Source organism: Electrophorus electricus, chromosome 15, assembly GCF_013358815.1.
Source record: "Electrophorus electricus isolate fEleEle1 chromosome 15, fEleEle1.pri, whole genome shotgun sequence".
Lineage (NCBI taxonomy): Eukaryota > Metazoa > Chordata > Actinopteri > Gymnotiformes > Gymnotidae > Electrophorus > Electrophorus electricus.
Genome location: NC_049549.1, coordinates 3,239,980 through 3,301,716, shown reverse-complemented (window position 1 = coordinate 3,301,716; position 61,737 = coordinate 3,239,980). Strand labels below are relative to the sequence as shown.

The 61,737-nt window shown below is 42.7% G+C and overlaps 1 protein-coding gene across 1 annotated transcript; it reads left to right on the top strand.

The window, feature by feature from the left end:
- The first annotated feature begins 1,229 nt into the window (after window positions 1–1,229).
- cog6 (component of oligomeric golgi complex 6) lies at window positions 1,230–22,991 on the top strand. The gene is made up of 19 exons (XM_027012016.2): window positions 1,230–1,419; window positions 1,853–1,996; window positions 2,215–2,286; window positions 2,609–2,667; window positions 8,409–8,520; window positions 9,535–9,617; window positions 9,799–9,869; window positions 10,033–10,126; window positions 10,920–11,048; window positions 12,044–12,135; window positions 12,725–12,789; window positions 13,089–13,180; window positions 14,423–14,540; window positions 15,593–15,724; window positions 18,952–19,119; window positions 19,463–19,570; window positions 21,006–21,059; window positions 21,526–21,605; window positions 22,550–22,991. Exons 1-19 carry the CDS (start codon window positions 1,282–1,284, stop codon window positions 22,695–22,697), a joined length of 1,959 nt encoding a protein of 652 aa, XP_026867817.2. The 5' UTR covers window positions 1,230–1,281; the 3' UTR covers window positions 22,698–22,991.
- Window positions 22,992–61,737: the final 38,746 nt, after the last annotated feature.

Sequence of the window (61,737 nt, the reverse complement as noted above, 5' to 3'; positions counted from 1 at the left end):
ACAGTTTTTGTGGGCCATCTGGTATGTTGCAATGACCACTGGTCATCTAAAAATGCACCAGCATATGGCATGGACTACGAATTTCTGACCTGAGATCAGCACTGTGCTCCTCCTCCAGTGGTCATGGGATGCCTCTCCGGATTAGACCATGGCACCAGGTCAGCTCAAAATTCTAATAATATCGAGTAAGAAATAACAGACGTACATCAAGCAGCGAGGTGAAGAGCTGACAGGGAGTTGGTCCAGCGTAAGATGTATGGGAGAGCACAGCGTGGCGTTGGAGTGTACAGAACAACGGCAGTGCCAGGGGCCATAACCTTGTGTTTACACTCCACTCTCCTGCAGCTCACCCGGTAGAGCAGGTAGCAAAAGGTGGCAGCGAAACTGAGATCATGGGTTCTGTTGCCAGGGTGCGCTTGTGAGGGTGTGCTGGCTTAGAGTGTCTGACTAATGAACCGCGCAGTCTCAGTGCTGTTGCAATCCTGTGGTCTTTTATTTGAATGTAAAGCACTGAACTAGTAGGAGTACCAAAGGTAACTTTTAATTAACTGTTTATGTCTACTGAATGTGCAGAGATGAGTTTAAGTTGATTACATCTGAGGTATAACATGACCATCGTCTTATTTTATGTATATAGGGTTTGATACATAAGGGCAATTTACAGCGGTGCTTTTAATTTTTTTTTATTTTACGAAGAATGTCTTCCAGAATGCCCAAGAACAAATTCACTAAGAGATGTTTTAATGACCCAGAGTCTGGGGAAAGTGCATATGCCCTGTGATTTACATCTAGAACTCCCACTGCAGTGGTTTGCATAATTCCAGAAATTCTTAATTTATTTTGTAAGATTTGGAAAAGCGCAGGCTGCTGGAGCACTAAGTGCATCGCTATGGTAGAGGGTGACTAATGCTCTTTATTCTGTAACATGAATGACACCTTGTCCTTTGCTTTGAGTTTTTCGATAACGGCTAGATTACTCGCTCAACGCCCTGTCGGCCGCTGGGTTTTCTTGTATTGAATGATTGTATTATTTAAATATTTCAAAGTATTTTAAGTATTTCGAATCAAAATGTTGTATAAGAATATTCTAAAAAAATATTTGTTTATTTATTTAACTATTGAAGGTAAATTATTTTATTTCGTTGTTATCGCTTGTTGTTTTTATTTTAAACGATTGCTTCTGGACCGGAACACTTTTTGAGGAGGAATGCGTATTAGACGGACACTTTAGAGTGATACGCAAAGCAGCAGCTTCCTACTGGTTGACGTGGTTTGTTTATAATGGCAGATGTCAAAGTGGACATTTCGTCTGACAGTTCAAGTCTTATCCCCAGTAGTGGCAATGTCTCCTCGCAACCTAATAATCCTCTGTCCAGAAAGCTTCATAAGATTTTGGAAACCAGACTGGATAATGACAAGGTGAGAGATAGTCTGATTTATAACTGGCTCCTAAGAGAATTGATAGCTTGGAAGCTAACTTAGCTAACGTTACACTAGCTAACCTAGCTAACCGAAAACCTAAAACTAATCATTATGTACAGCTAGCAGTATTGTAGCTAGCTAGTACCGCGCTGTTATTGATGCAGCAGTCTAATACAGAATTAGGGTCCTGCTAATGTAGCTAGCCATGTAGCTAATGGCCAATCTAACTGAGGTTAGTTAGTTAGGTATGAAGATTTGTGTACAGCATGACCCGCTTAGTGGAGATGTTGGTAGGCCAAGCTCATCCTTCGTGTTCATCCTTCGTGTTCATCCTTCGTGTTCATCCTTCGTGTTCATCCTTCGTGTTCATCCTTCGTGTTCATCCTTCGTGTTCATCCTTCGTGTTCATCCTTCGTGTTCATCCTGTCAGGAGATGCTGGAGGCGCTGAAGTCCCTCTCGGGTTTCTTCACCGAGAACAGCCTGCGCACACGGCGAAACCTGCGCGGCGACATCGAGAAAAGAAGTTTAGCCATAAATGAAGAATTCGTGCGGATATTTAAAGATGTGAAGGAGGTACGCTGCTGTCAAGTTTATCCACTGTGTCGCTGTTGAGAACATACATGTAGAAGCACTCTTGATATCTACCGTGTACATGTAGAGAACATACATTTGAAGCACACTGATATCTACCGTGTACATGAATAGAACATACATGCAGAAGAACTCTGCTAGCATTTGTGTAGCAGTTCAGAGAAGGTCTGTCCTTGTATAACTTTACTCAATTTTTTCAGGACCTTGAGAGTATTCATGGAGATGTTCAAGCCATGAGCTCATGTTGTGGAGAAATGACCAACAGGCTAAAGGTAGGGTGCTGTTTTAACGTGATACAACCTTCAGCAGGCTGTGATGGGTAAAGTCAGAACTAAGCCAACTGACCTGAGTGGTCTGCTGCTATGGCGTTGTGTTGATTGTGTTACTCTGCATTGTGTTGATTGTGTTACTCTGCGTTGTGTTGATTGTGGTACTCTGCGTTGTGTTGATTGTGGTACTCTGCGTTGTGTTGATTGTGGTACTCTGCGTTGTTACGTTTGATTGTGTTGTGTCGATTTGTGTTGCATTATGTTGTGTTGTGTTGACTGTGTTATGTTGTCTGCTGTATTAACTGGCTTCTGTTTCTTTTGATAGGCAGCCAAAGAACAAACCCAGGACCTGATTTTGAAAACCAACAAACTTCAAGGAGAAAAGTGAGTATAATTCTAATGAAATGTTGTGTTGGGTGTGATCTGTGAGTGATAAACAGATTGACCTTAAGGGTTTTTCGTCATGATGTTTTAAAAGGTTTTGAAGGCTTTCTCCAACTAGTTGACATTGTAATTCTTTAAATTAGCTGTACAGAAAAAAAAACTTTTTATAATACTATTTTTCTTGAGTCCGATGCAATGTTTTCTACTTGTTTCCTGACACCTTTGACATATAACATCCTGACTTCTAAAGGGTTAATATCCTACATTTTTCATTTCTTTTGTATTCTTCCTTGATGTCCAATTACACTGTTTTTTGTGGCTTTATGTTCCAAAAATCAGTCATAATTAATTTTTACACCACCACTTACCAACCTTGCTTTATCTCTTAGAATTAAACAGGCTCATGTATTATTTATATATATTAGATAAATAAATTTGTTCTGATTGGCTGCCCTTTATTGCGGCTCATTCAAAATGCACTCAGAGTTGAAACAACCTGAGAATTGCCTGAGTGTAAGTGGGCGGGGCTAAACTGGTGTGGGCAGAGATATGAAAATTAGTTGTTCACATCACATCATCTTGGAGTGTTTTTCCGAACCCAGGCCCACTTGTTTCGAAAGTTCGTAACGTTTGGTCAAGTGTGAAAGCTGTTTTGGAGTCCAGGGGTGGTCCACAGCACCGATCTCTGGTCCGTTTGAAATCAGAGGTCTGGGGTTCCGTTGCGTGTGAGGAAGCCGTCTGCTCCCAGGGCCGCGTGCGGGGCTGCGTGGTTGGTTCTGGTTTTGTAACGTCGCTGCCTCGTCTTATTGCGTTAGCGTTACTTCCATTTTCAAGCTTTGTGTGCTTTACGAGTAAATAAATGCTCAGGTACCTAAAATTTTAACTGTATTTTACAGGAAATAAGCAATCTATAGACGCACAGTGCAACAAAACTCTTTTCTTACGAGCATCTTGTTCGCCAGTGCTCCTGCATGGTGAAATTACATGTATCCCAAAAGCGCTGCTACTCGCCGCCTGAGTGTATCCAAGTAAAATAATGAAAAGCAGCAAACCTTTTTGCGCACCAATATGCAGAAAAGTGATGTATGGAATCGCGTAGATCACATAGTTTTGCTTGAGAGCAAAACGCCGATCACAGACGTCTCCCTGAAACAAACCCAGACTCAGTCCTGGGACAAGAGTTAAAACACCCTTAGATTTCATATATAGATCGTATGGACTGGAGGAGTTAGGGTTATTTTAACATAATTTACATATTCAACATTCTTAATTTGAATAAAGAGAGGAGATTCAGGTCTCTGTGGTAGGGGCCCTTTAAGGTTCTGATGAAGGTTTTAATTTGGTTTGACTTTGTCCACATTGCTGTGTTCCCTTGTCTAATGTTTATGCCTGAGGAATGTGAATCAGCATCCACAGATTTGTAGATAGTAGCAAATTCACCTCCTAATGAGCTCTAGTGAATGATTAATAAGCCAACAGGAAATTGTGTCTTACTTCAGTGCGGCATGTGTAATTAATTCTCTCATATCTTGTGTTCGCTCCTCGTTTTGAATTCAGAGACGATGGTGTTCAGCAGATAACCAGCACAATGCGGTGGGGGGGCTGCGTGCAGGCCTCAGTGCTGTGGTCCTGCACGCATGCTTGAAGTGCCGGGGGTCTCGCAATCAGCGGGTGATGCACCGATGCCCTCAGATGAACTCCATCACTGCATCAATTCTCCACCCGTGTGGAGCTTTTACGGTGCTTGGTGGACCCACTCTTGTTTATAACCATTAAGAGGCCACCAATAAAACTCATCTGTGCAGAATTCATTGAAGATGGAGAAAGAGATAGAGAGAATAAGAAAGAGAGTGAAAGAGACAAAATGAGAAAGCACCTTGAACTGAGTTGAGACAGAGTGAGTGATTCATGCAGAGAGTGCGTGACTGAAAGAGAATTTGAATGAGTGATTGGACCAGGTCTGAACAGAGCAGATCTGCCTTGTCTCTGATTGGCTGGCTCTTTGGCTTCTCTGTGCGGGTCAGAGAGGCGACCGCAGTGATTGACAGCTGGGGACTCCTCTGTCCAGCAGGTGGGCTTAAATTCACACAGATCTGCTACAGACAGAAACATTTTGAGAGGGTGCTGTCAAACGATAGTGGTAGAACCTCTTCCCACTAGGAAGAAAACCTAAGCAGATCTGTGTGAATTTATGCTAACTGTCTCCTCTCTGACCCGCACAGAGAAGCCAAAGAGCCAGCCAATCAGAGACAAGGCAGATCTGCTCCAGTTTAGTCCCAGATTAAGGGTCTTGGTTAGGGGCTCAACAGTGGCAACTTGGCAGTGGTGGGGCTTGAACTGGCAACCTTCTGATTACTAGTCAAATACCTTAACCACTAAGCTACCACTGCCTTAACCAGGCCTAACACAAGACAAATACACAAAGATCGAAGATAGAATCTCAACTATTAACACTCGGTTTTTCCCGTTAGAAATATCTCTTTAGGGTCACTGTGGGGTCTCTCTTATTTTGTCCTTTGCCAGTTCATGGGCCTTTTTATTTATTTATTTATTTATTTTTAAATTTTATTATTTTTTTACAGAGCATGACATGAAGGTAAAAACTTAAGATAAATAGTAGTAATGTTAGAAGTACTGTGGTACTGAGGGCCCACTGACGCAGAACTGATGGCCTGCCATCTCTGGCTTTCACGTGACCTTTCACATGACCTTTGTTTTGTTGTTGTGACTGTGGGAGTTGTGTAGCTTGGTTTGTGTTGGGGGTGATGAGTGTATGAACCCCACCCACGTACTGGCCCACACTCATTTAGACTGGTTATGTAGATCTTGGGGTGTGTGTTGCCGTGTTTCTATTTTAATCAAGACTGGCCTTGACAGCTGTACGTGTTAAAAGTAACCAGCTGAACTGTCTGAGGTGAGAATCCTCAGACTGGGTCTTAAATAGATGAATCATGTCAGTTCTGTTTGTGTAGGTCACTCCCATCTGTACATAAAAGTCTGATGTTTGGCCTTCCGTATGCAAGATAGCAGAGAAAACACACTGCAATTATCTCATTCTTCTAATTGGACACACACACACACACACACACACACACACACACACACACACACACACACACACACACACACACATTGAGGATGTTTATCGCTTAGATTCTACTCTTTGTGTTTACATCAGGCTCAGTTCGCCGTGTGTGATAATACCCACAGTTGATTGAGAGAATCAAATGTACAACATTTTAACAAGAGTGACTTAATATTCATGACTTAGTATTTATGACTTTGCCATGAAAGATTTATATTACAATAATTTACCTTTTTCTCCCTCTGTGTAGTAAGGAAGTGCAAACATTCAAAACCCCTGTAAGAGTGCAGATGGTTACCTTATTATAAATATGTAAATTATTACAGTATACATTATTATAAATATGCACTATTGTTGTTTTTAGCAACTCAAGCACATACAACTCCACTAACTACACCATCTACTCCACTAACTACACCATCTGCTCCACTAACTACACCATCTACACCACTAGCTACACCATCTACTCTGTCTGCTCCACTATCTACACCATCTGCTCCACTAACTACACCATCTACACCATCTACTATGTCTGCTCCACTATCTACACCATCTCCTCCACTAACTACACCATCTCCTCCACTGACTGCACCATTTACTCTGTCTGCTCCACTAAATACACCATCTACTCTATCTCCTCCACCTGACACTGAAGACCAGACAGGCTGAGGTGTGCAGGGATAACCCAGGTCATCACACCTCTCCCTGGATGTCCTTGACCTTGTCCAGGGAGGGAGAGTTTTTGCTCAGTCATGTCCTTACATTGAGCTTGACATCATTGCATAACTTTACTGTCCAATTTCTGTTGCGTATTCTAAGGACTGCCTTGCCCAAGGTTTTCCAATTTCCTGCACAACTCCGAGAATGCCCTGTGTGTGTCCCAGCCTTGAGAAGGGAATCATTTACTCCTCTTCACACAGGAAACAAAGGCTGATTCTGGCCAGTGCTCTCAGGACTGAGCGCAGCCCCTGAAACCGAGGAAGCTCGTGATGTTGTGGCTTGTCATATGGAGAGTCGTTACGATACCTGAACATGAGGACTAGGAGGAGCTGGACAGAGACACCAGAGCTCCGCCTGTGGCATGCGGAGCCTTGCTGGCTAACGGCCTTGGGAACATGAACTTGATTTCCATGAGTTTTGCTATTGTACCAAAAAACCAAAAAAAGTTAACAGCCCTTATGGTGAAGGAGGTATTATCAGGATCTGAGCGTTGGTCGTGTCTCTGAGCTCGCGCCAGAGCCTCTCCACCTCGTCTTTGTGCTGTCAGTGTCTGAAGGTCTGATGTATGTGGAGACTGAGATGTAGACTGTGGAAACCGTGCTGTTAGTAATCTGCTATGGTTGTTTGAGGAGGATAAGGGCTGCTGTAGTGTGATGACCTGCAGAGTTGAGGCTCCACCTGCTGGGTGTGAGTGGGACTCTGAAACAGCTGGAACTAAAACACGAGGTGGGGGGTTGGCACGGTCAGATCTCCTCATCTAATACAGCCTTCTACAACCCTTCCTCTGAAGATCCCAAAGCTAGGTGTACTGTTTTAAACTCCAGCAGGGTGGGATGAGCAGTTGACCACATGGCTGGAGCGTGTGAGTACAGGCAGGGCCACAGAGACGAGGGCTCTGCCCCTAGCTTGAGCACGTCCCCTCTCTGAAAACCCACCACCACCGTCGCTCTCTCATGGTGATAGGTGGTCCTACCCTGAAGCCTCTAGCTCTGGGGCTGTCTCCTGGACGCTGTCTCCGGGACGCAGCGGATATCTTGCAGAGATTTGAAATGAAATATGGAAATTTGTCATTTCTTTGTTGTTGTTTTTCTTCTTCTTTGTTTGAAGATCATCGCTGCCATCTAGTGTTGTGTCTGTGTACATTTTTAAGATAACAGACCTGTTAACAGCTAACAAAAATTGTGCCTCTCCAGGGAAATCAGGTTTTTTCTTTGTTTAATCCTGTTATTCACTGTAATCAGTTTAATTACTGTGCTCTCACTCTGCCAGGTCATGTTCAGTGCCTGGGGTTAGTGGGCAGGAGGAGGTGAGGGGGTATTAGGAGTGAACACTGCCAGGTTATGTTCAGTGCGTGGGGTTAGTGGGCAGGAGGAGGAGGTGAGGGGGTGTTAGGAGTGGACACTGCCAGGTTATGTTCAGTGCGTGGGGTTAGTGGGCAGGAGGAGGTGAGGGGGTGTTAGGAGTGGACACTGCCAGGTTATGTTCAGTGCGTGGGGTTAGTGGGCAGGAGGAGGTGAGGGGGTATTAGGAGTGGACACTGTTAGGGCAGTGGAGGGGTATAAGAAGGGGAGTTGATGCATTAAAGGTAACTTATCTTAAAAGTCAGAGCCTGTGACACACTCCCTCTCTCTCTCTCTCTCTCCCTCTCTCTCTTTCTCTCTTTCTCCCTCTCTCTCTCTCTCTCTCTCTCTCTCTTTCTCTCTTTCTCCCTCTCTCTCTCTCTCTCTCTCTCTCTCTCTCTCTCTCTCTCTCTCTCTCTTTCTCTCTTTCTCCCTCTCTCTCTCTCTTTCTCTCTTTCTCCCTCTCTCTCTCTCTCTCTCCCTCTCTCTCTTTCTCTCTTTCTCCCTCTCTCTCTCTCTCTTTCTCTCTTTCTCCCTCTCTCTCTCTCTCTCTCTCTCTCTCTCTCATTCTCATTTCCCCCCCCCCCACCCTTTAGTCATCGTCTGGAGGTTCGGACACAGGTTGCCCAGGCCTTTCTCTCTAAGTTCCAGCTGTCCAGTGAGGAACTGTCCATCCTACGTTGTTCTCGGGATGGTCCCATCAATGAGGTAACCTCACACAGTCTCCGCACACACTGACATAACCTCAAACAGTCCTCTCTCATACCACCTCCTTCTGTCTTTGCACACAACCTTTAACCCGCAGTAGAACAGCAGTCAGCTTTTGTCTGCAGACTTTTGTGTTTTCAGTGAGCACAGGATAGTTCATAGTTTCATCCTGCCTCTTCTTAGGATGGTTTTACACTAGAGCTTTTTCCGGATCCAGGAGCGCTTGCTCAACGAGTTCAGTACATTTGGTTGTGTGAAAACTCAAATCCAGGAGCAGTACAGAGATCCGATCTCGGTGGTTTGGAGTTGCCTTGAGCAAATTGCTGCGCTGCACTGTGAACTTGGATGCTTTCCATGTGGGGCTGCATGGTTGGTTCATTTTCTAATGTGATTCTTCACTTCACTTGTCAAGTGTTGTGATGGCAGGGAAACGCTGGCAATGTGCTTGATGTAGGCCAGTGCGTGTCCAATAAAGCCCCACTATAATAAGACTGGAGAGGTGTGCTGTAGTACACTCACCTGTTTGGAGAGAGTGCTGGCACTAACCCTACACGCTTAAACTCTGTCATATGAGGATGAGGCCACCCAAACAGTGCTGTTCTTCTCCAACTGAGAGCTTTTAAGAACATTAATGATGGTGGATAATAGTTTACAAACCGGTCCCTAGAAACGTGATGTATAGAATTGAACGCTGGGTTGAGATGGAATTTTTCTGGTGAGATCAAATCAGTGATAATGAACCCCTCCCTGAAAAGAGCCCCAGACCAGCCCTGGGTCCAGGCTCACGTATTCAGGACAGGTGCAAAACAAATCGCCCTTATGTGTTTTGTAAAGCCTCTCTTAGGTCCAGCATACATGTTGAGTTTCCTCATCACAAATTTCAAAATTGTCTAGGAAGACATGAGTGGTCAGTGGAAACCAAATGTAGTGCAGCGTTGTTAAATAACGATGTCAGTAGGTGGCAGGAAGTGAGCGAATGGTTCACTTTTGACCTCTGTTCCTGTTGACCTGAAGGATTTCTTTAAAGCCTTGAATCGGGTGAAGAACATTCATGAAGATGTGAAGGTCCTGCTGAGAACTAATCAACAAACCGCAGGGTGAGTGTGTGTGTGTGTGTGTGTGTTGTGAGGTTAGGGCAGAGGTTCCTCTGACGTGTGTGTGTGTGCGTGTGTGTGTGTGTGTGTGTGTGGTAGACGTTCATCTGACATGTACAGTCTGTGGGTGTGTGTGTGTGTCTGTGCATGTGTGTCATGTATGATCTCCTGTGTTTTACCTAAGACTGGAGATCATGGAGCAAATGGCTGTGTTACAGGAGGCGTCATATGAGCAGCTGTACCGCTGGGCACAGAGTGAGTCTCTCTCACTCTCTCTCTCACACACACAAAATATAAATAAAACACTAAATATGTTTGTCAAACTAGCCCAGTTTTTAGGAAGACTGTTTGTGTCCTTCATGTTTCTCTCTCTCTCTCTCTCTCTCTCTCTCTCTCTCTCTCTCTATGTCTTTGATAGATGAGTGTCGGGGTTTGACGCAGGAGACTTGTGATGTTCCCCCAGTGTTGAGTCATGCTATGGAGGCTCTGCAAGACCGGCCTGTTCTTTATAAGTGAGCACGCACACACACACACACACACACACACACACACACACACACACATACATACATACACACAGAGACAGCCCCCATCTCTCTACAAACACTTCATCCCACTGCTTCTCCAGTGCAAAACCACACGCTGACCTTAGTGAAATGAGCCTGTAATTCCTCATATTCGCCACATGGTGTCACCACATGGAGTCATCCTACCTGCAGCTTTACAGTTCACACCACAGACACGCAGCTTTGTAAGTTGTAAAAGGATGTCATGCACAAATATGTTTGTTATCTATCTTGTCTTTCCCTGCCCTGTTTCTTAGCATTGCACTTCTGCTCCCTGCCTGCAGGAGGGGCTGAAGCAGAGTGAAGGAGAGAGCAGCCCCTCTGCCTGTGGTCACTGCAGTAGTGTTTAATCTACTCCACCTACTTCCCAGTTCACAGATCCAAATGGGGCCGAGTGTGTGTGTGTAGGTGTGTGTGTAGGTGTGTGTGTAGGTGTGTGTGTAGGTGTGTGTGTAGGTGTGTGTGTAGGTGTGTGTGTAGGTGTGTGTGTGTGTGTGTGTGTGTGGGTGTCTGTGCGTGCCTATGTAGGTGGGTGGGTGTCTGTCTGTCTGTGTGTGTGGGTGGCTGTCTGTGTGTGTGGGTGTCTGTGTGGATGTGTGTGAGGTGACTGCCAACCTTAAGGATTTTTCTCTCACTACTTTTGGAAGTCATGGCTAAGTTCTCTACATTCTCATTAGTGTTTGTCCCTCTCTCTCTCTCTTTCTCTCTCTCTCTCTCCCTCCCTCTCTGTGATTGGCAGATACACGTTGGATGAGTTTGGCACAGCGAGGCGGAGTGCGGTCGTGCGAGGTTTCATCGACGCGCTGACCCGAGGGGGTCCCGGAGGCACCCCCAGACCTATCGAGATGCATTCACACGACCCGCTGAGGTAAGGCACTCCACGTGCACACCCGCGCTATGGGCGCTACACGTGCGCACATCTGAACGTGCACACACACACACACACACACACACACACACACTATGGCCGCTACACGTGCACGCCCGCGTTATGGCCGCTACACGTGCACGCCCGCATTATCTCCTTCCCTTCGCTCTCACCAGACTTCTGAAAAGCACATTGAACAAACCAGCGGATGGCTCTTTATATCTAAATATAAGGCTGTTGTTTCCAGCTAATTGGGGGTCATTCTGAGAGCCAAGCCATCGTTTAGCGCTAAAAGCTGATCCATATTGCATTACATCACGCACACAGCTCTCAGCACTCAGCACTGGAACGGTTTCTCTATTCTTTTAGGTGAGCTTTTGCCCTCTGCTCTTTCCTGTGTGGCACTGCCGTGTCTGCAAATCCAAATCCAATTCTGGCTTATAAACCCATTATAAACACCCTGATCCACATTCGGAGAGTCCTCACACTCCCTTCAGGGAATCGGTGTGTCGGGGGTTCAGAGGGGGGTCGGCTGCTGTGATGTATGGATTTCTGGACAGTAGTTGCTGTTCTAACATCTTCCCCTAACACCAGTCTCTGGAAATGTGCAGAGAGAACATTGGGTTTTCTGCCTAACGCCCATGAGAGGAGAGCAGCTGTTCTCAGAACTGCAGGACTTCTAACCTCTCTGCCACACTGTTACAGAATATAACACTAATGTAATCATAAGCCAGAGGGACTGTGTGCGTGCGTGCCTGTGTGTGTGTGCTTGCGTGTGTGACTGTTAGTGGTTCTGCTATGTAATGAGACTGTGCAAGTCAAGACATGTCAGTTTTAACTGTGTGTGTGTGTGTGTGTGTGTGTGTGTGTGTGTGTGTGTGTGTGTGTGTGTGTGTGTGTGTGTGTGTGTGTGTGTGTGTGTGTGTGTGTGTGTAATTGGAATAATTATAACCTGCTGGTCTAACCTTACACACACTTCCCTGCATCATTCTCAGGTATGTGGGTGACATGCTGGCATGGTTACACCAAGCTACCGCTTCAGAGAAGGAGCATCTGGAAGCACTCCTCAAACAGGTGACAATGCCAGGTACAGCTCCTACACCCACCCTGCTCCACCCATCTCATCCACCCACCCATCTCCACCTGCTCATCATGAAGCACTTTGCTTGCTGAGATGATGAAGGACCTCTGTCTGAAACGTCCTGTTTCCTGTAGTGGCGTACTATAAACTGTAGACTGTAAAATGTAAAGTGTTTTCAATAAATACAATGTGCAAGTTCAAACAAATAAGTCAAAGTAAATAAACCACGGTGAAGGATTGGAGGGTAATTGTACTGATTGATACTTTTGATTTAGTCACTGTTGAATTATTCAACCATCCTGACTGGTTAGTCCCAGCAACACTGTTGTATACATCCTTGAACACGATGGCAGTGAGATCTTTAGAAATAAGTGATTGGAAAGATCAGGAAACACACGCTTATAAACCCTCAAACATTTATGCACTCAGCACACCAGAAAGTCTGGAGTTGTGTGTGTGTGTGTGTGTGTGTGTGTGTGTGTGTGTGTGTGTGTGTGTGTGTGTGTGTGTGTGTGTGTGTGTGTGTGTGTGTGTGTGTGTGTGTGTGTGTGTGTGTGTGTGTGTGTGTGTGTGTGTGTGTGTGTTTTGACTGTAGGCGTGGAGAACTGCCTGCAGGACGTCGTTGGCCACATAACAGAAGGTGTGTGCAGACCACTAAAGGTGAGAGGATCTTTAATGAAACACCTTCACACTGTCACTGATCTCTGATCAGCCTTTAGTGCACTGACTGAGTTAATCCTGAAAAACCTTCATCTTCCCCACTCTCATTAGACCACATTATGTATTAGTGTTTGTTTTATGGATAATGTACTAGTGTTTGTATTTTGGATCATGTTGTAGTGTTTATGGATTATGGATTGTGTATTAGTGTTTGTATTATAGATTATACTGGAGGGTCTCTTATTAGAACCTGTGTGACGTCGCCTACCTGTGTGACATCGTGTGCCTGTGTTGCTCAGGTGCGTATCGAGCAGGTGATCATTGCAGAGCCAGGTGCTGTGCTGCTCTACAAAATCTCCAACCTGCTCAAGTTCTACCACCACACCATCAGGTACCGCTGGCCTGCTCGCTGTTGGGAACGCTAGCGTGCACCTTGCTGTGCTAATATATGCCTTCCTCAGCTAACACACACTGCTAATCTAATATATGCCTTGCTAAGCAAGTTTCGACTTGCTAAGATAATGTGTGCCTTACAACAACAACAACAACAACAACAACAGCAGCAATAATAATAATAATAGTCGTTTTATATATATAGCACTTTTTTTAAAACAAGGTTTGCAAACTGCTTTTACAGAGTATAAATAAAATGAAATGAAGATATTAAAATAAATAAATGAAAGATATTAAAATAAAAATATAAACTATAAAGTAAAGTTTATTAAGGTAAAATAAGATCAAATATAAAATATAGCAATGAAAGTAAAATGCAGAGCTCGCAGGTCAGTTAAAGTTCATCGGAGTAGATGTTCTTAAGCACTAGTGCGAAGTTCACTTATAAATTTGTTTGTTTCTGTCGTGTCGTGTTTGCCCCCCGTGTTTGCCCTGTTGCTGGATCTGTCCACGACCCTGTTCCATCTTCCCCTTTCCCCTTACTCACAGGTAACAGTGAGTAAGACATAAAAACATCCTGAGTTTCTTTAACTACTAGACTAGCAGTGCCGGTGGATTAACGGTGGATTAGATGGCTGGTTTCCCCCGAGTGGGGGAAGAGTTCATTATGTGTAGTTTCTTCACTTTGGTTGTCATTCATTTTTCTATGTATTCATCCCTCATTTTTGGTCATCATCTTTAGGGTTTAAAATTAAAATGTAAAATCTCAAGTTACTATATTTTTTAAGTGGTTTCATATGCAATACAATGCAAAATAAATTCCCACACTCATCTTATTTCTCCTGTTAGCGATGTCTATACGCTCAGTAGCTCTGTGGCCAGTAGACAGAGACATCCTCAGTAGTAAGAACAGTTGGTGGGGAGACGCTGAGATTAGCATGTTCCTGCTGGCAGATCTGAGCTCTTCAGGAACATGGTGTCAGCATGGCATGTCTTAAGACACTCGATTCTGAAAGACTGGACTCATTTGAGTGTCTTAACATTCTCGGTCTCGACACCTGTTTGTTTAGTATATCGTGGAGGGTAATTGGGACTTCTGTTGGGACTTGGCACACACTTAAACTAATGTTCATTTTGCTAAGATGACCTGCATCTTGCTGAATGTGTTGTGCTAAGCTAACAAGTGCTTGGCTAAGCTCACGTGCACACACTCTGTGTCTCTTCGCTGTGTCTGTCTCAGCGGCATCACTGGCACCAGCGCTGCAGCTCTGTTGATGACGATGGAGGAGGCTCACGTCCTCAGCAAGAAAACATTCTTCAACAGTCTCAGTCTCCATGCCACGCGCCTCATGGACAAGGTCAGGGGACTCTGCACCACTGTGCTTCAGCTGTCTGGATCCTGGTTCTCTTTACCCATAATTCACTCTAAAGGGTTGGTACACAAATGTGATTGGTGGCACCTTAGTTTACCAAATAGCATTTCAAACACTCTCGTTTTCCATCTGAGTGTACAGAAAGTTGTAATAATAATATGACCAATATAACTAATATTACAAGAAAGAATCGTCTCAGGTGGAGACGATTTCCAATTAAACATTTCTTCATCTTGAGTGCAAGTTACATTTCATGCCTGTGTTGGTGTTAAAGAGTTAAACAGGTGTGTTTGTGTTTTTCGTATACTACCTGGCCGCATACTACCTGGCCGCATACTACCCGGCCGTATGATACCTGGTCTTTTCTAGCCCCAGATAAGCCTTTAGAATTCAGAATCAGGTCGTTATAGAGCCGCATAACCCCTTTTGTGTCTTTCCTTTCTGTTATTGTGAAACCCTTGAGGTGAACAAACTCTTAAGGGCTTGTACTATGTAGACAGCAGGACCGCACGCCAGCGTTTAACAAGCCACACAACGGCAGCGCCTCTTAAATCACCACCAAAATATCCTCGAACACGGCTGCGCTTCCTCGGAAGCTTGCAGCATCGACGGGCGCATCGATCGGAACAAGACGGCCTCGCTCCGTGCTCGGCAGAGAGAATTATCGCCTTAGCAGCGCGCTAATTGAATCAGCTCGGTCTTGGGGAGGTTGGGCATGAGTGGCTGTCTCTGAGCTTGGAGCGCTGACCAGGGCTAACGAGCTGTATTAGAGGCCGCAGAGAGAGCCAGTGTGGAGGGCGTGAGGCAGCGTGGGGTGTTTATTAGTGAGCAGGGGCTGGAGTCACTCACGCTGACACGCTCTGGACCAGAATCGAGCAGGTGAGGAGGGAATCGCTGAGAAATTCTCCGAGTGATCGTCACTGGGCTGTAGTGTGGAAGCTCTCGGGGGGGCTAATGAGGCTCCTCTGGGCAAGAAACAAGAAGGAAAGAAAAGAAACCTATTTTTTCCCTCACACCCCCCTCTCCTCCTCCCCCAGGTGGAACTGCCCCCTCCTGACCTGGGTCCCACGACCTCGCTCTCCCAGACCCTCGCTCTCCTCAGGGAGGTGCTTGCCTCCCACGACTCCTCTGTGCTCCCACTGGATGCTCGCCAGGCTGACTTTGCTCAGGTAAAGTACACCACACATACTACAGTACACATACTACACCACACATACTACACCACACATACTACACCACACATACCACAGTACACATACATACCACAGTACACATACATACTATACCACACATACTACACCATACATACTACAGTACACATACTACACCATACATACTACAGTACACATACCACAGTACACATACTACACCACACATACTACACCACACATACTACACCACACATACTACACCACACATACCACAGTACACATACATACTACACCACACATACTATACCACACATACTACACCACACATACTACACCATACATACCACAGTACACATACATACTATACCACACATACTACACCACATACTACACCATACATACCACACCACACATACCACACCACACATACCACAGTACACATACTACACCACACATACTACACCACACATACTACACCACACATACCACACCACACATACCACACCACACCACACATACTACACCACACATACTACACCACACATACCACAGTACACATACATACCACAGTACACATACATACTATACCACACATACTACACCATACATACTACAGTACACATACCACAGTACACATACTACACCACACATACTACACCATACATACTACAGTACACATACTACACCACACATACTACACCACACATACTACACCACACATACTACACCATACATACCACAGTACACATACATACTACACCACACATACTACACCACACATACCACACCACACATACTACACCACACATACTACACCACACATACCACAGTACACATACATACCACAGTACACATACATACTATACCACACATACTACACCATACATACTACAGTACACATACCACAGTACACATACTACACCACACATACTACACCATACATACTACAGTACACATACTACACCACACATACTACACCACACATACTACACCACACATACTACACCATACATACCACAGTACACATACATACTACACCATACATACTACACCATACATACTATACCACACATACTACACCACACATACTACACCATACATACCACAGTACACATACATACTATACCACACATACTACACCACATACTACACCATACATACCACACCACACATACCACAGTACACATACTACACCACACATACTACACCACACATACCACAGTACACATACTACACCACACATACTACACCACACATACTACACCATACATACCACAGTACACATACATACTATACCACACATACTACACCATACATACTACAGTACACATACCACAGTACACATACTACACCAAACATACTACACCACACATACTACACCATACATACCACAGTACACATACATACTATACCACACATACTACACCACACATACTACACCATACATACCACAGTACACATACATACTATACCACACATACTACACCACATACCACACCACACATACCACACCACACATACCACAGTACACATACTACACCACACATACCACACCACACATACCACAGTACACATACCACACCACACATACCACACCACACCACACATACTACACCACACATACTACACCATACATACCACAGTACACATACATACCACAGTACACATACATACTATACCACACATACTACACCATACATACTACAGTACACATACCACAGTAAACATACTACACCACACATACTACACCATACATACCACAGTACACATACATACTATACCACACATACTACACCACATACTACACCACACATACTACAGTGCACGTACTGCAGTATACATACTACAGTACGCATACTACACCACGCATACTACACCACACTTACTACAGTATGCATACTAAAGCACACTATATACATATAAAGTACACTATGTGTCATATATGCTATAGTACATACAATGTATACTAGGGCACATACTAAACCATATACTAATGCACAAAAAGCAGATTAAAACATTTATTAGTGTTTACTAATGTGCTAAATCGTGTGCAAAAGTGTGTATTAAAGCGTGTGCTAAAGCACATATAAAATGCTTTTTGGTCCACAAACTATCCAGCACACGACACTCTCCAAATCCACACTTTACCATCATAAAAAAGAACCTTTTGTCTGAGAGAGGTCTCCTAAGGACAGGAGCTACCTGTGACCATTCCTCAAATCCCCACCAGGGCTTAGATTACTGAGATTGTGTACTGTTTACCCAAGAGGTCCACAACAGAATCACCAAACCCACTTCAGAAGACATCAGCTTCTCATAATCTCCCCATCCTCAGTCTCTCCAACAAATGGCCCGATTGCGACAAGCTAAAAGGTGCCCAGAGCCAGAAGAGATGATTGTGCACACAATACAATGGAAAGGTTAAAGTGTGGGCAGTGGAAGAAAATAACAGCCAATCAGAGAGCTGCCTGCTCATCCATGAGAGCTAGTGAGGTGTTTGTGATGGTGAGGTGTTTGTGATGGTGAGGTGTTTGTGATGATGATGAAGATGATGAAATGTTTATGATGATGATGGTGAGGTGTTGATGATGGTGAAGTATTTATAAAGTTGAGAGGTGTTTATGATGATAGAGTTTGATGATGAGGTGGTGTCGGTGGTGAGGTGTTGATGATGGTGAAGTATTCATAAAGTTGAGAGGTGTTTATGATGATAGAGTTTGATGATGAGGTGGTGTTGGTGGTGAGGTGTTGATGATGGTGAGGTGTTGATGATGGTGAAGTATTTATAAAGTTGAGAGGTGTTTATGATGATAGAGTTTGATGATGAGGTGGTGTTGGTGGTGAGGTGTTTATGATGGCTTAGGTCTGCCCTGCAGCCTCCTTGACTGGGCTTGCTCACCTTTACTGATAATAACTCTATATATGGGTGATGGTTTAAGTGCCTAAAACTATCCTGCCTGCCTAATTATCAGCAGTCCCAAGCTAAGATGCTGCGTTCCGCATAGACACTGGCGAGGAAGTGAAGGGTGGACCGAAGACAAGTGCTGGGGAAGTTTAGCCTGGCCATGCCAGAAACCTTAACAAACCCAAAGTGTTATTCTAACCCACTGTTTATGCAGACCTACTGACCTCATATGTCACTTCCTCCACGTTCCTGCTCTTGGGGCACAGGACGACGCTGCGCTCGCAGAGTTTTGTTCTGTTTGTCTGATGTATCAGTAGCATAGAGTTGCTTCTCTGTGCAGGTGCTGTCATGTGTCCTGGACCCACTGCTGCAGATCTGCACGGTGTCCGCCAGTAACCTGGGCACTGCAGACATGGCCACCTATATGGTGAACTCTCTCTACATGATGAAGACCACACTGGCCTTGTTCGAGTTCACTGACAAACGTCTAGAGATGCTGGAGTTCCAGGTATGGTGTGTCAGACCTGGAATTTGAGAAGTTCAGATATGTCTCAAACATGTTCAGAGGAGCAGCTTAAAAAAACTCAGAATCACAGCCTGTCAGTTATGTAAACTTTTCTCGTGACATGTTTGCAGGTTCAGGCTGCTGTTCAGTGTAATGCCTGTTTTTCTAATAAAAGACTACATGTATGTTTAAGGGCATGTATGTGTACACGTATGTTTAAGGGCATGTATGTGTACACGTATGTTTAAGGGCATGTATGTGTACACGTATGTTTAAGGGCATGTATGTGTACACGTATGTTTCAGGGCATGTGTTTATCTTTGTCGTCTGTTGCGATGTGTGTTAGATTGAGGCCCACTTGGACACGCTGATCAACGAACAGGCGTCTTACGTACTGACTCGAGCAGGACTCGGATACATCTACAGCTGTGTGCAGCAGCACAGCACCGAGCAGGTGGGTACACCTCCCCCACTCATCCCCCAACACCTATTCCATTTGCTGGGTTGAACTCTATGATAATATGCATAACTTTTGAGTGTGTGTGTAAATCTGTGTTGGGGGTGGGGGTGTTTGGGGTTTGTGTTTCTTGTACAGGGTGTTCTATGCACTGGCCACGCCTCTCAGCCAATCACGGCTCACTGAACTTCTTTTCTGCTTTTCCTTGTCCGTTTTCTCCTTTTACAGGAATAGTCTCTTTTGTTTACATAGCCTCGCTTTAGACCGTTACCATGGTTATTCCATGGTAAAGCTCTCATTAATAGACGTGTGTGTGTGTGTGTGTGTGTGTGTGTGTGTGTGTGTGTGTCTTTTCTCTTAAGTTTTTTAGACACCAGGAAATGACCATGAGATTGTTAAAGGTTATTACCCATTTATCATATGTCTGATTTCATACAGTTACATTTCCTCTCTTCCCAGGACGTTGTTCTCTGTCTTTTTTTAGCACAGTGCAGGTAGACATCCTTATTGTAATGTTGGCCTGCCCATCTCTGTGACTATTTTGTAAATTCTCTATTTTACTATGATGTTTTGTTTATCACACACTGGGCCATCTGGATTTGGGAATGTTTAGGGTCGTGGTCAGTAACCTGTTACATGTTGACTCTTAAAGGTGCTTTTGATTCTCCTGTTATGTCTGCATCCATATGAGTGGAGCAGAGGTGCCCAGAAAGGAAAAGGTGAGACAAATATAGAGAAAGTCAAATAGGAAGAGAGTCGGGGAGAGGCAGAGCGAGGGAGAGGCAGAGCGAGGGAGAGGCAGAGCGAGGGAGAGGCAGAGCGTGTCCTTAGTGGCTCTGCAGGTCTGCGTGCGCCCCAGGAGAGAAGACTGCATGGTGACTGTCTCCAGACACCTGCTGACTGCATGTGCAGCTCAGCATGCCGGCGTCTCCGGCGTCTCCGGCGTCTACCGAAGCGCTCCACGTTAATGACAGGCTCTGCCTGCGCTCCACTACAACGGCTTCTCGTGCTCCTGACAGGGAAAGGCTGTTTTCCTGGGGCTTGTGTGTGTGTGTGAGGTCCGTGGTGTTGTTGTTTAGTGCTCTCATCTCTTTGATTCCATATTCAGCTTCTGTATTCTCCATCTTCTTTCTCCTGCCATTTCAAAACTTGCTTCCTTTCTTTGATCGATTGATTGAGTCTAGAATCACACAATCTCACACACTAAAAATGCACTCGGCGTTTATTCCTGAACATGTAGCTGAATCAGACAAAGCTCGACAAACTAACAGTGGAACGCATGGACTCTCGTACAGATAAATGACCTTTCCTGTCTGTGGTTCCTTAGAGGTGACGTTATTCTGTATCTCCCACTTTTAGCTTTGGTTTTTATGTGTGTGAGAAAATTGTCTAAAGAAGTGTGTGTCACAGTGTCTCTCTCTCTCTCTCTCAGGGTCCTCTGTCCAACTTCCCCAGTATGGACCCGTCATCTCTAAAAGCAGCTATGGTGGGCATCCCTGGGGACTGTATGCACGTGCAGTCCTCGTACACACATGTGTACACACATACACACACATACACACACATACACACACACACACACACACACTGCATGGGTACTGCGCACACGCTCTTGCTCACACATACCCACGCACAACACATGCACTGCACAGGTACTGCATGTATCCTGTACATGCATACACACACACACACACTACATGGGTACTGCACACACACTCATGCTCACACGCGCACACACACACACACACACACACACACACACACACACACACACACACACACTGCATGGTTACTGCACACATGCTCGTGCTCACACACACACACACACAAACACACACACACTGCACAGGTCCTGCATATACACTGTGTACAGTGTTTGTTTGTTTGTTTGTATTTCTCCACCTTCTTTTTGCTGTCGTGTCCTCTCCTCTGTAACTCTGTTCTGTGTGCAGGTCCAGTTTGATGGTTACTTGGCCTCTCCTGATAGCTTCATCATGACGCAGCTGAACTTCCTGCTCAGTGCAGCCATCAGGTGAGCGTCTAGCCTCCCACCTCCCCGCACGCTTCTTTAAGACTTCCTCTGTCCGAGCGTCTGCTTCGTGGGCCTGGCACTGATGTGTTTGGAGACTTTTTCGCCTGCTTGCTGCAGGAGGAGGCTTTTAGCATGAGAGTGGCGTTAGCTGTTTCAGAGAGAAGCACAGTGCGACGCACCTCTCTGACTCAGTGTTACTGGGAAATATGGCATACTGGAGGAGCACTCAGTGTCTGCCAGGTTAATGTTCTCTATTAATGGAGATGGACAGACTCGCAGACGGGCCGACCGCAGCTAATTACCTCTCGCTCCGTTTCTCTCTCTCTCGTTTATGTGGTCTCCAAGCACTCGCAGACTCCACAGCTTTCCCGCCTACACACAGCCACTACACGTGACTCCACGCTGTAGGGCTTTCAGACCTAACCCCTGCATGCACGCGCCAGCGATTTAAACTCCACCTTGGGCTTTGAAATTAAGTATTTACAGAGGCAAATTTTGTTTTGTGCGTTTAGTTTCTGCGTTTAAATTCCCCATGCTGTCCTCTCCGGAGACTTTAAGGGCTGTAGATGGCACTGTTAGCCCCTTCATAGAGATTCCATTTGGTACAATTGATGCCTTTTCAGATCGCACACATCACAACAGTATCTTTAGGGTTTTGACTGATGATAGCATTTCAACATCCATTTGGGGAAAGGAGTTTGCATATTATACAGTTAATATTATTATTGTTTTATGTTGTTGATGTTGTTGTTTTACGTTGTTGTTGTTGTTTGTTGTTTTACTTGCTCCGTCTGGAGTATTTGTTTGCTGAACGTTGCTCAGTGTTTCTCTAAGAGCTTGAAATCTGCATTGGTTATGACTTTAATTTTAACACCACAATAAAACTGTGGAACAGACACAGATTATACAGATTAGAACTGACGGGGTTTCTGTCTCTTTCACAGAGAGCAGATCTTCAGGCAGTCCACCGAGCTGGTGTGTCGTGCGTATGGAGAAGTGTACAGGGCTGTAACTGACGCCACCAACGGCTACCAACAGCCTGAGACTGTGTTACATCGATCCCCTCAGCAGGTCCAAAGCCTGCTGTCCTGAGTCTGTAGTGCACACACACAGACACATTCCCAGCTGTGACATCCAACGACTCGGGTAATGAACACTGGCTGGACCGCAGCACTCCACAACTGGACTGTATGTATGTGTGTGCACGTGTGTGTGTGCATATGTGCGTGTGCATGCGTTTGTGTGGGGTATGTGTGTGTGTGTGTGGGGGGTGTGTGTGTGTGTGTGTGCGTGTGCGTGGGGGGGGGTGTATCCTTCTCTTCTGCTCCCACACTGTTGTGGAGAAAAGACTGTTTGAGGAACAACAGCTCGCACTCTGGAAAAAAACAAAACATATTTTTCCTCTCCACATGAGCAGAGATTCCCACTGGCAGAGAGAACAAACCACACACCTTTTAGCACCACACACACACACACACACACACACACACACACACACACACGCACCCACATACATACACACACATAGATACACGCATATGTATGCACAAGTGCACACACACACCCACATGCATATACACACGTATACACAGATACATTCTGCGTATATATGCATGTTTGTGCCATTTATGCTGTATTAAACAGCCAAATGGAGGATCCCCCCCACACACACACACACCCCTGCAGAGCCCTATCTAACTCAGCTCCAGACTATAATCTCAAATGATTCTGCCATTCTTAGTGTTAAGTCTTATTTTAAAACCATATTAAAGTTCCCATTAATGTGTGTACTGGTGTCTTCTGTATTTTTCTTTTGTTGGATGTGACTACCCAAACCGAGCACTGGCCAATGGCAATCTTGCTTTCTCACCTATATTTAACAGAACTCTGAAAAGCAGTACAATGGAGAAACTGCTAAATTTCTCTCACACTAATGATAGAAGCTTCTGTGGGGGTTTTTTTAGTCCTTGCTTGCTTTTTTGTTTTAACGGAAGAATACCGAGTGCTGAACGTCACAGCAACCTCGGGCTGCAAGACGACAGGGTCTGAGTCTGCATGAGCGCGTGACCCCTGAGTGTTGGGTGCCATCACGGAGGGTCACATGGCACGGGAACAGGACTCTCCCACAAGGCCTGTAGCTGAGGGCATTTGACAAGCCTCGCAGCCCAGCAAAAGTCCAGCAAAGATGGAGTGTGACCTCATTGCTCAAAGTGGCGTTCCTTCAGAATATGGCTCATGGATTCTATTTTAAAGTGAAGTCGTGCAAGTCCAAGTGAACACACAAACAGAGAGAGAGAGGGAGAGAGGGAGAGAGAGGGAAGGAGGGGAGAATGGGAGAGGGATGGAGAGAGAGAGAGAGAGAGAGAGAGATTCAAAATTATACACGATTTTGGACAGAGGCCCTTTATCAGCTGTGCTATCAAAGTTCTTCTGAATTAGTAGTAGGAGGAGCCAGTTTATATATGAAAAAGTAGATGTTTAAATCAGAACATTCATTCCATGTAGTTCTAAAGGTCCAAGAGTATAGATCAGTTCTTTTTTTCTTTGAGTTTCCTAATTTCATTGCTGCCATAGCAACAACTAAGATATGTCATTAGTAAATGCAGTGTCCGTTAGTATTAAAATGTCTCACCACTGGAAACGACAAATCCTTGTTTTTCCATGTTCGGTAAAGTTATGGCTCCCGATCCCAATATCTTACAGATGATTCTGTAAAGTGCAGCAGCTGAAACTGAAGTGCTGAACCTGGAGGGCAGTGACATCATATTAATGAGACTGTGTCATTATAACAGTGATTTTTTTTAAAAACATCAGTATTACACATTTAGGCCAAGGTATGTTTATTTGTATAGCGCTTTCATATACAGACGCAGCTCAACATGCTTTACATAGACTTAAAAAATGTAAATAATAAAGATCATTACATCCTGAGTTCTGTCACTCAAGATTTTGCAAAAATAAGAAAAAAATATGTTGAGGGATTTTTTTCCCCCTCTAATATTGTTTACAAACAGTTATCATTTCCTCTAAGACATGAGACTTATCTCTGTATCTGCAGAGCTGCCAGTGATGTTGAAGAGGACTCCTTCTCTCATGTAGCTTTGTACACTTACAGTTAATGCAGTGATCAGTCCTCACTGTGATTGGTGCAGTAATTGGTGTCTGTGCCTGGACCAGAAGCAAAGTCCCCTTAAAGCAGACGCTGTTACACACAACTATGACTAAGTGTTTTTATCAATGGTATGAAAAGGTCATCGTGTTATTTCTGAATGTATACATGAGCTTTCCAACAGCCAGTTAACTCCAAAGATGCTTCAGTGCTGAACTTGCCTGTAGCTCACACCATCCACTTCCACTCAGCAACTTTCTTTCTAATGTCCTGTCTGTGATGTTCTGTGTTCCTGCCATGATGCTGCATTTTCCTTCTAAATCTAACGTTCCTTCAGTTGGTCTGTCCATGTAGCTCAAAGGGGGCTTATTCCAAGTCTTCCAAGCTAATTGTAGCCTGGTCCTCCACCTTCCGAGCGGCTGTTTGCTGTGAGCAAGGACAGAGGTTGCTGTGCTGTGTGTAACATTAGCTTAAGGGAACTTCGTTTTGGCCGGTGTGCAGAGGTGGACACACCAGGCCTTCAGCACGTGGCCCAGGCCATGCTAGCTGCCATGCAGCAGGTGGTCAGGAACATCAGCAGGTACATAAGGGACCATTAGGGTCACCACTTACACAAACACAGCCAACCATCCCTTCATTCAGTTCTCCACCCTGCTGCTCTTAGCTAACTAGTGCGGAAACGCTTCATGTTCACCCTTTGACCTACTAAGCGAGAAGCAGCAGGTTCTGCTGGTGTGTGCAGTTTCCTGTGCTACGCTGAAGGTTGGCATATGGGTCAGGGAAAACACTCTTCACTGAGAGGAATAGACAACAAATATCCAGGCAGTGCAAAGATCCTCATTACGTGGTATCACTATGGTTACTGTAACGCTAATCGCTTAAAGGAATGGTTCACCAGTTTGTAAAACTTCGCTGATGCAATCCTAGTCCAAGTGTCAAAAATCAATCGACCTTCCAGTCAGTGGTGAGGTACAGAACGTTGGCTGACTGGACAGGAAGTGGCAGTTGAACTGGGGATGGGGGAACCCTACCCCGTGCTGCACCGTTTAAAGATGCGTCCTATTACTGAGTTAAAACGCTGGCCTGCTCCTCTGTTGACATTTCCCTCTCACACTCCGTCCAGCACAGTGACGTCTTCACAGTGCATGACTTGGTGCTAACGCGTGCTCTTAGCTTGGCGATATCAGTGTGAAGCAGAGGGATGTTCCTCTGTGAGTTCACGATTTCTCTGCACTCTCTGGCATCTCTGGAGCTCGTTCTTTCCAGGAATGTACAACCACAGCCAAATCCTTCATGCCCATTGTGTGGTTAATCTTGGCACGCTCAATCTCTGGATTTAACCCTATCAGAATAAAAGCAGTTGATATGAAATCCTCACATTCCAGTCATGACATGCCTCAGTTAATGGAGACGTTCTGAACCTCATTCAAAAAAACCATGTTTTGCGTTTAGGACTAGAGGTCTTGTAAAGCACAGTGTGATAAACAGGTTTGTATGTCAGTGTTACTTCCATTGCTAATATTACTAGTATTAAGGTCATAATAAAATCCATGCAAGAGGATGGAACTGCAAAGAGCAGAAATGCAAACCATACACTTTATAAGCCAAGATGATATTAAATTACGACATGAAAGCAAGAATTCTGAAAGTAAACTTAGTGTGGAGTTTATTTTCGTTTGACTACGTTACTGCTGTAGTTTTAAACACACAACAGTCAGACATCTAACAGAAAGGATCAGTTCTTCAGTGCAGGCATGAAAGGACTGGGTGAAGCAGAACTCCCCCTTCTTCATTAGTTGGAGAGCACTGGAATACTGGCCGGAATACTGGCTGGAATACTGGCTGGAATACTGGCTGGGAGGTAGAGACTGAGGTGGGGGAAGAAAATGATCTAATGTGATGCAAAACGGAGGGACGTTGTGTCCTCGTGCTGGGGACTGAATGAGGCATGGCTGCTGTCAACCCCGCGCATTTGATTATTCATTGGTGCATCAGAGTCGTGCAGGATTCTACAGAGCAGTGACACTATTTCCACAGAAACTGAGCTTTTTTAACGTTTACGTCTGTAATGCCTTTGGCATGTCTAACACCACATCAGAAATGTAGCATTAAAGTGTTCTTCCGTCTTCGGGATGCTGAATAAACAGACTACGCACTTTTCGTAAACCGCACACTAAATGAATGAGCATGCATGTTTGCTTTTGTAGGTAGAGTAATCAGGTGTGCCGTGACACGTGCATTATTCGGATGAACACACGTCTGTTTCACGTCTGATGCTCATCGTGTGTCATTTTACACATTTAATGAGCTCAGACCCCGGAGCCGAGAAAACATATACTCAGAAAAGCAGTAAGAAAGTGCTGAAGGGGGACAGAGCTATGCGTGAACACTTTATGATGGGGTGTCAGAAACTTAACTCCAGCTCATCTAGTACCAAAGACAGTCCTCCTAAAAGCTGTGAACATCGGTGTATAAGTAACAGGGTCAGGTGACACTGGGCTGGGATGCACACCAGTGTTTTGCAATGACTGACTTTTATATGATACCATTACAGAAAAGATCTCTGTAAAATGTTTGGTGAAGTTTGGTGAAGTTCTACTATGAAACTCAATGCAGAAAAGGGCAATCATGAAAACATCATTTAAGTCGAACTTGTTTCTTCCAGTGCAAAGCCCAGTGTTCGTGGTGTGAGATTTCAAACATGTAGAATCCTTCATCAGTGCAAATATCTTAAGCAACAGTTTTATTAATGTCAGTGCGAGTTTGCTGGACTTTTCAAATGTCCAGATATGACCGTGTGCTTTGACCAAAGGACTAAACAGTTTAAACGTACCAAAGACAGGGATGTGTTTGGTACTGTGGTGACCACTGGGATCCAATCAGGACCGGTACAATATATGCCCTACATCCCATTCTCAGTCTTTATTCGTTTTTTTTTTCCAGGTCAGTGGAATTCCAGTATCTTCCAGTGAAATGTTAAGATCAATACAGTATAATGAGATTAACAACAAAAACAATAACAGTTACTACTGCCAATAACCGCAACAGAAGAACAGACTGAAACTGATCTGCGTCGTGTGCTGCCAGTAAGAGCCGCAACACAAGCTGGAGAAAGTAGCACTGTGTCTCCCCCCATAGCCCAGGACACGGAGCACTGCCCCTGCGATCTGCCCCTACGATCTGCCCCTACGATCTGCCCCTGCGATCTGCTTCTAAAAGCCCCTCGCATTGTCCCAGAATTCTCATCCAGTGTTGCGTGTGTCGGCGGTGTGTTGCGCAAGCCCGATTCCTCGCGAGCCCGAGTAATGTGTTTGCTTTGCTAATGTGAACACTTTGTCCAGATTCCTGGAACACTGTGGGTTGCATAAACCATGGCGATGCGCAGCCTTTGCACCTCTGCACTGCGTTTTGGTCTCATTGTTTTCTCTCTGCGCTGTTGTTGTTGATGTGCCCATCGTGGCTGATGCTGCTGTTGCGATGTGTGTTTGTTAATATTCAATATTCTCTAATCTCCACGCAAGCGCTTTGCAGCGTCTGTTCACACCTCGTGCTCCGCGGTCTGACACGCGGCTGGCTGGGTGCACGCACCGTTCATTCATGAGTTCAGGTCTGGCTGCACTAGCCACATTCTGGCTGACAGACCTTTGTGTTCACATGCCACTAACAGTACTGGCTCACACCCCCACCAGTTATCTAGTCACTAATGTCCCAGTGTGAATGGGGGTAAGGTCAAAGCGGCTCATTCAAAAAACATTGCTGTCATGTTTTAAAGATAATTTGATATGTTCAAATTTCATTGTCATCTGACTCAGGATAATAATGTTCTTTTTGAGTAATGAAATATTTCTGAAATATGGTGGCGAGAAATAGCTCTAGACAGTGGCATAAACGAATAAAAAAACCAAATAAAATTTGATAAAATTACAGCCATTCTTACACTCACTGCCAAGGAGCCTTTCACTGATATTATTAAAGCCACACCACTGAAATCAACATAGCGAAGTCAACATGGAGTGGTTACTGAAGACATTAAAATGGAAGACATTAAAATGTGTTTCCAGCAGGGCGCTGTGCTTTTGACTTCAGTGTTAATATGTAAATCTGCAGGCTGGTATTTTACCAAGCTGTCAGTCACAGGACTATAGACTGCACTGGAGTGTTTGTAAATGCTATGGCCTTATTACACCGATAAGACTAGTCTGCTAATCCCAGTCCAGTACTGTTCTCCCAGCAACTGTGCGTGGCTGTGTCTCCTGTCACTCAGGAGTCCTGTAAGCACTTTTCTGGTGAAGGTCAGTGAACGCACCCAGCAGAGACGTATGCATGTGCTGATGCGTCGGGTTGGTCTGGCTGGTGGAGACGTTATGCTACTCTCCACACCACCACACACGGAGCGTCGGAGAGAACATGGAGACTCTAATGCCTCTAAGATGAGCATATCAACACACTACTGCCGTCTGAATTTAAATGTTTAACAATGTACAGACAACTTTAGCACAAATTTAAAACAGGGGCTTGGTGTTAATTACAAAAATGAAAAAGGTTTTTAGAAATAATATATCTAAATGTATTTATTTTGCCTTTGGAGCAAGCTCCAGGTTTACCCGACAACAGTACAGTAAAGGGCTCAATAATTAGGCGAATTAGTCACAGGCTGAACCCACGCAGGGCATTCGGGCACTGCACTGGTGCTGAGACTCCATGCTGGAGCGGAGACTCGTGCTTCAGTGCACAACAGGCTTACACTCTGCACGTGCAGTGTAATGGATCACTGGACAGGACACTGTGTGGTGATTAGACACTGTGCAGTGGTGATGTAGCCAGTTTGACCGTAGCTTTTGTGCACCATGTACCACTGAGAATGTTTACACTTGAACACAAAAATATTACAGAAATAGACTTGGTTATACAGTGCATGTGTTGAAGATGCAACTGTTTTACAATGGTGAATAGTGCATCATTTATATCACACTGTCACCTTCCTTTAACCTCTGTGTTGAACACAGTACGGCAGGGTCATTGTTCTGTGGCATCTCAGAGGAACAGAATTTACTCCGACACTTTGAGCAGACTAATGAGTCTGTTACACCAAAAAAACCCTTTGATGCATTGTCTGAGAACAATGATATAAACTTTCCCTGATAGGCTTATTTGTTAATTATTCAATTATTATTTGTTAATTATCCAGTCAGTCTTTGCCCTAATTAAATATATTTTAATCTAGCAAATGTGCTACTGGTAAGAGGATGTTGGATGTGGAGCTGATGGGCGTTCGGAGAGGCCTCTGAGAGGGAGGCAATCACCCTGGTTACTTAGTAACCCACGGCAACAGTTATTGCTCACCTCTCCCCCAGTACCCTCTCACCCCAAGGCCCATGTGAAGAAAGACTGCTCCCAGCTCCCCTCTCAAACACACACACACACACACACACACACACACACACACACACACACACACACACACACACACACACAGAATGTGGAATACACCAGCAAGCAATAAGAAGGACCACACTCAAAGCAAGATCACCCAGTTTGGGCATAGAGTGCTAAAACAGAAATGTTTATTTATTTGTTTGTTTTGACATTTTGAGGAATGTTTGTGTGGACTGAAGGGGGCTGATGAGGCTGTTTTTAGTTTATCAGACGTGACCAGTTTTATTAGAAATATATGTTGTAGTGATACATAGTCTGGAAGCCATTAATGCAAAATACTACTACTACTACTACTACTACTAATAATAATAATAAATGTTAATATTTTATAGACTTTTCATAATTTTTAATAATTTATGTAGTGCCTTTCTCATATCCAAGAATATTTTGGATGCAAAAAGAATAAAACCTAAGAAACTGCACCTACACTGCACCTACACACTCCAAGCAAACTACACTGATACACCCCAAACAAATGACACCTACACACCTACACAAATTGACCAAACAGACTCTGTCTGCAGACTTCCAACAAACCATGTCTGTACCCTCCACTTACAGTACAAGTTCACTGTCCGCTTTGTTTAATCCATCGTGAGATATTCTCAGGTGAGTTGAAGGAAACACGATGTCTAGGAAACTACAGTTTAGCTTCTGTTAGCCAACCTGTTTAACCAAATTAAACTGTGCAGTTTTTATTTGATTTCTTTAGACACCTAACACCTCTACATGAGACACTCACTATTTATAAGGGTAGTGCACAGCTGAAATTGAAGTTTTTATAAATTTTATCTAAACACATCGCAGAAACTGTCTTGCCCAGATGTCCTCACTACTGTAAGGCTGTACTTGCTGCTGTGTGGACAGCCTTGTCTGATTGGAGCGATGTCACCCACCCTGATATAACCGTGCCAGCAACACATCTCAGGCTCCCTTCAAAGCTCCTGTCTTTAGCAACTCTCTCTGCTGCAAGTGGCTCCTTGGAAAATTCTCAACCTCCCCCGCCGTGGTTATGTCATTTCTGTTCAGTCCAACTCTGTTGCTCTATTTTAGTGTCAGTTTAAGGGCCTCATATTTGAAAGGTTTAAAGTCTGGTCATCGGTTTGGTGATCAGAGTAACTGAGTCCCAATACTGCAAACTGTTTTTGCTTTTTATTGTGGTTTTTTTTGTTGTTGTTGTTGTTTTTTGCATTCCAAGAAAGCAAAAACTGAATGAAAGGGCACGGGGACTTCAGCCTGGAGAAGGGGGACAGAGGGGATGTTTTAGCTCGCCTCTGTTATCTCTCTCCTTCTGTCTCTCTAACCAGTGTAACACATCCCTCCACAATGAGGCTGGTGTTTATAGAGGAGGTAACCAGTGTAACACTTCCCCCACAATGAGGCTGGTGTTTATAGAGGAGGTAACCAGTGTAACACTTCCCCCACAATGAGGCTGGTGTTTATAGAGGAGGTAGCCAGTGTAACACTTCCCCCACAATGAGGCTGGTGTTTATAGAGGAGGTAACCAGTGTAACACTTCCCCCACAATGAGGCTGGTGTTTATAGAGGAGGTAGCCAGTGTAACACTTCCCTCCACAATGAGGCTGGTGTTTATAGAGGAGGTAACCAGTGTAACACTTCCCCCACAATGAGGCTGGTGTTTATAGAGGAGGTAACCAGTGTAACACTTCCCCCACAATGAGGCTGGTGTTTATAGAGGAGGTAACCAGTGTAACACTTCCCCCACAATGAGGCTGGTGTTTATAGAGGAGGTAGCCAGTGTAACACTTCCCTCCACAATGAGGCTGGTGTTTATAGAGGAGGTAACCAGTGTAACACTTCCCCCACAATGAGGCTGGTGTTTATAGAGGAGGTAGCCAGTGTAACACTTCCCCCACAATGAGGCTGGTGTTTATAGAGGAGGTAGCCAGTGTAACACTTCCCCCACAATGAGGCTGGTGTTTATAGAGGAGGTAACCAGTGTAACACTTCCCCCACAATGAGGCTGGTGTTTATAGAGGAGGTAGCCAGTGTAACACTTCCCTCCACAATGAGGCTGGTGTTTATAGAGGAGGTAACCAGTGTAACACTTCCCCCACAATGAGGCTGGTGTTTATAGAGGAGGTAACCAGTGTAACACTTCTCCCACAATGAGGCTGGTGTTTATAGAGGAGGTAACCAGTGTAACACTTCCCCCACAATGAGGCTGGTGTTTATAGAGGAGGTAACCAGTGTAACACTTCCCTCCACATTGATGGATTACACAAGGTACTTATGTAACCAGACAGTGAAATGTTATAGATTTGTTTCAGAGAATTTAAATACAGAAAGACTTTCCCCTGTAGTCCATGAGCTCTGGTGAAAATGAAAGGGGTTGTGAGATTTTTGTTACTCTCATCTACATTTACATTTACATTTACATTTAGGGCATTTATCAGACGCTCTTATCCAGAATGACTTACAAAAGTGCTTTGTCATTTCCTCATAGAACACATCCTAGTACAGTACAGTAGGTTAGAGTCCAATATACCAATGAATTAGAATACTGTAGAATACAGGGATCACTGCTGATGACTAGAAGTGCAAAATACATATAAGCTCTATAACAGACAACACTCAGTGCAGTAAACAATAAGTACTAGAGTTAGTCAACATAGGAGCAGTCAACATCAGTGTAATAAACAATACCCTACAATAAGTATTAGAGTATTAGTTGGTCAGCATAAGAGCAGGGTCAGTGGTCATTTAAATAATTCACAAATTTGACTTACTTGGTCTTAAGACCAAGTAAGAGTTGAATCAAATCCCTGGTAAAGATCAGGGTATTCAAATTTATTATATTTAACAAAAATAAATTTGAGTTAGTGGGTCAAGTTTCTGGTAACTTTTTTTCCTGGAAATTTCTTCAGAGTGAAAGTGAGGGTCAGGCAGACTGACATGTGCCAGTGTCATGGAGGGACACCCAGAACTGCTCCTTATTGTTAACTGAAAGCAAGGGCCCAGTGGTGGTTGTCGGTTCAAGTCCCACCACTGCCAGGTTGCCACTGTTGGGTCCCTATTAGTTGCTTTGGATAAAAGTGTCAGGTAAAGTGACACATAATCCTGTTTTCTCCCATCTCTGACTGAACCATACTGATGCCGTCACACTGTGTGAAGAGTCTGTACTGTAAATGCAATTGGCAGAAGTGTTTAATCCCACAGGCTTTGAACGAATAATGCTCCCTACAAAACTGTTCAACTCTCTGTTATAGGAGAAGCTTTGTTACACAACAGACTGTTGAATATTAGAACTCAGAGACTCATTTGCTGAGATTCATACTGTAAACTACTGATCTAATACAGTGTACAAGCTTTGACTGGTGCTGAACCTTGTCCTATGAAACCACTGTTCTGTTGAACTATCATCAGATTGAAGTCAGTATTCATCCTAGAACACCATGCTGTGGTCAGTCATGAAGCAGCGTGTGTGGAGAAATATCACCTCTCTTCGGATGGCCAGCTCTGCTCATCTTTTGCTCATTTTGTGCTCATTTTGTGCTCGGACAGCCACGAGCCACTAATCGAATAGCTGTAGCTGAGTCACATATGGGACAACATTAAGATCCAAGTCCTGACTCACCAGATGAATCAGACCACCTGTCGTGCGCTGAAGTCGTAGAGGCAGCTGTCCTAGTGCCGAGGTTGGTCTACTCTACAACTCCATCATGGGCTTTGCTGCTTGTACTTTTCATCTCATAACATGCAAGATATTTGAGTCGGTTTGTGTTTCATTATTTAAGTGTCGGCCACTTAAAAACAAGTTCAAAAATAAACCCATGATCTGCAGCGAGTGTGTGGAATAACAAAGACTTCAGTGGCTCACATTGTTTAAGCTGGGTCTGACTCTTAAAGGCACTTCCTGGCATTGAGGCCTGTTGTTGACGCTAACGTGCTTTTGTAAATGACCTGTACAAGGAAACAAGCACTACTGAGTTGTCTGACGTTAACGAGCAGAGATGATCATAGGAAATCAGCTCACTCTAGTGTGTGAAAAAAGGACCTGATGAAAGTAGTAAACAGGCCTTTCCCTTTTGCATTAATGAGTCATTCATAACGTGTCTCAGACCTTTGGACTGTGATACAGCAGATGGCAGAGTCCTGGATCTCCTCCACAGTCTTGCTGCTTTCCATAGAGTACTCAGTCCACTCACGCTGAATCCACAGGTGTCATTATATTGGGGAGGAGGTGGTGTCCCTCCTCCAAAAATTCCTACTCACACTACTCATATAATGTGTTAGGTTTGGTGGTGTGAGTGATGTCCCTTCACACTACTCATATAATGAGTTAGGGTGGGTGGTGTGAGTGATGTCCCCTCACACTACTCATATAATGTGTTAGGGTGGGTGGTGTGAGCAGTGACTCATGATATATTTGTTCACAATTTCAGTGTATTTTTGGATTTTGCTCATATTCAGTTCTGGGTTATTAAAGGGACAGTTCGGCACAATTACTAATAATAATTTTAAAAAGACCTCATGCAAACTGGCTGGCAGTCATATTCACTCCTGAGCACTTTAGCACATGGTGGAGCTTGGATTCAGTTCAAGCCATAAGGTTAATCTTGCAGTCCATATTTTGCTGTTTTGGTGTTTTAATCCAGATTGCCATAGCACTGCAATGTGTCTGGGCAGTCACAAGGTGTGAGACATTTAATCTGACATAGTCCCAGTCATAAACTGCAGCGCGTGGAATGTGAGATATACAGCGTTTAAGTGATAGACATGAAGGTACAATTAACATCATTAATATCAGTCAAAGAGGTCAATGGAGAAGGTACTTAGCTAGTTGTTATAGAAACCGCTGAGCTGATAGTTAGCCAGTTATATGAGTCATCCAATTAGACTTCTGAGATCTCAGCTGCTGCAGTGATATGTGAGGATATTTAGGGCTGCTTTCATAATCACCGTCACAACTCCACCATGCCTCTGAGAAGTGCAGAACCTGGCTGGACCAAATCCAGCTCTCTGTCTTTTTCCTGGACAGTATCATTCAGTCTCAGAGTATGAAGGAATTAAACCAAACTGAGGTCACAGTTCTGCTTCTCTGTTTTTTCTGCACTTTTCCCCATGTGCTCTGTTCAACAGCTTTCTGCGGTGTTGAAGGTGAAGGTTAGGGCATAGGGTGTGGATTAGAATTAAATGTGGTTTTGGGTGTAATTAGGGTCAGGGTGGAATGGGTAATCTTGTTTCTTTGATAATACTTTGTGATATTTATTTGATACACTTTCTGTGTTACATTTACAATGTTTTATTAAAAAAAAACATGATTACCTGTAACTGTAGTAGTCTCATGAAGGTCTGAAAACCTGGTGGTGAGCCTGGGATGGCATTGCTGTAGGTATACTCATTAACAAGCCCCGGAGAGCCCGGTGTGTTTACAGGATCATGGCGCTAATATCTGCCTTTGTTGTCTCACTGGAGTTCTTTTCAGAAACATTTGATAATTTATGATTTAGCCAATCTCATCTGATCTCTCCATTAAATCAAGAAAAAAGCAAAGAGAAGAATCCCAGGCCTCAAAGGTGTTATGTCATTGTGTGAGTCATCTACCTGTTTTACCAACCTGAACACAGATCCAACTGTAGCCACAAACACATCGCTCTGTCTGGATCCCAACTGAAACACTGACTCCTGTTCAGACTTGTTGTGGGGCAGAGCCAGTCTGCCTTCCCACGGCACCAGTCGGGCCTGTTTTAATGGCGCCTCAATCGAGGTAGCAGGGAAATCTGGTACCTCACACGGCTCTACTAGTGTATGGTGTGGTTCATGGAAAACGTGTGGTTATTAGCTGAATTACGCATAAAAGCAGTTGGTTCCCAAGTTATGGTGCAGTTCCAGTAGGTGTTTGACAATAGTATCTAACAGTTCCTGTAGGTGTTTGACAGTAGTATTTAAAAGGTCTTGTAGGTGATTGACTGTAGTATCTAACAGTTCCTGTAGTATCTAACAGTTCCTAACTATAATCGCATGGTTTTGTCTTCAGCGCAGACTAAAATGACCTGTTTGCTATATCCTGGGACAGTAGTCCAGCTAGTTGCTAACTTTAGACTAGATGACTAGATTTGTTGAATTAGAGGTGTTACAAGTGTTACAAATGAACAGGTAGCGTGGTCACTGTAAGTATATTTTTCGTAATGACCCTATTACTGTGTTTTCACTAACTCACCAGGCTATAATTTACTGAAATGATGTATTCATCCTTATTAAAATGTAGTCCACTGTGCAGCTCTGATTCTCTGCACACTACAAATGTTCTTCCCTATGTTGCTTGTAGGGACTCCTGACTGTCAAACTATTTCTGGTCATTCTATCAGTATTTAAATGTGGGTCATGGAATAATTACCCAAAAATCTTCCCCTCATTAATGTCTTCTACATCTATTTTCATTTTTGAAATTTAATTTGATTAAAAACATAATGCAGACCAACAAAAAAAAAAGAATGCGTTTTGGATATAAACGTGAATATATATATATATATTCTCTGGAAACTCTGTGTGCTTTACTACAGTGTTGAATATCTCTACATTTCTTAGTACAGTACACTGCACATACTCATCTGGAATCATCTTTAGATTCACAAACACACACACACACACACACACACACACACACACACACACACACACACACACATATATATATATATATATCTGTCCATAAATAGCATGCTATAATGTCACATCCTTCCCCGAGTGTTGCATAACCTTGAATAAAACCAGACACATGTGAAACTGAATTTAGAAGCCTGTGCTGTTAATGTCTGTTACTTGCGGCTCTGTCTAAACACTTGTATTCCGATATTAAACTGCATATTAAAAGGGAATCTTTGTTTTTTTTTTTCTAAATTTGGCTTTGGCTGGTAGACGTTCAGCCCTAGACAAGGTCCACCTTCACCATTCTCATACTGGGTCAAGATCTCCATAGCTCAGGAGTTCTGCACTCTGGGGACCTGAGGGATCTGTCCACAGCTGACAGGTTGAGTTAAGAGTAAAGGGCTCTGGAGCCAAAGGCAGAGGGGGAACTAAACCTCCACACTTGATTCTTCTCACATTCTGTGCTCTGAGCAACTCAGGTGGCCTTACTAACAGTATATATAAATATATTATGTGTATGTGTGTGTGTGTGTGTGTGTGTGTGTGTGTGTGTGTGTGTGTGTGTGTGTGTGTGTGTGTGTGTGTGTGTGTGTGTGTGTTCCTGCTTGGCGGGCTGGTCAGTATGTGGGCAGCAGGTTGCCTGGCAGGTGTGATGTCACTCATCTTGGTGCTCATGTAGGAAGCGCAAGTGAACATGTGCAGAGTGAGACAGGGGGCCAGCAGCCACTCAACAATTAGACATACAAGTCTTCGATAATCCTCCCAGGAACAGAGTCATTAGCCAGACTGAACACTCCTCCTCTCTCCCTTTCTCCTGGTCTCTCTCTCCCACTCTCTGTTTTTGCCTTCACACTCAGTCTGTCTTTCTGGTACTCTTTTAACACGCACATCAAATTAGGCTACCACACTATTTAGAGTTTCTTTTGGGGTGTCTTTGAGAGAGTGAGAACAGAGACAGACAGACACACTGAAAGAGTGATTGAAAAGGAGAGAGTCATAGTGTGTGATTATGTTTAGTTTACATAAGGGGAAACACAATCTGTCTCCCGTGGTCCACACCACATCCACAGAGCTATGCTAAGATCTTGTCATTTCTGGTCATGGAAATTGGTGTCATTCTTTCCTAATGTGATCATTGCCCATAAAGAAAAAAAAAACAAAAAACGTGTACGCTCACATCCTCAGACTACAGCTATGACTGAGTAAATGCTGAAGTCTACCAGGTCTCACCCTCAGGTCTCACCCCCGGGTCTCACTCCAGGGTCTCACTCCCAGGTCTCACTCTCTGGTCTCACTCCCTGGTCTCACTCCCAGGTCTCACTCCCAGGTGTGATGTGAGCAAATGATTTGAGCAACTATCATTTCTTACTAGCACAACACCAGTTTTGGAGCTTGTTAACATACAAATACAGTCACTAAATGTGTGTTTAGTGAGATGTCATATACGTTGTTTTCTATAAATGTTCTGAAAATAATAATCATAACCTATATAAGCATTAAAGCCCATCTGTTAAAGATTCAGTCTATTGGTAATTAACCACCTTCTCTTGATTCTTTATAGTCTACTACTAATGCTCTAGTAGTGATGTAATAATATTCGTGCTATATTATTTATATTCTAGTATGACTGGCAGTGTTGACTTAACGTGCTTTGCTTGTCACAGTATCCTTGTTGTTTTATTAGGAATTCTATAGCAACCAAAAGCCTACAAAAAATTATTGTGTTCATTAACCTGTGAAAAGTACACATTAGTGTGTGTATTGGTGTGTGTTTCCATCCTCCAATCTGTCCTGTTGGTGTGTTACTGTCCTCTGGTCTGTCCTGTTGGAGTGTGTTTCCGTCCTCCGGTCTGTCACGTTGGTGTGTGTTTGCGTCCTCTGGTCTGTCCTGTTGGTGTGTGACTGTCCTCTGGTCTGTCCTGTTGGTGTGTGTTTCCGTCCTCCGGTCTGTCCTGTTGGTGTGTGTTTGCGTCCTCATCTGTTCTCTCTCTGCGTGCTGTTCCCTGTTTGGCAGGCCTCCCTCTGAGATCTCCCTGGTTTGCTAATTAAGACAGTAGGTCTTTCCCTCTGCTCTCTTCCCCTGGTGTGGACTGATTGGAGAGATCTCACCATGGAAACTCTGGAGCACCCAGAGACTGGCACGCAACTGCACACAAGGCCGTCCAGTGGAGCATGAGCAAGCAGTTTTCAAGCAGTGTATTACTGACTGGTATTAACTGGTCAAATTAGCTGCCATTATCATTAAACAAGTCAAATATGATATACAATTTTATTGCGTTTATATTACAGAAAACTACAATAATCCAGGTAGTCTAGTTTTTAATTTCTTCACTTACATGTTTCCAGTGTAGTTGCTGTATATACTTAAATAGTCCATGTGTAATGTGGATGAAGTAGATTAACATTTTAATGCCCTCAGAATACTGGAGTTAGTCTTGAGAATACTGGAGTTAGTATTCAGAATACTGGAGTTAGTGTTGAGAATAATAGAGCTAGTATTCAGAATACTGGAGTTAGCATTGAGAATACTGGAGTTAGTCATGAGAATACTGGTGTTAGTGTTGAGAATACTGGTGTTAGTGTTGAGAATACTGGAGCTAATCTTGAGAATATTGGAGTTAGTATTCAGAACACTGGCATTAAGGTTGAGAATACTGGAGCAAGTGTTGAGAATACTGCAGTTAATATTCAGAACACTGGCGTTAGTGTTGAAAATACTGGAGCTAGTCTTGAGAATACTGCAGTTAGTATTCAGAACACTGATGTTAGTGTTGAGAATACTGGAGCTAGTGGTGAGAATATTGGAGATAGTGCTGAGAATACTGGAGCTTGAGTTGAGAATATTGGAGTTAGTGTTGAGAATACTGGATCTAATGTTGAAAATACTGAAGTCAGTGGTGAGAATACTGGTATTAGTGTTGAGAATACTTGAGCTAGTAGTGAGAAAACTGGAGTCAGTATTCAGAACACTGGCATTAGAGTTGAGAATACTGGAGCTAGTGTTCAGAATACTGGAGTTAGTGTTGAGAATACTGGAGCTTGAGTTGAGAATACTGGCATTAGTAATCAGAATACTGGAGTTGTTGAGAATACTGGAGCTAGTTTTGAGAATACTGGAGTTAGTATTCAGAATAGTGGTGTTAGTGTTGAGAATACTGGAGCTAGTATTCAGAATACTGGAGCTAGTATTCATAATACCGGAGTTAGTGTTGAGAATACTGGAGCTAGTATTCATAATACCGGAGTTAGTGTTGAGAATACTGGAGCTAGTTCTGAGAATACTGTAGTTAGTTTTCAGCACACTGACTTTAGTGTTGAGAATACTGGAGCTAGTGTTGAGAATACTAGAGTTAGTGTTTAGAATACTGGAGTTAGATGTTAGTGTTGAGATGTTAGTGTCTGTGCTCAGAGCCGAGTTCTGCTTTCTCTGCAGCCAGACACAGTGCTTCTGATGTACAGAAATCACTATAGCAATATGACTGTATTTCCAACCACCGTCTGAGCCAATGCTCACTCTACTCACAGCAGAGAGAAGCCTTTATACCACTCCTGAATGCTTTAATATGCTTTAGCTTAACGTGAAAATTCAATTTGTGACATTTAATATAAAGACACTTCCTTCGCTACCTTTCCGCACACTTGTTATGGAACAGATCAACTAAAAAAAGCCAACAAATTCTGTAAGGCCACAAAACATGATTAATTGTCTTGGTTGTTTTGAAATCATTTCCTTTCTCCACTGTTTTGCTCTCTTTCCTTGCACGCCACCTAAATCAACTTCCCTTTCTTATCCTGGCACAATAAAGACACAGCTGGGTGGTTGCCGACTGCTGTGGGCTTGAAGTTCAGAAATTCACCCTAGTGTGATGCATGCAAACCATTAACCCACAACATAAACGTAAATACAGATGTCATAAGGGAGAATCGGTTGGCAATTGGGTTACATGTAGACACTGGATGCTCTTGTCAGGTCAACACCTTCATCCCTCCTCCCCCAAACTCTGCCAAACTCCCCCTCTGTGTGCTGTCTTGGTCATTCTGGGTCTCATCCACTGCTGTCCTGATCTGGGTTTACTCAGCAGTGGTACAAACCGCACATGACAGGGCATTACAGTGTCTCCTGGCTTCAGGCCTTTGCCTGATGAAATCCAGTCAGCTCCTCCTCCTGACCCTGTTTATTCACAGGGCTTACACTCACAGACACAGTCACAGTTACAGTTACAGACACAGACAATAACAGTCACAGTCAGTCACAGACATAGTCACAGGCTCAGACACAGTCACAGACAAGGTTGCAGGTACAGACATAGACAGAGATACAGTCACAGTTACAGACACAGACACAGACACAGTCACAGTCACAGACACAGATACAGACACAGACACAGACACAGAGAGTCTCACAATGAAATATGTCCACATTAAAATATTCCAGCAATATGTGTTGGACTTTGAAACATTCATAAGCTCTTCAGTAAATTTTGAACAAATCCACTTGCTGGGTCATACAGTTAGATGAGGTTGATAAAACGTAAATAGTGAGTCTCATTTACAACATAAGACTGTATATGAAAGATAATATAATACCAGACATTTTCCCAGATAATACATATGAACTGACTGCTCTTTCTACACCGTAGAATGACTAGATGAAAACGATGATCTTGTTTCATACAGGCTATTCAGACTGAATATTCCTCAGGATTCAGCGTTTTATAGATGGGGAGCATACGACTGACCCTAAGATACTTTCTAAGGCAAACCTCACACTGATGTCTCAAACCCCAAACTGCATTTCTCTTCCGCACCTAAAACTGCTGAAGTGGCCGTTTCCCTGCAGGACTGACCTGAGTCCAGCCTAGCATGTTCCTCAGACTAAACTCACATGCGCACACACACACACACACACACACACACACACACACACACACACACACACACACACACACACACACACACTCTCTCTCTCTCTCTGTTTCTTTCTCTCTCTCATTCTCATTTTATATTGTTTTGTATTTGTATTTCTTTAATCAAAACTACAATATTTTTCTAATGTTTCTCACCTGAGTAAAATATTCTGCTCCAGTTACTGTTCACTTAAAAAAAGAACAATGGATTTCCTCAGTAAATCTCCTCCACTGGCCAGCCACGCGGCACATCAGAGAAGATCAAAGACTATAGATTATAATATTCACATTCATCTTGTTAGTATACCGTTGAATAACACATTGCCCCCACATTAGTCCTTAAGAGAGGATCAGACGTATCTGTTAAAGGATGTACAGGCAGGACATATAAGGTTACCTACAGGCCAAAGTGGACATGATGACTTTTAGGCTCACATAGAGCCTGCTGTACTTAAAAACATGTTTGCATCTTGACACCTAAACTTAAAAACATGTTTAGATCTTGACAGATCCTGACAGGAAAGAGTAGAGTGCCTGGTAAAAGTTTCCTCCTTTACTCCGCAACAAATAAAACTGTTATCCAGGCAGTGAGAGAGTCTTTACTGTTATCACACATCCAGAGTGCACACTCCTAGTGAATAGAATGGACTGAATCAGGGCAGTATGGCTGAGGAAGGAAGCACACACACACATATTTACATACACACACACACACACACACACACACTGTTGTTTGGCAGTGCTGTGAGGTGTTGTTCTCGATCCTTTCCCACCCACGTGGCATGCTGGAGTTTGTGGTGGGGGTCAGGTAACCGCCATGTGATCCTCATTAATATAAAACCAACACCAGCCGGCAGACGCCGAGAGGGAACAGCATCTAATATGCTCATTAATATCTGCATGTCTTCTTACGGGATCTGTGAACACCCCGTGCACTCAGTGACTTTGATAGTGATTCATTATGTGTGTGTGTGTGTGTGTAAAGTTGGCAAATGCCCTTATTGGAGATTTGATTTGGCGTTTGTGTGGGCTGGTTTGATACGTTTTTCAGTCTCAGTGATTTTCTGCAGTCCTGCTCCTCACTTGCGTTGGTTTATTTTGTTTATTCTGCCCCCACATGGGCCATGCAAAGTGAAGTCATTCAGCTCTCAGCGGTGAGCGCTGGACAGTCCAGAACCTGAAGGACCCCTAAGGGGCTGTTCCATCGCACTACCAGATAACCTGTCATTGGGGCATCACTGTCGCTAAGATGAGTAGGCCCAAAACACAGACAGAAAAAGAACACCACAGGGGCTGTACCAGTTAAAATGGTGTATAAAACAGTTGATAAAAACAATTAATTGAGACTGAAATACTAGACAGACATACCTGTGCACCACCTAGACTGACTACAGGAAAACCTGTGATTAAACATCCCACACATGGATCCTGGAATGCGTGAGGCTGTATAACATCTATAAAACTCTAACAGCCTTCATCAAAAACTCAGCTGGGCTGTGGAAGATGACCCTAGAGGTCAACTTCAGACCAATAACACAAGTCACCATCAAGTGTGGGATTTACCAAGGAGAAGCCCTACCCCACTGCTGTTCTGCATAGACCTGAACTCCCTCTGTGAGATCATCACCAAGAGTGGATACGGATACCAGCTAAGGAACAGAGCAGCCAGCTGCCACCTCCTGTACATGGAGGACATCAAACTGTATGTCAGAAGTGAACGAGACATGGACTCGCTAATCCATCTCACCGGGATATACAGCAATGACATCGGAATGTCATTCGGACTGGATAAGTGTGGTCGGATGGTTACAAGGAGAGGGAAGATGGCTAGAACAGAAGGGATCAGACTACCTGAAGGTAACATAACAGATGATGAGAGCAGCTACAAGGACCCTGATATCCCACAGGAAAATGGGACTCATGAAGAGGCCACAAGGAAAACAGCTACAGACAAACACCTACAAATACCTACAGCCAAATACCTACAGACAAACACCTACAAAGAGTGACACAAGTCCTGAGAATTCAACTGAATGGGAAGAACAAGATCCGAGATATGAACACCAGTCACCACCTACACCCTACCCATCATCAGATATATCAACAACACCTGCACTCTACCAGTCATCAGATATATCAACACCTACATTCTACAAGTCATTACCAGTTATCAGATACACCAACACCTACACACTAACAGTCATTAGATATAATCAACACCTACACTCTACCAGTCATCAGATATATCAACACCTACACACTACCAGTCATCACATATATCAACACACACTCTACCAGCTGTCAGATATATCAACACCTACACACTACCAGTCATCACATATATCAACACCTACACACTACCAGTCATCACATATATCAACACCTACACTCTACCAGTCATCAGATATATCAACACCTACACTCTACCAGTCATCAGATATAATCAACACCTACAGACTACCAGTCATCAGATATATCAACACCTACACACTACAAGTCATTACCAGTCATCAGATATAATCAACACCTACACTCTACCAGTCATCAGATATATCAACACCTACACTCTACCAGTCGTCAGATATATCAACACCTACACTCTACCAGTCGTGAGATATATCAACACCTACACTCTACCAGTCATCAGATATAATCAACACCTACAGACTACCAGTCATCAGATATATCAACACCTACACACTACAAGTCATTACCAGTCATCAGATATAATCAACACATACACACTACCAATCGTCAGATATATCAACACCTACACACTACCAGTCATCAGATATTTCAACACCTACACTCTACCAGTCATCAGATACATCAACATATCCGCACTACCAGTCATTAGATATAATTGTCACCTACACTCTGATAATGATGATGATTATCCGTTCAGTCGGATCCGACTTTTGGACAATTTATAAGACATCATTTTCCAAGCTTTCCTATCTTTGACAGCTTCTTTCAGTTCTTTCATTTGCATGTTCATGTGAGCCTTGATTGTATCTAACCAACATGTTCTTTGGCATCCTCTTCTTCTGGACCCACTGACAATGCCAAGCATTAATGATGTTTCCTGGGAACTGGCTCGCATGACATGTCCGAAATAAGAGAGCCGCTGCTTGGTAATTTTGCCCTCTAATGATGTTCTTGGTTTGACACACTCTAGAACCGTCGTATTTGTGACCATATCCATCCACAAGATGCACAGCATTCGCCTCCAACACCATAGCTCAAAAGCATCAATTTTGCTTCTGTCTGCCTTTTTCAGGGTCCAGCTTTCACATGCATACATGGAAATTGGAAATATGATTGCATTGGCCATGCAGGTTTTTGTTGCAATGGTAATATCTTTACTCTTCCATATCTTTGCCATCCCTTGCATTGTACTGCGGACAAGTGTGATTCTTCGTTTGATTTCTGGCCCTGGTTCGCCACTGCAGTTGATCTTGGATCCTAGGAAGATGAAGTCTTGAACTGATTCATATTCTTCATTGTCAATTTTTATGTTGACTCTACCATTGCCTGTTGTCATTACCTTTGTTTTCTTGATATTCAGGTACAGTCCCATGCGTTCACTTTCTTCTTTGACAAGTTGTATCAAATATTTTAGGTCTTTTACGCTTTCTGCAAGCAAAGTCGTGTCATCAGTGTATCGAAGATTATTGATATTTCTCCCACCAATTTTCACTCCAATTGATGATTCATTCAAATTGCATCTCCTTATAATCTCTTCGGCATACAGATTGAACAGGACTGGCGATAGAAAGCAGCCTTCTGGCACGCCTTTCTTGATCTCAAACCAGTCAGTGTTACCAAAAGCTGTTCTGACTGTAGCTTCTTGTCTTGTATAGAGCAACTGAATTAGTTTTACCAGATTTCCTGGGATGCCCATTTCCTTCAGACATTTCCACAGCTTGACGTGTTCAACACAGTCAAAAGCTTTGCTGTAGTCAATAAAACACATGTACACATCCTTTTGATATTCATGGGTCTTCTCTATAATCCAGCACAAGATGGCAATTTGATCTCTAGTTCCATGTCCCTTACAAAATTTACAAATGTGTTTGCAATCAATAGATGATTTTCCTGATAGCACTGAATCAAACGGTTAACAGCCTCATTCTATTCTCCTAGTCCGAATTTTTCTACAACTGGCTTTTCCTATTCTGCACCTACTTTTGCATTGAAATCCCCGGCAATGAAGATGGTGTCCTTGGTGGGGACTTGGTCAGTTGCTTGCTGGAGATCCCCATAGAATTTTCTACATCTTCTTCTTCTGCGTCCGTGGTGGGAGCATAAACCTGCAGGATCCTAAGTGAGTGAGGCTTTGCATTGAAGCGAACAGAAATGACTCTGTCACTGATCGCGTTAAAACACTGGACGGCCTTAGCGATTTTCCTATTTGCTATAAGGGCTACTCCATTGCGTTTGATCATTTCCAGAGTAGTAAACTGTGTAATTATCACTGTTGAGATAGCCACTGCCTGTACATTGTAGCTCACTAATCCAAGAATATCAATGCTGAGTCGTTCCATTTCATCTTTGACTATGCCCAGTTTGCCTGTATTCAGGCTGTGGATGTTCCATCTTCCAAAGTTGTGAATCTTCGTTAAACGCAGGCAGTTTTTTTCAGCTGGGGTGGCATCAGCAGGCTGGAGTCCAGAAGGTTTTGTCATGCCCATTAAATCCCAGGATACTTGAAATTTGTTCTTGTTCTTGTTCTTCCCTGGTCGCTTGCTGGGCACTTTCCGGCCCCGGGGGCCCACCTTCCGGTGCCATAGCTGAGTCTCTTCGATTTGTTCCATAAAGTATTTTGGCAATAATAGTGGAGTAGTTTGCCATTGCTTTCTCCACCCCTCCCCATTTATCCGGGTTTGGGACAGGCATGTAGCTGTTGCCAGCCACATGGCTGGGTTACCTACACTCTACCAGTCATCAGATATATCAACACCTACACACTACCAGTCATCAGATGTATCAACACCTACACTCTACCAGTCATCAGATATATCAATACCTTCACACTACCAGTCATCACATATATCAACACCTCCACACTACCAGTCATCAGATATATCAACACCTACACACTACCAGTCATCGCATATATCAACACCTACACATTACCAGTCATCACATATATCAACACACACTCTAGCCAGCATAAGATATAATCAACACACACTCTACCAGTCATCAGATATATCAACACCTACACACTACCAGTCATCACATATATCAACACCTACACTCTACCAGTCATCAGATATATCAACACCTACACACTACCAGTCATCACATATATCAACACCTACACACTACCAGTCATTACATACATCAACACCTACACACTACCAGCCATCACATATATCAACACCTACACACTAGCAGTCATCAGATATATCAACACCTACACACTACCAGTCATCAGATATATCAACACCTACACACTACCAGTCATCACATATATCAACACCTACACACTAGCAGTCATCATATATATCAACACACACTCTACCAGCCGTCAGATATATCAACACCTACACACTACCAGTCATCACATATATCAACACAAACACACTACCAGTCATCACATATATCAACACCTACACACTACCAGTCATCACATATATCAACACCTACACTCTACCAGACATCAGATATATCAACACCTACACACTACCAGTCATCAGATATATCAACACCTACACTCTACCAGTCATCAGATATATCAACACCTAAAAACTACCAGTCATCACATATATCAACACCTACAGACTACCAGTCATCACATATATCAACACACACTCTACCAGCCATCAGATATATCAACACCTACACACTACCAGTCATCACATATATCAACACCTACACTCTAGCAGTCATCAGATATATCAACACCTACACACTACCAGTCATCACATATATCAACACCTACACTCTACCAGTCATCAGATATATCAACACCTACACACTACCAGTCATCACATATATCAACACCTACACACTACCAGTCATCACATATATCAACACCTACACTCTACCAGTCATCAGATATATCAACACCTACACAATACCAGTCATCACATATATCAACACACACTCTAGCCAGCATAAGATATAATCAACACACACTCTACCAGTCATCAGATATATCAACACGTACACTCTACCAGTCATCAGATATATCAACTCCTACACTCTAGCCAGCATCAGATATAATCAACACACACTCTACCGGTCATCAGATATATCAACACCTACACACTACCAGTCATCACATATATCAACACCTACACTCTACCAGTCATCAGATATATCAACACCTACACACTACCAGTCATCAGATATATCAACACCTACACACTACCAGTCATCAGATATATCAACCCCTAGACACTACCAGTCATCACATATATCAACACCTACACATTACCAGTCATCACATATATCAACACACACGCTACCAGCCGTCAGATATATCAACACCTACACACTAACAGTCATTACATACATCAACACCTACACTCTACCAGCCGTCAGATATATCAACACCTACACACTACCAGTCATCACATATATCAACACCTACACACTACCAGTCATCACATATATCAACACCTACACTCTACCAGTCATCAGATATATCAACACCTACACACTACCAGTCATCACATATATCAACACCTACAGACTACCAGTCATCACATATATCAACACCTACACACTACCAGCCATCACATATATCAACACCTACACACTACCAGTCATCAGATATATCAACACGTACACTCTACCAGTCATCAGATATATCAACTCCTACACTCTAGCCAGCATCAGATATAATCAACACACACTCTACCGGTCATCAGATATATCAACACCTACACACTACCAGTCATCAGATATATTAACACCTACACACTACCAGTCATCACATATATCAACACCTACACACTACCAGTCATCACATATATCAACACCTACACTCTACCAGTCATCAGATATATCAACACCTACACACTACCATTCATCACATATATCAACACACACTCTAGCCAGCATAAGATATAATCAACACACACTCTACCAGTCATCAGATATATCAACACCTACACACTACCAGTCATCACATATATCAACACCTACACTCTACCAGTCATCAGATATATCAACACCTACACACTACCAGTCATCACATATATCAACACCTACAGACTACCAGTCATCACATATATCAACACCTACACACTACCAGCCATCACATATATCAACACCTACACACTACCAGTCATCAGATATATCAACACGTACACTCTACCAGTCATCAGATATATCAACACGTACACTCTACCAGTCATCAGATATATCAAATCCTACACTCTAGCCAGCATCAGATATAATCAACACACACTCTACCGGTCATCAGATATATCAACACCTACACACTACCAGTCATCACATATATCAACACCTACACACTACCAGTCATCAGATATATCAACACCTACACACTACCAGTCATCAGATATATCAACACCTACACACTACCAGTCATCAGATATATCAACACCTACACACTACCAGTCATCACATATATCAACACCTACACTCTACCAGTCATCAGATATATCAACACCTACACACTACCAGTCATCACATATATCAACACCTACAGACTACCAGTCATCACATATATCAACACCTACACACTACCAGCCATCACATATATCAACACCTACACACTACCAATCATCAGATATATCAACACGTACACTCTAGCCAGCATCAGATATAATCAACATACACTCTACCGGTCATCAGATATATCAACACCTACACACTACCAGTCATCACATATATCAACACCTACACACTACCAGTCATCACATATATCAACACCTACACTCTACCAGTCATCAGATATATCAACACCTACACACTACCAGTCATCACATATATCAACACCTACAGAATACCAGTCATCACATATATCAACACCTACACATTACCAGTCATCACATATATCAACACACACGCTACCAGCCGTCAGATATATCAACACCTACACACTACCAGTCATCACATAGATCAACACCTACACACTACCAGTCATCACATAGACCAACACCTACACACTACCAGTCATTACATACATCAACACCTACACTCTACCAGTCATCAGATATAACAACACCGACACACTACCAGTCATCACATATATCAATACCTACAGACTACCAGTCATCACATATATCAACACCTACACACTACCAGTCATCACATATATCAACTACACACTACCAGTCATCAGATATAATCAACACCTACACACTACCAGTCATCACATATATCAACACGTACACTCTACCAGTCATCAGATATATCAACACCTACACTCTACCAGTCATCAGATATATCAACACCTAAAAACTACCAGTCATCACATATATCAACACCTACACACTACCAGTCATCAGATATATCAACACGTACACTCTACCAGTCATCAGATATATCAACTCCTACACTCTAGCCAGCATCAGATATATTCAACACACACTCTACCAGTCATCAGATATATCAACACCTACACTCTAGCAGTCATCAGATATATCAACACCTAAAAACTACCAGTCATCACATATATCAACACCTACACACTACCAGTCATCACATATATCAACACCTACACACTACCAGTCATCACATATATCAACACCTACAGACTACCAGTCATCACATATATCAACATCTACACACTACCAGTCATCACATATATCAACACCTACACACTACCAGTCATCAGATATATCAACACCTACACACTACCAGTCATCAGATATATCAACACCTACACACTACCAGTCATCACATATATCAAAACCTACACATTACCAGTCATCACATATATCAACACACACGCTACCAGCCGTCAGATATATCAACACCTACACACTACCAGTCATCACATAGATCAACACCTACACACTACCAGTCATTACATACATCAACACCTACACTCTACCAGTCATCAGATATATCAACACCTACACACTACCAGTCATCACATATATCAACACCTACAGACTACCAGTCATCACATATATCAACACATACACACTACCAGTCATCACATATATAACTACACATTACCAGTCATCAGATATAATCAACACCTACACTCTACCAGTCATCAGATATATCAACACCTAAACACTACCAGTCATCACATATATCAACACCTACACACTGCCAGTCATCAGATATATCAACACGTACACTCTACCAGTCATCAGATATATCAATTCCTACACTCTAGCCAGCATCAGATATAGTCAACACACACTCTACCAGTCATCACATATATCAACACCTACACACTACCAGTCATCACATATATCAACACACACTCTAGCCAGCATAAGATATAATCAACACACACTCTACCAGTCATCAGATATATCAACACCTACACACTACCAGTCATCACATATATCAACACCTACACTCTACCAGTCATCAGATATATCAACACCTACACACTACCAGTCATCACATATATCAACACCTACAGACTACCAGTCATCACATATATCAACACCTACACACTACCAGTCATCAGATATATCAACACATACACTCTACCAGTCATCAGATATATCAACTCCTACACTCTAGCCAGCATCAGATATAATCAACACACACTCTACCAGTCATCAGATATATCAACACCTACACTCTAGCAGTCATCAGATATATCAACACTTAAAAACTACCAGTCATCACATATATCAACACCTACACACTACCAGTCATCACATATATCAACACACACTCTACCAGCCGTCAGATATATCCACACCTACACACTACCAGTCATCACATATATCAACACCTACACACTACCAGTCATCACATATATCAACACCTACACACTACCAGTCATCACATATATCAACACACACTCTACCAGCCGTCAGATATATCAACACCTACACACTACCAGTCATCACATATATCAACACCTACAGACTACCAGTCATCACATATATCAACACCTACACACTACCAGTCATCACATATATCAAAACCTACACATTACCAGTCATCACATATATCAACACACACGCTACCAGCCGTCAGATATATCAACACCTACACACTACCAGTCATCACATAGATCAACACCTACACACTACCAGTCATTACATACATCAACACCTACACTCTACCAGTCATCAGATATATCAACACCTACACACTACCAGTCATCACATATATCAACACCTACAGACTACCAGTCATCACATATATCAACACATACACACTACCAGTCATCACATATTAACTACACATTACCAGTCATCAGATATAATCAACACCTACACTCTACCAGTCATCAGATATATCAACACCTAAAAACTACCAGTCATCACATATATCAACACCTACACACTGCCAGTCATCAGATATATCAACACGTACACTCTACCAGTCATCAGATATATCAATTCCTACACTCTAGCCAGCATCAGATATAGTCAACACACACTCTACCAGTCATCACATATATCAACACCTACACATTACCAGTCATCACATATATCAACACACACTCTAGCCAGCATAAGATATAATCAACACACACTCTACCAGTCATCAGATATATCAACACCTACACACTACCAGTCATCACATATATCAACACCTACACTCTACCAGTCATCAGATATATCAACACCTACACACTACCAGTCATCACATATATCAACACCTACAGACTACCAGTCATCACATATATCAACACCTACACACTACCAGTCATCAGATATATCAACACGTACACTCTACCAGTCATCAGATATATCAACTCCTACACTCTAGCCAGCATCAGATATAATCAACACACACTCTACCAGTCATCAGATATATCAACACCTACACTCTAGCAGTCATCAGATATATCAACACTTAAAAACTACCAGTCATCACATATATCAACACCTACACACTACCAGTCATCACATATATCAACACACACTCTACCAGCCGTCAGATATATCCACACCTACACACTACCAGTCATCACATATATCAACACCTACACACTACCAGTCATCACATATATCAACACCTACACACTACCAGTCATCACATATATCAACACACACTCTACCAGCCGTCAGATATATCAACACCTACACACTACCAGTCATCACATATATCAACACCTACAGACTACCAGTCATCACATATATCAACACCTACACACTACCAGTCATCACATATATCAACACACACTCTACCAGCCGTCAGATATATCCACACCTACACACTACCAGTCATCAGATATATCAACACGTACACTCTACCAGTCAACAGATATATCAACTCCTACACTCTAGCCAGCTTCAGATATAATCAACACACACACTACCAGTCATCAGATATATCAACACCTACACACTACCAGTCATCAGATATATCAACACCTACACACTAACAGTCATCACATATATCAACACCTACACACTACCAGCCATCACATATATCAACACCTACACACTACCAGTCATCATATATATCAACACACACTCTACCAGCCATCAGATATATCAACACCTATACACTACCAGTCATCACATAGATCAACACCTACACACTACCAGTCATTACATACATCAACACCTACACTCTACCAGTCATCAGATATATCAACACCTACACACTACCAGTCATCACATATATCAACACACTACCAGCCGTCAGATATATCCACACCTACACACTACCAGTCATCACATATATCAACACAAACACACTACCAGTCATCACATATATCAACACCTACACACTACCAGTCATCACATATATCAACACCTACACACTACCAGTCATCACATATATCAACACCTACAGACTACCAGTCATCACATATATCAACACCTACACACTACCAGTCATCACATATATCATCAACTACGCACTTCCAGTCATCAGATATAATCAACACCTACACACTACCAGTCATCACATATATCAACAGCTACACACTACCAGTCATCAGATATATCAACAACTACACTCTAGCCAGCATAAAATATAATCAACAAACACAATACCAGTCATCACATATATCAACACCTACACACTAGCAGTCATCAGATATATCAACACCTACACACTACCAGTCATCACATATATCAACACCTACAGACTACCAGTCATCACATATATCAACACCTACACACTACCAGTCATCACATTTATCAACACAAACACACTACCAGTCATCACATATAACAACACCTACACACTACCAGTCATCACATATATCAACACACACCCTACCAGCCATCAGATATATCAACACCTACACACTACCAGTCATCACATAGATCAACACCTACACACTACCAGTCATAACATATATCAACACCTACACTCTACCAGTCATCAGATATATCAACACCTACACACTACCAGTCATCACATATATCAACACCTACAGACTACCAGTCATCACATATATCAACACCTACACACTACCAGTCATCACATATATCAACTACACACTACCAGTCATCAGATATAATCAACACCTACACACTACCAGTCATCAGATATATCAACACGTACACTCTACCAGTCATCAGATATATCAACTCCTACACTCTAGCCAGCATCAGATATAATCAACACACACTCTACCGGTCATCAGATATATCAACACCTACACACTACCAGGCATCATATATATCAACACACCCTCTACCAGCCGTCAGATATATCCACATCTACACACTACCAGTCATCACATATATCAACACAAACACACTACCAGTCATCACATATATCAACACCTACACACTACCAGTCATCACATATATCAACACCTACACACTACCAGTCATCAGATATATCAACACCTACACACTACCAGTCATCACATATATCAACACCTACACACTACCAGCCATCACATATATCAACACCTACACACTACCAGTCATCATATATATCAACACACACTCTACCAGCCATCAGATATATCAACACCTATACACTACCAGTCATCACATAGATCAACACCTACACACTACCAGTCATTACATACATCAACACCTACACTCTACCAGTCATCAGATATATCAACACCTACACACTACCAGTCATCACATATATCAACACACACCCTACCAGCCGTCAGATATATCCACACCTACACACTACCAGTCATCACATATATCAACACAAACACACTACCAGTCATCACATATATCAACACCTACACACTACCAGTCATCACATATATCAACACCTACACACTACCAGTCATCACATATATCAACACCTACAGACTACCAGTCATCACATATATCAACACCTACACACTACCAGTCATCACATATATCATCAACTACGCACTTCCAGTCATCAGATATAATCAACACCTACACACTACCAGTCATCACATATATCATCAGCTACACACTACCAGTCATCAGATATATCAACAACTACACTCTAGCCAGCATAAAATATAATCAACAAACACAATACCAGTCATCACATATATCAACACCTACACACTAGCAGTCATCAGATATATCAACACCTACACACTACCAGTCATCACATATATCAACACCTACAGACTACCAGTCATCACATATATCAACACCTACACACTACCAGTCATCACATTTATCAACACAAACACACTACCAGTCATCACATATAACAACACCTACACACTACCAGTCATCACATATATCAACACACACCCTACCAGCCATCAGATATATCAACACCTACACACTACCAGTCATCACATAGATCAACACCTACACACTACCAGTCATAACATATATCAACACCTACACTCTACCAGTCATCAGATATATCAACACCTACACACTACCAGTCATCACATATATCAACACCTACACACTACCAGTCATCACATATATCAACACCTACACACTACCAGTCATCACATATATCAACTACACACTACCAGTCATCAGATATAATCAACACCTACACACTACCAGTCTTCAGATATATCAACACGTACACTCTACCAGTCATCAGATATATCAACTCCTACACTCTAGCCAGCATCAGATATAATCAACACACACTCTACCGGTCATCAGATATATCAACACCTACACACTACCAGGCATCATATATATCAACACACCCTCTACCAGCCGTCAGATATATCCACATCTACACACTACCAGTCATCACATATATCAACACAAACACACTACCAGTCATCACATATATCAACACCTACACACTACCAGTCATCACATATATCAACACCTACACTCTACCAGTCATCAGATATATCAACACCTACACACTACCAGTCATCACATATATCAACACCTACAGACTACCAATCATCACATATATCAACACCTACACACTACCAGTCATCACATATATCAACACAAACACACTACCAGTCATCACATATATCAACACCTACACACTACCAGTCATCACATATATCAACACCTACACTCTACCAGTCATCAGATATATCAACACCTACACACTACCAGTCATCACATATATCAACACCTACAGACTACCAGTCATCACATATATCAACACCTACACACTACCAGTCATCACATATATCAACTACGCACTTCCAGTCATCAGATATAATCAACACCTACACACTACCAGTCATCACATATATCATCAGCTACACACTACCAGTCATCAGATATATCAACAACTACACTCTAGCCAGCATGAAATATAATCAACAAACACAATACCAGTCATCACATATATCAACACCTACACACTAGCAGTCATCACATATATCAACACCTACACACTACCAGTCATCAGATATATCAACACCTAAAAACTACCACTCATGACATATATCAACACCTACACACTACCAGTCACCACATATATCAACACACACTCTACAAGCTTTCAGATATATCAATACCTACACACTACCAGTCATCAGATATATCAACACCTACACACTACCAGTCATCACATATATCAACACCTACAGACTACCAGTCATCACATATATCAACACCTACACACTACCAGTCATCACATTTATCAACACAAACACACTACCAGTCATCACATATAACAACACCTACACACTACCAGTCATCACATATATCAACACACACCCTACCAGCCATCAGATATATCAACACCTACACACTACCAGTCATCACATAGATCAACACCTACACACTACCAGTCATAACATATATCAACACCTACACTCTACCAGTCATCAGATATATCAACACCTACACACTACCAGTCATCACATATATCAACACCTACAGACTACCAGTCATCACATATATCAACACCTACACACTACCAGTCATCACATATATCAACTACACACTACCAGTCATCAGATATAATCAACACCTACACACTACCAGTCATCAGATATATCAACACGTACACTCTACCAGTCATCAGATATATCAACTCCTACACTCTAGCCAGCATCAGATATAATCAACACACACTCTACCGGTCATCAGATATATCAACACCTACACACTACCAGGCATCATATATATCAACACACCCTCTACCAGCCGTCAGATATATCCACATCTACACACTACCAGTCATCACATATATCAACACAAACACACTACCAGTCATCACATATATCAACACCTACACACTACCAGTCATCACATATATCAACACCTACAGACTACCAGTCATCACATATATCAACACCTACACACTACCAGTCATCACATATATCAACAGCTACACACTACCAGTCATCAGATATATCAACACCTACACTCTAGCCAGTCATGAGATATAATCAACAAACACACTACCAGTCATCACATATATCAACACCTACACACTAGCAGTCATCACATATATCAACACCTACACTCTACCAGTCATCAGATATATCAACACCTAAAAACTACCAGTCATGACATATATCAACACCTACACACTACCAGTCATCACATATATCAACACACACTCTACCAGCTTTCAGATATATCAACACCTACACACTACCAGTCATCACATATATCAACACCTACAGACTACCAGTCATCACATATATCAACACCTACACACTACCAGTCATCAGATATATCAACACAAACACACTACCAGTCATCACATATAACAACACGTACACACTACCAGTCATCACATATATCAACACACACCCTACCAGCCATCAGATATATCAACACCTACACACTACCAGTCATCACATAGATCAACACCTACACACTACCAGTCATCACATATATCAACACCTACACTCTACCAGTCATCAGATATATCAACACCTACACACTACCAGTCATCACATATATCAACACCTACAGACTACCAGTCATCACATATATCAACACCTACACACTACCAGTCATCACATGTATCAACACAAACACACTACCAGTCATCACATATAACAACACCTACACACTACCAGTCATCACATATATCAACACACACCCTACCAGCCATCAGATATATCAACACCTACACACTACCAGTCATCACATAGATCAACACCTACACACTACCAGTCATAACATATATCAACACCTACACTCTACCAGTCATCAGATATATCAACACCTACACACTACCAGTCATCACATATATCAACACCTACAGACTACCAGTCATCACATATATCAACTACACACTACCAGTCATCAGATATAATCAACACCTACACACTACCAGTCATCAGATATATCAACACGTACACTCTACCAGTCATCAGATATATCAACTCCTACACTCTAGCCAGCATCAGATATAATCAACACACACTCTACCAGTCATCAGATATATCAACACCTACACTCTAGCAGTCATCAGATATATCAACACTTAAAAACTACCAGTCATCACATATATCAACACCTACACACTACCAGTCATCAGATATATCAACACTTAAAAACTACCAGCCGTCAGATATATCAACACCTACACACTACCAGACATCACATATATCAACACCTACACACTACCAGTCATCACATATATCAACACACACCCTACCAGCCATCAGATATATCAACATCTACACACTACCAGTCATCACATAGATCAACACCTACACACTACCAGTCATCACATATATCAACACCTATACACTACCAGTCATCACATATATCAACACCTACACACTACCAGTCATCACATATATCAACACCTACACTCTACCAGTCATCAGATATATCAACACCTAAAAACTACCAGTCATGACATATATCAACACCTACACACTACCAGTCACCACATATATCAACACACACTCTACAAGCTTTCAGATATATCAATACCTACACACTACCATTCATCAGATATATCAACACCTACACACTACCAGTCATCACATATATCAACACCTACAGACTACCAGTCATGACATATATCAACACCTACACACTACCAGTCATCACATGTATCAACACAAACACACTACCAGTCATCACATATAACAACACGTACACACTACCAGTCATCACATATATCAACACACACCCTACCAGCCATCAGATATATTAACACCTACACACTACCAGTCATCACATAGATCAACACCTACACACTACCAGTCATAACATATATCAACACCTACACTCTACCAGTCATCAGATATATCAACACCTACACACTACCAGTCATCACATATATCAACACCTACAGACTACCAGTCATCACATATATCAACACCTACACACTACCAGTCATCACATGTATCAACACAAACACACTACCAGTCATCACATATAACAACACCTACACACTACCAGTCATCACATATATCAACACACACCCTACCAGCCATCAGATATATCAACACCTACACACTACCAGTCATCACATAGATCAACACCTACACACTACCAGTCATCACATATATCAACACCTACACTCTACCAGTCATCAGATATATCAACACTACACACTACTAGTCATCACATATATCAACACCTACACACTACCAGTCATCACATATATCAACACCTACACACTACCAGTCATCACATATATCAACACCTACACACTACCAGTCATCACATATATCAACACCTACACTCTACCAGTCATCAGATATATCAACACCTACACACTAGCCAGTCATCAGATATAATCAACACACACTCTACCAGTCATCAGATATATCAACACCTACACTCTAGCCAGTCATCAGATATATCAACACGTACACACTACCAGTCATCAGATATATCAACACCTACACACTACCAGTCATCACATATATCAACACCTACACACTACCAGTCATCAGATATATCAACACCTACACACTACCAGTCATCAGATATATCAACACCTACACACTACCAGTCATCAGATATATCAACACCTACACACTACCAGTCATCACATATATCAACACCTACACACTACCAGTCATCACATATATCAACACCTACACTCTACCAGTCATCACATATATCAACACCTACACACTACCAGTCATCACATATATCAACACCTACACACTACCAGTCATCACATATATCAACACCTACACACTACCAGTCATCAGATATATCAACACCTACACACTACCAGTCATCACATATATCAACACCTACACACTACCAGTCATCAGATATATCAACACCTACACACTACCAGTCATCACATATATCAACACCTACACACTACCAGTCATCACATATATCAACACCTACACACTACCAGTCATCAGATATATCAACACCTACACACTACCAGTCATCACATATATCAACACCTACACACTACCAGTCATCACATATATCAACACCTACACTCTACCAGTCATCAGATATATCAACACCTACACACTACCAGTCATCACATATATCAACACCTACACACTACCAGTCATCACATATATCAATACCTACACACTACCAGTCATCACATATGTCAAGACCTACACACTACCAGTCATCACATATATCAACACCTACACACTACCAGTCATCATATATATCACACCACTCTACCAGCCGTCAGATATATCAACACTTACACTCTAGCCAGCATCAGATATAATCAACACCTCGACTCTACAAGTCATCATATATATCATCACCTACACAGTCCCGAGTCATCAATTATATCAACACTCACACTCTTCCAGTCGTCAGATACCCATAATGAGCTAGCCTAAGGAGGAGATAGAAGCCACTGACCTTATTTAACTGACACGTTTATCTAATGAAACTTACAATTATGACTGAATACAATTTGAGCAATTGAGGGTTAAGGGTCTTGCTCAGGGGCCCAACAGTGGCAACTTTACAGTGGTGGGACTTGAACTGGCAACGTTCTGATTGCATGTCAAATACCTTAACCCCTGCCTGGTATGTCCCACCAGCAGATAGTGGAAGTGGCTGGCATAGAGAAATCTTACCAATGTCTGCAAAAGGCTGGAGTGAAAGACAGTACAGAGGCACTAATCATGGCAGCACAGGAACAAGCTATGAATACAAGACCAGTAGAAGCTGGGATCTACCACACCAGGCAGAAACTCAGATGCAGGCTGTGCAAAGACACCCCTGAGACAATAGAGCACATAACAGTGGTAACACACCCAAACAGACCAAAACAGACCCAGACAGTCCCAAACAGACTCAGACTTCAAATGTCTGGGATTTCTCTCTGACAGAAGAGCACCAGAGTGGCAAAATGGTTTGCTAATCCTAATCCCAATCCTAATCCCTTATATCTACACATAATCTCCGTCACGATAGTCCACTACTCAGTCTGTGCCAATTATTAACATGCTTCATTTAACATGCTGCATTAACACACTTCATTAACATGCTTCATTAACACACTTAATTACCATGCTTCAGTAACATGTTTCATTAACTCACTTCATTAACATAATTCATTAACATCATTCATTAACATGCTTCATTAACACACTTCATTAACATGCTTCACTAACATGCTTCATTAACACACTTCATTAACATGCTTCATT

What these genes read in the sequence shown, in the direction of transcription:
- cog6 (XM_027012016.2), top strand. Translation starts at nt 1,282, where the DNA reads ATGGCAGATGTCAAAGTGGACATTTCGTCTGACAGTTCAAGTCTTATC. An exon ending in TAGAGATGCTGGAGTTCCAG is followed by an intron (nt 19,120 to 19,462) that starts GTATGGTGTGTC and finishes GATGTGTGTTAG; the next exon opens with ATTGAGGCCCACTTGGACAC. An exon ending in CTGCTCAGTGCAGCCATCAG is followed by an intron (nt 21,606 to 22,549) that starts GTGAGCGTCTAG and finishes TCTCTTTCACAG; the next exon opens with AGAGCAGATCTTCAGGCAGT.